The 72089-nt window shown below is 36.0% G+C and overlaps 2 non-coding genes and 1 pseudogene across 2 annotated transcripts; 1 reads left to right on the forward strand and 2 right to left on the reverse strand.

The window, feature by feature from the left end:
• Nucleotides 1–10344: 10344 nt before the first annotated feature.
• LOC121204440 (small nucleolar RNA R71) lies at nucleotides 10345–10451 on the reverse strand. The gene has a single exon (XR_005899365.1). It is a non-coding gene; the product is annotated as a small nucleolar RNA R71 (small nucleolar RNA).
• Nucleotides 10452–35962: 25511 nt separating this feature from the next.
• Nucleotides 35963–36069, forward strand: LOC121204112 (small nucleolar RNA R71). Its single transcript, XR_005899040.1, has one exon. It is a non-coding gene; the product is annotated as a small nucleolar RNA R71 (small nucleolar RNA).
• Nucleotides 36070–65109: 29040 nt separating this feature from the next.
• Nucleotides 65110–65200, reverse strand: LOC121203806 (uncharacterized; annotated as a pseudogene).
• Nucleotides 65201–72089: the final 6889 nt, after the last annotated feature.

Genomic DNA, 72089 nt, shown 5'->3' on the forward strand with positions numbered 1-72089 from the left:
ATTTTGAGATGCGATTGGGAGTAAATTTGACATGAGCATATTTTGTTAATGATAAATATGATAAATGTATATATAGCTGAATGTGATATGTGTGAATTATATGTTAAATTAAGGCTTGGTAAGCTAGCTATTAAGGTGAAATGCTAATGTTAGTATTTGATTTGGTAATAATCTGTTTGGGGACAGCAGCAGTAAGGTGATTTTGGAAAATCGCCATAATTTGTAGGAGTTGAATTAGAAGCTGAGTGAATTATGTCACTAAAGCTTGAAGGGTCTATTTTCTTACAAAAGAAACTATAAAAATAAAAGAGTTACCGATCTAGAGATATTTGAAGTATTGTGGGGCTGAGTCAAAATGACTGCTGGATTCCCTGTTCTGTTTTTAGAAAATCATTATAAATTGTACAAAAATGATTATAAGATAAAATTTATATGCTTAGACTCCTTAATGAGTCTAGTTTCAAATGAGATCAAATACAACACATTTTGAATTCTGTAAAATGAGAAATTGGATTCATAGTGAAGAGTGGTCAGAATAGTCAAACAGTGAAACAGGGGAAACTTTAAGAAAATCTGGTATTGATTGGCCAAGCCTAAAATTCTGAAAATTTTATGGATGGAATATATACGAGTCTATATTCAGGGAAAATTATCGGCAAGTAAATTGGAGTTTAGTAGCTCCAGTTATAAATAATTTAGTAACTACTGCTCAGGAAAACAGCTCGTAGTGAATATGTGATTTTGTTGTAAACATTAATGAAAGTTTGCCAATGAATTATTTATTGATTATTATAAAGCTTACTATAATCTATGTGTGTGAAAGTCGGATCAATATATATATTATTCTGAAAGTAATACTTGAATAGTCGATTAATGACTATTTTAAATTTTGTTGAACTTAAGCTCAAGAGCAAAGGGGAACTAGATCCGATAAAGGGAAGGAAAAAGTAATTGAATAGCCGTTGAAGTCGTTCGACGACATTTGAGGTAAGTCTTCGAGTAATGACCCTACTTGAATTATATTGAAATGAATAGTCATACTATGACGGATAGTCGAATGTGCTTAGAGACTATGTTATAAAGCCAATTGAAATCATGCTCTTTGTGTGTGGCTACTGAGCCGAAATTTGAAAGGTTTAATAAATGTTTTGTGTTTGAGCCTTAGTAACGAAGAAATGATATGGATGTGTTATGATTATTGATATATGTGTGCATGAGCATTGGAATATATCCGGGCTAAGACCCGAAGGCAATTATGCGAGTTGATATATCCGGGCTAAGACCCGAAGGCAATTATGCGAGTTGATATATCCGGGCTATGACCCGAAGGCAATTATGCGAGATGATATATCCGGGCTAAGACCTGAAGGCAATTATGCAAGTTGATATGTCCGGGTTAAGACCCGAAGGCAAATGTGTTTGCGGCTATATTCGGTTAAATACCGAAGAAACTTGGGTTTGAATGTGAGCGTTTTGTGCTGTAACTAATTCAATAAATATGCTCGACCAACCCGAATGATAAGGTATGTTTGCATGTGCATTGGAAAAGTCGATTCGTTTTAAATAGTATTCGTGCGATCGGCTAACGAACTTTCGGCTTTTAGAAAGGTTGATACCTTGTGTATATATGTTGATGAAGTGTGAAGTAAGTATGATTATGAGAATGTGTGTTAATAAAGTGACTTAGTTAGCTATGTGAATGTAATACTGTAGTCAAAGCCGATTTCATTACTTGAGACTTACTAAGCTTAAAATGCTTACCCGGTTGCTTTGGTTCTCTGTTTTATAGATTTTGTTCGTTAGCTATCGGATTCGGGATCAGCGAAGTCGAAGTCATCTACACTATCAAAGCTCTTTTGGTACTCTTTTAGTTGAACTCTGGATATGGCATGTATAGGACTACCCCCTGTTGTTTAAGTACTTTTTGTGATGTATGTGTGTAAAGCCATGCGAAAATGGCTCGTAGAAGTGGAGTATGGCATTAGACCATTTGTGTTTATGTATGTATATATGGTTTCACGATGTGACTATGGTTTGGAATGGAAGTGTTGGGCTAATGATCAGCCATTGGAATGGCTAAATATGATCACATGTGGACCTATGTATGGCAAAACCCTAGTTGGTCCATGGTAACCACAAAATAGGTAAAGTTTACCTTGAAAACAGATGCTGACAGCAACAGTGGTGTAGATTTGAAAAATCACAAAAATTCGTAGGAGTGGAATTAAATAGTGAATAAATTATGTAATCGAACCTTGATGAACCTACTTTCATATGGAAGTAACGAAACAATCATATGAATAGTACAGTAAGAGATATTCGGGTTCTTGTGGAACAGGGCCAGAACAGTTTCTGGATTCCCTGTTCCGCCTTTGGAAATTCACTATAAATTGACCAGAGATAATTAGGGGTCATACCATATATGTATGGATTCCTCTCTGAGTCTAGTTCCCATAGAAACAAACGGCATCAGTACTGAAGCTCTGTGCAGAGAGATATCCAAGTCGTAATGGGAAAAGGTCAGTGTAGTCGACCCCTGTAACATGGGAGACTTTGACTAATAAACTGTACTAATTGGCCTGACCAAAAATTCTAGAAAAAAATACATAGGTGGGGACATGAGTCTAGTTTCAGGGAAAAATCACAAAACTGATTTTAGAGTTGTGAAACTCAAGATATGATTTTTGAAGCGACTAGTACTCAGACTGGGCAGTGTCTGGAAAAATTTTTAAAAGTCTGTCAACACCTCGTGTTCGACTCCGGTGACGGTCTCGGGTTCGGGGTGTTACAAGCCATGTTTATGAATATATAAGTGTTCATTTATGCCATGTAGGATGTCATTGAGATGTGTAAGTGAACATGTGTTATTGAGGGTGACAAAGGGCTAGGAAAGTAGCCTCAAAGTTGTCCACACGAGTAGGCACACGGGCGTGTGTCTAGATTGTGTCTAACACACGGTCTGCCTCATAGACGTGTGATCTGACCGTGTGTCCCCAGCATCCTAATTAGGAAAAACAGAATGCCCAATAGTAAACACACGGGCAGAGACACAGTAATGTGTCTCAGCTGTGTAAAGGACAAGTCCTTAGGACATGGGCGTGTGCCCAGGCCGTGTAAAGTCTGCACCTGATTTTTGGAATTTAATTCGCCACAAGGCCTAAGCACACGAGCGTGTGACTTGGCCATGTGACCCTATTTAGTTGATGACATCATAAACAGAGAGTTACACGGGCTGAGGACACGAGCGTGTCCTAAGCCACATGGGCGTATGTGACCACACGGCCTACCCACACGGGCGTGTGACCCTCCAAAACAAGAAATTTTTCTAAGTGTTGCAAAGTTCCAAAAGTTATAGGTTTAGTCCCAAACCACACCCAATGTATGTTTTGGGCCTCGAGGGCCCATATAAGGGATGATATTCTTGTGAATGAAAAGTTTTAAATTGGACGGAAATTCATGTATCGATTTTGTATAACTGTGTGAGTTTATACCCGATAACGCCTCGTACCCTATTCCGGCATCGAAAACGGGCAACAGGTGTTACACTATAAACGATAACACATTTATAGGCAGTCAATTACCCTTTATTGGACTATGGATTCTACTATTACAAACAAAGTAATGCCATGCAGAAGTCATAAAACCAATGTACAAGCTTTTAGTTCTTTAGTTATTTGAACTTGAGCGTTTAATACATCAAAGTATACAAGTCACATACATATAGTTAGACACTTCCTCAGAATTAGTCACATTATGGATGCCACAAGTGAATTAATCCACAAATAAATCTAGGATTAATTCAACTTGGTTCTTGTCCGACTAATTGTCAATCTAGACAATCACATCTATATCTCTATCTTCTTGGAGTTATACGCTTTAATAACCAAGACAAGTTATCACTCTTATTAGACTTGACAGACATTATAATGGTCCTCTAATTGATTTGCTCGATCATAATTCATCAAACTATGGAACTTTTAGATTACCTACTAGGGCAAGTGATCTTCTCGCATTACGATCTTACCACATAATGCAACTTAGTATTAGGACAACATTAGGTAATTAATGAGCCAATATTTTTATATATTTTTCTTTGAATGCAAAAAAAATTGAAGAAAAATACAAACAATATTAAAGTGAATCATGAAATTTTACTAAACCAATCTATTAAAAAAATTAAAAGTACAAATGACAAATAAACTACACAGAAAGCACTAGATCTTAACACAAACCCTCTCCTTCCTCCTTATTAGTTATCTCCACAACCCTCTAAGCACCACCTTAAATATCTCTACCACCCTCCCATTTACTAATCTTCCTTCTATGCAACATAAGCTCCATATCTGCTAGAAGCCCCTATTTATAATCCAAACACAAACAATAATGAAAAGGAACATCCAAGGCTTAGGCACCAAGCCTAACAAACTTTAAGCAACTACATATCTATGGCCATTAATCAAGCATATAGTAGGGCACCCTCCCATCTTTAATTACAAGCCCTAGCCTAAAATAATTCAAGCTGATTCCAAAAAACTAATACCTCCATACCTTTAAGAAGGTAATGTTACAATGTACAATAAGAGGACTCCCCTTCTATAAGCCATGAAATTGCCTTGGAGCACACTTGTCAGCATTTAAGGAGGGTTTGAATACACAGATGTCATCTAAGGGTATGCTCCACAGGAATTAGAACTCGTAGTCTTCCTTAAACTTTAACTCTACTAGAATGTACTTATGCTCATCCAAATGTATGTTGTTGGCCTTTCAAAACAATATATTTTCCACAATTGGCCCCAGACATATCGCAAAACATAATAGTTTAGGTTGTGTGTTTTGGTTAAGTTGCATGAGACTATACAAGTTTTGGAGCGCTCTCATATAAAGAATTTCCCCTCGATCGAGGTAAAAAATCAAGGACCAAATTATTATCGAAAATAAGGACCCCATGAACTGTCTAGGAGTTATGTGATAATAGTTGAGCACTTGGCAGATGAATGGATAAGTAGGCAAGTGAAACCTTACCTCCAACACGTACAATAGAAGGTAAAATTTTGGCCTTCCCCCATTATGCTTGGGTCTGATCACTGCACTCAAGGCATATTTACCTCTTAGAATACTAAAACCATACTGGTAATTATCCAACTGCAACCCATGGCAAAGTAACGATCATTGTGTATTGTTTTTTTTGTGGTGCACCCAAATAAACCTTTGACCATCACATACCTTTCCGACCTTGAAGGGCTCTTCAACTTTCGACTAATACCCTTAGAACTACTAGCTCATCCTTATATTTCTTCCAACCAAGATCAACTGTCTAAAAAATAGTACGAACTTGAAAAAGACATAAGAAAATAAACCCTTACCCTCAAATAAAATCACAAGTCTAATTAGAGATTAAATGGTGAATAGTAGAGAAGAAGATAGATAGTGAAGAAGAAGGGAGTTTCAAAAATTAAAAAGAGTTCAAAGGCTTAAGAAATTTCAAAGAATGATAAACTGAAGTTAGGGCTCATAACATAGGGATATTTAAAGGTTTTTTTTCAAAACAGTAAACTTTGACACCAACAAACACAATACCTCACAAGCCAACCCCAATGCGCCATGCATCGCGTGATGGGACATAATGCTTCACCCATCATTAGCACTATTTCCCAATAATGAGTTGTAATGCTTCATCATCAATGTGCCCATGTAAAACATTTGGCATGTATCCTTTTCCCCTAAAACATCCTCATCATGCGCCAACAAAAAAACTCTTCACCTCTTAACCATCTGTGAAGAGCTTGATCAAGGTTACCCTTCATGATCGTTGACCCTATAGAAGGTTTTAAGGTAATTCACTATATAACCTACCCCTTTATTGGGTGCAATTATTATACCCTCTAGTAGTGCACAACATGTGGCAAGTTGTGCAATGATTCATGAGTAACCTTTCTCAAACATTCAACGACTCAACCTATAAACGGTCCATTGCTCACCCCTTTGTAATGTATCCTTTGTTAGCCACCTATCTGTAACTGTAACATATGACCTTAAGGATAAGAGTGTTGGCACAGGATAACCTACGATACTAGCAGGACCATAGAGTATACACCATGTCGATAATTGATTTGTAACACATGCACACCTGGGTAGACCACACAATTATACAATGGACACCTGGCTAGACTACACAATTATACAATACACCGCACGGGCTGCCACATTATACTACAAGACAAGGAATGACACATTATATAAGCTAGGGTGCACAAGGATACAAGGACTCCCTCATTCTTCAACACATTCTCTTTCTTTCTTTTTCTCTCCTAAAAAGTCCCTGTCCACCAATTATTCATCCTATCTATATGAACCGTCCTTCTCCCCTCCACTTGTATCTCCTCCTTGTAGGTAACCTGAATCAACAAACCTTAAGTTAAATTAGTCTAATATTAATAATATGTAACGCTTTAAATAAATGGTAAAATACATCTAAGATCACTAAACTATTAGTAACTTCACATTTTGATCATTCAACTTTAAAAAGTTACGAAATTGTCACTAAAACTATTCGAAAGTTTTCATTAAGTCACTAGGTTATTAAAATCGCTATTGTATGGCATTATCTATTCACATCTCCTACACCAACTGAAAGCTCTCTTTCCCTCTATCTTCTACTGTTCAGATTCATTTCATGAAACAACTTTAAACATCACGAGTTTGCAAACCAAAATTTGAACAACTTTCTTCTCCGATCTTAGGCATTGATCATCAGATTGACTTGGATCTAAGTTATTTTCTTCTACTCTTTGATAGGTACTAATCTACCGATTGATTATTGAATCATCTCCTGGAGTGCACTGGCTGGACTTTTGTTTTAAAATAAACTTAACAGCCTAGTGACTTAACTAAAAACTTTTGAATAGTTCAATTACCATTTTGTAACTTTTTGAAGTTGGGTGACCTAAATGTAAATTGGGTATAGTTTACCTTTAAATAAAAGAAATGACCTTAAATTACTACACAATTTTAAGATGATAAAAATCGAATAAAGCCAAAAAGAAAGAAATATTTATTTTATAGAATAAGATTAGTAAATGAGAGAAAAAATAAATAGTTGAGGGTGTAACACCCCAAAAATATCTGTATATATTTTTGCGTTAATTTGACACACAAGTGTCTATATGCTTTAGTGGTTAAGTGTTCTAGATGTGTGTGAGAGGTTCCAAGTAAATTTTGGCATATTTTTATGAATAAAAGCCCAACCCTTATTTAATAGGCTTATAAATAATTGTTAGTAAAAGTGTATCAGAATGGGCCTGTTGGTCTGGTGGTTAAGATATGTGTTGGACGTCTGGAGTTCGAATCTGTGCTGTGGTAAAGGTATTATTTTTGCTACAAAATTTGGCTAGAGTTTGTGTTTGATCGAAAATATGAGTAGTGGATTTAGTAGGGAGTTGTGTAGAGAAATTTGGGAGGTTATTGGGGAAGTGGTTATCAGAATCAATCTTTTTTATTTTTATTTCTTGGTTTTTCCAAAATTCGGCTCTTCATTTTGTTTTCCTAGATTTTCTGTCGCTATTCTTTCTTTTCCCTCTGTCGAATCTTCATTTTACTTTCCCTCTTTTTTCTTTTTTTCGATCTCTGTAACAAAAATTATCTTTGGTTTGTGACGCATTTCTTCCTACGGGTTTGGTAAGTAGAAATTTCAACTTTTTTCAATTGTTCTTGGTTAGAGATTAAGAAGTTTGTTTTGATACTTTTGGATTAGGAAAAAAGACAATAATATTTTGCTGATGCTACTGAGATTGGAGCGTTAAGGGTAGTATTTTATCGGCGGTAAGTGTCGATCATGAGTTTTTGAGCAATATTTAGTTTTGGGGTCTTGATTAAGTCGTAAATTAAAGACCAATTGTGGTGTTGAATTGAAAAATATTTAGGTTCTGGAGTGTTCAGGGTTGTTTTAGCATCGTTTCAAAATCAGATGAGTACTCGAAAATACAAAAAAACGCGAATCGGCGAAAGCTGAAAAACAAAACTGTCGACTCCACACGGCCGTGTGGTCGCCCGTGTGGTAGGCCGTGTTGTAGTACATGGGTGTGTGATTGACGAGGTCAGGCCGTGCATGAAGGACACGACTGTGTGATTGCAAGGTAAGGCTGTGTGAGACACACGGGAGCCATGTCGGCCACACGGGCGTGTCAAATTCTGGGCCAGGCCGTGTGATCCATACGGCTGGAAACACAAAAATTTACACACTTTTTCATACCATTTTTAACTTAAATTCATGCGAGTTCAGTTAAATTCTTGTCAAAAAATAATTAGTTTTTATAAAATAATTAAAGTGCATTTAAAATATGAACATGTTGAAATTTATTTAATTTTATAATTATTTTTGATGAATTTTGGTTATTTTCGACATATTTGCACAAAGGGAAAAAAAAGGCTCTGCAGACACTACCAGAAGCACAAAACCCCCCCTTGGCTGATCATTCAAGGCACACCTCAATTCATTCACATTTCTTCTCTCCTCCTTCACTTTCTCCCCTCATTTTCCCATTTCAAGTCCCTTGCTCTTGTTCCAATTTCTCCCCTTGGAAAAGGGTTCTTCTTCACCATTTTGGAGTAGCAATTGAGTGTTCATAGAAGCCTTGATCGGTGAGAACAACAGAGAACGAAGACGGAGCAAAAAAGTCAAGCCACGAAGAAACACCGAATTTGATTCTTGTTCCTTATCTCTTTAATTTTTGTTGTTGTTATGATAAACATATCTATGAATATTTATGTTGTTGAAATGGTTAATTTAATCATTTTAGCTTGAATTTAATTCATGTTGGTTTGATTGCATTTCATCTACTTAAATTATTAAAATCGTGTTTATGTTGTTATAGGCTTCGGTAAAATGCTTGATTAAGAAAAATCATGCCTAAGTTATTCTTGCATTACAATTGTGAGGTAGCTAATGAATTAATTATTTAAACGGATTGAAATTGTAATTAATGGACACAATACTTAATTAGTGCATTTTTTTTCTTCTATGGTAGCTCAAGGTTAAATTAGCAATGTATATGGCGATACACTTGCCTTGCATAACTTGCAAGATTATTGTGATTAAACTATTTCAAGGTAAGAATACCTTGTTACCTCACGAAGTCTTTTATGTGCTTATTGGATTTAATTAATCGTTTGAATTGACATAGGGATATGCAAGAGATTAGTTGAATTTAATGAGTATGTATGTGCCATAACATGTTTGCTTATTAAAATTTGTTTAATCGTTTGAATTAACATTGGGATATGTTAAGAGATGAATGGATTTGTGTAGGTGAATACGTTCATAAGTTAGCAAATTACTGAGTTGCCGTGAATTTATCCGTAACAACATAAGCATGAGCTTAATAATTCTAAGTTAAAGAAATGTAATTAAATCAACACAATTATGTCATCTTGATTAAATCATATTTTGAAATCGTGCATTTGAGATTTATTTCTTTAGTTACATAGTTTAAAATCTTATTTTTTCTTAATCACTTTTTTTAAAACAAAATATTGTTCTTCACCAAAGTGTCTTAAATTGCATTCATAAATAATCCTTTTCACAGTCCCTATGGGTACGATAACTGGACATTTACTTGTCACTTTATTACTTGTTGCGATTGTGTACACTTGCACATTTCTGTCGATCCAAGTTTTTGGCGCCGTTGTCGGGGATTGTTTTAAAAAGTCATTATTTGTGAATTTTTTAGTTTTACATTTTGGTTTATATTTCTTGTTTAATTTTTAATTTAATTAATTTTTCTATGATTATTTCAGGTGGTTATGAGTATTGACCGAATTATTGACCTACTCCCTATAGACCTTGAGATTGAACGAACTTTTCGACAGCGAAGAAGACAAGCAAATCAGAGAAGGACCGAAGAGATGAACTTCGAAAATCTGATCCAAGGAAATGGAGGAAGCCCTGCAAAAAATCCTATCCTTATTGTTGATGATAGGGATAGAGCTTTACAACAGTATGCCATGCCAGTATTTAATGATCTTAATTTAGGTATTAGGAGACCCGAAATTGAGGCACAACAGTTTGAACTGATGTCAGTCATGTTCCATATGCTTCAGACAATGGGCCAATTTAGTGGAATGCCTACTGAAGATCCTCACCTACACTTAAGACTATTTATGGAGGTGAGCGATGCTTTCAAATTAGTCGGAGTACCCGAAGATGCATTGCGATTGAAGCTGTTCCCATATTCACTGAGAGACAGAGCTCGAGCCTGGTTGAACTCATTGCCACCGGACTCAATTTCCACATGGCAAGAGTTAGCAGAAAGATTCCTTATGAAGTATTTCCCACCTAGCAAGAATGCTAAGTTGAGGAACAAGATCACTGCCTTCTAACAAATGTATGATGAGTCCTTGTATGAGGCATGGGAAAAATACAAAGAGTTATTATGAAAGTACCCTTATCATGGAATCCCACATTGCATCCAACTTGAGACATTTTATAATGGTCTCAACGCTCACAAAAGGATGGTAGTGGACGCTTCTGCTAATGGTGCTCTCCTTTCTAAATCTTATAACAAGGCTTATGAAATCATTGAGAGGATTGGTAGCAATAATTATCAATGGCCAACCAATCGAGCAGCGTCAGGAAGATGAGTTGTTGGAATACATGAAGTAGACGCTCTTACTTTACTCGCATCTCAAGTATCATCAATATCCTCAATGTTAAAAAACCATACTACTAATGGGTCCAACAATTTTGTAGCACTGTCAGCAACCTAATATGAAAGTATAGCTTGTGTTTATTGTGGGGAAGGACATTTGTTCAGAGAATGTCCATCAAACCCAAAATCCATGTACTACATAGGTAACTTGAACCAAAATCGAGGAAGGCAAGGACTACAATCCATTTTTTAGAACCCATCGTGGCAAAATCACCCCAATTTTTCCTGGAGTAACCAAGGGGTTGGAACCAGTAACACTTACACCCAACCTAGACCAACCCAGCCTCCTAGTTTTCCCCAACAGGTTCAAAAACTAACCCAAGCTGAACCATCTAATAGCTTAGAAAATCTATTAAAGGCATACATGGCCAAGAATGATGCCTTAATCCAAAGCCAATCAGCTACATTGAAAAACCTGGAAAACCAAATGGGCCGGCTTGTAACTGAACTCAAGAACCGACCACCAGCTGCTTTACCTAGTGATACAAAGAATCCAAGGAATCCGGGGAAGGATCATTGCAAAGCGTTGACATTGAGGAGTGGAAAGACAATAGAGCGCAACACCATCGAAGCTGAAAAGGAGCAAGCTAACGCTCAAGATTCAGAGGAAGTTCAACCGAGTGTTGAAATTCCAGTTTCACAAAAACCAGAATCTGCGAAACCCGACAAGGTAATTTTAGAACCAGCTAATTCTGATTAGCTAACAACTCTGTTAGATGCAAAATTGCCACAGAAGACGAATCAACCAGTTCTAGTAAAGAAATCACCACCACCCTACCCTCAAAGACTTCAAAAGCAGAAGTAGGATATTCAATTCAAGAAGTTCCTAGACATACTCAAGCAACTTCATATCAACATCCCGTTGGTTGAAGTACTTGAGTAGATGCCGAACTATGTCAAATTCATGAAGCATATCCTGTCCAAAAAATGAAGACTTAGAGAATTTGAGACGGTAGCTCTGGCGAAGGAATGCAGTGCATATCTTCAAGACAAACTACCCCCAAATTTGAAAGATCCTGGATGTTTTACCATACCCTGCAACATTGGAGCAATATATTGTGGTAAGGCATTATGTGACTTAGGTTTGAGTATTAACTTGATGCCTATGCCAATATTTAGGAAGTTAGGGATAGGTGAAGTTAGACCTACTACGGTTTCACTTCAATTAGCAGATCGATCTTTAGCACATCCAGAAGGAAAAATCGAGGACGTATTGGTATGTGTAGATAAATTTATCTTTCCTGCTGATTTTGTCATCCTAGACTTTGAAACAGCCAAAGAAGTGTGAATTATCTTAGGAAGACCGTTCTTAGCAACTAGGAGGACCCTAATTGATGTGCTAAAGGGCGAGCTTACTATGCATGTTCAGGATGATCAGGTAACATTTAACATTTTTAAGTCTATGCGATTTCCTAACACAATTGATGATTATTCTGTAGTATCCAATTTAGAGGATTTAATAGTGGAGAAGGAGCTCAACTATGTTGAGGATCCGTTGGAACAAATTTTGACATCAGATCCTCCGAATGATGAAGAGGAGGATGAATACTTAGCGTTGTTAAAAGTTAATCAAAAGGGATTTAATCAGTAATCCCGTTTTGAATCTTTGGAATTAGAGAAAAGGGATTATGCCCAACCAAAAGCGTCAATCGAGGAGCCATTTAAATTAGAACTCAAGGTACTACCTTTGCCTGTGATTGTTTCAGCAGAATTAACTAGTGAGGAAGAAGAGAAACTCATCCTGGTGTTGAAACAATTCAAGAAGGCTATTGGATGGACCATAGTCAATATTTACGGATTTAGTCCATCTGTATGCATGCACAAGATTATCCTTGAAGATGGCGAAGAAGGGACGATTGATGGACAACGAAGACTGAACCCTATTATGAAGGATGTAGTAAAGAAAGAAATTATCAAGTGGTTAGATGCGGGTATAATTTACCCTATCTCAGACAGTTCATGGGTAAGTCTTGTCCAGTGTGTGCCAAAGAAAGGAGGTATCACGGTCATTGAAAACGAGAATAATGAGTTGATACCGACTAAAATGGTTACGGGATGGATAATTTGCATCGACTACCGGAAGCTAAACAAGGTGACTAGGAAAGATCACTTTCCTTTGCCATTTTTTGGACCAGATGCTTGATAGACTCGCGGGGCGAGACTACTACTATTTTCTTGATGGATACTCATGTATAATCAGATTAGAGTAGCACAGAAGATCAACACAAGACAACATTCACCTACCCGTACGGTACATTTGCATTAAGACGCATGCCATTTGGTTTATGTAATGCTCCTGCTACATTTTAAAGATGTATGATGTCTACTTTTACTGATATGGTTGAGAAGTATTTGGAAGTCTTTACTTATGATGATTGCTTAGCCAATCTAGCGAAGGTACTAAGGCGATGCTAAGAAACAAACCTAGTACTCAACTGGGAAAAGTGTCATTTCATGGTACGAGAAGGTATTGTTCTAGGGCATCAGATAACAAGACATGGAATAGAGGTTGATAAAGCAAAGCTAGATGTTATTGAGAAACTCCCACCTCCAACATCTGTAAAGGGTGTTAGGAGCTTTTTGGGCTACGCCCGTTTCTATCGAAGATTTACCAAGGACTTCTCCAAAATTGCTAAACCCTTATACAAATTAGTGGAGAAGGACTTGATGTTCAATTTTGATAAGGAATGCTTAAAGGCTTCCAAAGATTTGAAGAGTCGATTAGTTACGGCACCCATAATCGTCACACCAGACTGGGATTTTCCATTCGAATTGATGTGTGACACAAGTGACTTCGCGATAGGAGCTATCATGGGTCAGCGAAGGAACAAAGTTTTTCATCCCATCTACTTCACAAGTCGAACTCTGACAGGAGCTCAACTAAATTATATGGTAACAGAGAAAGAGTTACTTGCTATTGTGTTTTCTTTTGACAAGTTTCAATCTTATCTTATAGGTACCAAGGTGACTGTCTATACGGAACACTCAGTAATAAGTATTTACTTGCTAAAAAAGATGCTAACCCGAGATTGATCCGATGGGTACTTCTACTTCAAGAGTTCGATCTAGAAATTCAAGATCGAAAGGGAGTGGAAAACCAAGTAGCAGATCACACGTCTAGATTGGAGCCACAAGAAGGGAACTCTCTCCTTATACCAATTCGAGAGACGTTTTCGGATGAACACATACTGAAGGTAAATCATGTCCATAATACCCCTTGGTTTGCTGATATTGCTAACTATTTAGCTTGTGGTTTGATGCCGATTGATAAGACATATCATCAAAGGAAAAAGTTTCTTCACGATGTGAAGTACTATTTTTGGGAAGAGTCATATTGTTTAAAAAGTGCGCAGATCAAATGATCAGGAGATGTGTGGCAGAAGATGAAATACAAAAGATTCCATACCATTGTCACTCAACTCCAAGTGGGGGACATTTTAGAGGTATCGTACTGCGGCCAAAGTATTACAAGCCAGATTCTTTTGGCCAACACTGTTCAAGGACGCATATGCCTATGTAAAGAGTTGTGGTTGATGTCAAAGGGTTGGAAATGTCACCAACAGAAATGAGATGCCTCGAAAAATATCATTGAGGTAGAATTTTTCAATGTTTGGGGTATTGACTTTCTTGGTCCTTTCCCTCTGTCTTTTGGTCACAAGTACATATTAGTAGCAGTAGGCTACGAGTCTAAGTGGGTCGAGGCTGAAGCTTATCCGAAAAATGATGCTAAGGTTGTAATTAAGTTTTTGCAGAAACATGTGTTCACAAGGTTTGGAACCCCAAGAGCTATTATCAGCAATGAAGGGTCCCATTTTGTGAACAAGTGGTTGAAATGGTTATTAGATAAACATGGAGTAAAGCACAAGGTCGCTACAGCTTACCATCAGCAAACGAATGGGAAAACTGAACTGGCAAACAAAGAGATCAAAGGCATACTTGAGAAGGTAGTTTGCCCGAACCGATGAGATTGGTCCAAAAGATTGGATAATGCTTTATGTGCTTACAGAACAGCATACAAGACACCTTTAGAGATGTCACCCTACAGGTTGGTCTTTAGAAAAGCCTGCCATCTACCCCTGAAGTTAGAGCACAAAGCTTACTGGGCCCTACAACAACTTAACTTGGATCTGAAGCTTGCTTAAAAGAAACGGATGCTCCAACTCAATGAGCTAGAGGAATTCCAAATGTTCTTGTACAAAAATGCCAAATTACTCAAGGAGAGACTTAAGAAATTGCATGACAAGCACATTCGAGTTTGAGAATTTGAAGAGGTCAGCAAGTCTTGTTATTTAATTCCAGATTAAGGTTCTTTCTTGGTAAGCAAAAATTACATTGGTCTGGTCCATTTACGATTCATCACATCTATGCATACGGAGTTCTTGAACTCCAAGGTAAGGGAGGTAATTTTCAAGTTAATGCTTAGCGTCTGAAATATTACCAGTGAGATAAGACTGAACAGAATCAAAATTCGTTCATTTTATTAGATGTTTGAATTTTCTTATTTTCCTTTTTAATAAATGATTTAGGGTATATTTTCGGGATTAGTATGTTTAAATAAATTCTGTCTAAGAGATTGGAACTTAAGCCAAACCGTTTATGACCCCTCCAATATTTCCTGGGAATTGATTTTAACATAATTTTTCGAGAAATTATTCCCTAAATAAAATAAAATTTTTGGGTTTTCAAATAAAAGAGTCAATTTTGATTGAAGTTTTAAATTTCATCTCAATTTCAAATTTTCACGAAGTCTAGGGACTTAATTGAAGTATTTTTTAAAATTTGGTTGCTCTTTTTGTAAATAATAAAAATTAAATGCCACATTTTGTAAATATTTTCAAAAGCCTTCTAGAATAAATGTTTTAATAAAAAAAAGAGATGATAATTATTAATGTATAATTATATCCATTATAATATATATTAATTATTATCACTTTATCTAGAATTAGGATTAGTTTTAATTTAATCATATTTTATTTGATAAGTTTTTTTTAATAAGATGATAATCTTTAATATATAATTATATCTATTATAATTTTTATATTAATTTTTATTAATTTAACATAGAATTAGGATTAGTTTATCTTATTTTTAAATAAATTAATAGCATTAATAATTTAATAAGCTTATATTTAATTATTAATTGTTGTTAACTTGGATTAGAATTAGAACTTAGAGTTTTTAGCTATTAAATTTATCTAAGAATTCTACTTTAAGTCATATTCCCTTCATTATAAATACCACCCTCTTCATCATTCATCACTAAAAATCCTAAAGCACCAAAAATCTTCTCGTGACGAAACCTCCTAGCTGAAAAGTAGCTATTCGGCCAGCAGCCCCAGCTCCATCGCATGCTGCAGGCCCACCTCATGTACACCTGCCCTCAACGCGCTCTACATTGCACGCTTCGTGTTGCTGCCCATACCAGGCCTTCGTCCCACGCATTGCTACTTGCGCCCAAGTCCCGTACGTGCTCACGCCAGGTCTGCTCGATGAGGATTTCGACACTGCTCGCACATCTAGCCTATCCTGCACACGTTGCTGCATACTCCTAATGCCTGTTGTGCACTACTACCTCACACATCTGAAGGGCACCACCCTTTCACCCATTCTTAGCCAAATCCTCCAACCTACTTCCATTCAACCTCTTTTGCTTTCTAACTATTTATTCTTTTCGGAGTTCCAAAAAAAAGGTGGTAAGACTGAATTTTCTCCTAAATTTTTAATTTTATTTAATCATTTCATTATTCAATTTATTGAATTATTAATAATTTTTGTTTAGTAAAATTTTTGAGAAAATAATTCGTCCATCTTTTTCAGGTTAATCATGCCTCGCAAGAGAACTCCTGCCTAAGCCCAAATTGATGAAACACAAAACAAGCTCCATTGTGAAGAAGCTAAAGCAAGATACGAGAGTATCTTCAAAAATCAAAAAATGCATCCAGAGAAAGGGTTTACATTGAAAGAGAGCAACTACAAAGACTTTATGGCACGTATTCGTCAAGTTGATGAAACCCTCAATTGGGAATTGTTTTGTGAGAAGAAACCTAGTGTGGATGAGGAACTAGTTCACGAGTTCTATGTGAATTTAACCTCAAGTGAGTTGACAGAAGTTCCAGTTTACGGAATCAAGGTACCGATAACTTCAAATGCTATTAATAAGTTCTTTGAATTGCCTAATTTCAAAAACGATGATTATTCTTCCTTGATGAGCAATATAAAGCATGAAAATTTGCAAGAAATTCTTGGGGAACTTACAGCTCCAACTTCTAAGTGGATTGTGTCAAAGCAAGGAATCCACACTTGTCGAAGATAATAACTAACACCACTCGCAAAGGTATGGTTCTATTTCATTCGTTTCAGCCTTATGTCTAGCTCACATGGGACTACAATTTCATTAGAGCGAATGGTCTTATTATACTCTATCTTAACTGGAAATACCATTGATGTGGGAAAAATCATCCTGAGAGAGATGTGGAATTGTGCCGTTAGACGTTCTAGCCCAGCCTACTTTCCCTTTACGATAACAATTCTGTGCGTGAAAGCTAAAATTCTCGCAAACGTAAAGAAGACAGGTTATAGCCAGGGCACAATCACAGATTGGGACCTCTACTGAATAGCTGGAGATTCTGTTCTACAGCAGTGAATTGAAGAAAGTGAGGATCCCGAAGAAGAGGAAGAAGATCCCACAGAGATCGAACTAATGCAATCAGCTGAAGCCCCTAATAAGGTGGAACCATTGGAACCAAAAGTTGAACCTCATGACGAAACCTCAATGTTCAGAGCTCAACCGCCTAGCCCAGATCTTCGAGATGAGTTGTCAAAGTTGATGGACACAATGCAGCATATGCAATGGTAGCAACAAGCTTACTGGAGATACTAAAAAATATGGGATGACTTGATGAGAAGTGCTCTTAAGAAAATTTATAATGACCCATTTATTTTTGTGCCTGAATTTCTAGATTTTATATTTGAGCCATGGAGTCCATTATCGAAGAATGAGCAAAGTGATTAATGCAAAGGCAATAATAATGGAGCAAAAAATGGGTCAAATTTAGAAGAATCTGCAAATAAATAAAAGGAGGGATCTTGACCTTATTTTATTTTTGTTCTCAGGTCATTTTAGGATTAGGTTTAATTAGGAATTTTTATTTTTGCATAATAAGAGAGGAAAATCATAAATAAAATTTGACCAAGTCGCAAAGTATAAAGTGTGGCAATAGGTATATACATGTCTAGGATTGGATCTAGAGAGAGCTTGGTACTTAAGCAGTCAATTTGACTCACCTCCTCTTTTCTAGAATTCTACTTGGTGTACAGTATCAATTCACTTTACACAATGAGGACATTGTTCATCTTAAGTAGGGAGACCGAAAAATTGAATTTGAATTATTTCCATTCAGAATAAAATTTTCTTTTAATTATGATTAGCATATATTTTGTTCAATAATTGTAAATTTTGTTAAGTATGCTAAACTTCAGTATTAATAGAGTTCTATTATTTCAATAAATTATTATGTTAGCTTAATAATGATATGAATGTATTTCTAATAAAGCATGCAAATCGTACCATAAGTTTTTAGTTCCTTACGGAAGTTAGGCATGCATGAAAGTTTAAGTCTTTAGAATTGACTTAGTAGTTTCTCGAGGCGAAATCCTATGAAGCATGGAATATTGAAAATGATTTAGGCAACTTTTGTTGGACAATTTGAGCCTTTCAAGCCAACAATGATGAAATTTTTATCCTTTAAAACCCGACTCTGAGACTATATGGCCTAATTTTATCTGAACCCTTGCAAATTTAGCCATCAATTCTCTCTTAATTATCTTAAAATTGTCCCAAACACTAGACTAGTACTATTCAAAGTATTCTTTAAAAATAAGTTTGAGGGAGTTGAAAAGAAGAAAAGAAGTATCAAATGCTCTATAATTGTAGTACGTTCAGCATAATGCTCGAATTAAAAAAAAAGCATGAGTTCTTAAAATAAGATGTACAAAAGAGCATGTCAAAGCGAGGAAAGTTGATGTGTTGAAGGTAATTATTTTGAAGGTGTGATGCAAACTGAGTTTAGGGTTTAAAAGCCTAAATCTATCTATCTTTTACCTACCTTTAAGCCCAGCCACGTTACAACCTTGTTAAAGACCTATTGATTCAAAAGTTCCAATGCTACCTACATTAGTGGAGAGAAATTGCTATGTACAACATATGAAGACATAAGTTAAACTTGATGATTGTAGCTTAATCTTGGATAAAAGAAATAAAATTACATTGGTAAGGTTTAACATGACTTTATTAGGAAGCATTTAGTCTAATTTTTGCTATCATAAATAGCATAACTATCAATTTTTTTGTCTTTGAGCATAAGTATATTCAAATCATAACTTTGAGAAAAATGTTGTTATGAATGAATTTTTCAAAGGTGTTTCCGAGAAATTCTTTTCAGAATTTGTGTATTAGTCGGGACGAGCAAAGAATTAAGTTTGTGGGTGTGGAAACACAAAAATTTACACACTTTTTTATACCCTTTTTAACTTAAATTCATGCAAATTCGGTTATATTCTTGTCAAAAAATAATTAATTTTTATAAAATAATTAAAGTGCACTTAAAATATGAACATGTTGAAATTTATTTAATTTTATAATTATTTTTGATGAATTTTGGTTATATTCGACAGATCTGCACAAATGGAGAAAAATGGCTCGGCAGATATTGCCAAAGGCACAAAACCAAGAAGCAATTTAAAGCATCGAGGCAAATTAGTTTCCAGCTAAGATGGTCCAGTTATATGTATTAATTCATAATATAATTAATTTTAACTTATACCCAATTTAATTTGGGCTAAATAAATTATTATTAATTAATTATGGAAAAAGTGGTCCAGTTGAACCGAACCAATTGAACTGAACTGGCCAAGGATTGGGCAGCCCAAAACCCTCCATATGCTGACCCAAACCAGCTTATTAGCTGATTAATTAATCTTGCTAAGAAGCCCTTGAAGACTTGTCAAAGTTGCATTCAAGCCCCTCCACAATTGGTGGCTTTATGGATTTGCCCCAAGCCATATTTAGCAAAGTGGAAGCCATCAACTTTGCCACATAGATGGCCTGCCAAGGGGTGGCTCTTTGGCTGCTATTTTTAGCAAATTTTAGCTGCCACATTCAGCTATAAAAACCCCTCTTGACTGGTCATTCAAGGCACACCTCAATTCATTCACACCTCTTCTCTCCTCTCTCACTTTCTCCTCTCATTTTTCCATTTCAAGTCCCTTGCTCTTATTCCAATTTCTCCCCTTGGAAAAGGTTTCTTCTTCAGCCATTTCGGAGTAGCAATTGAGTGTTTGTAGAAGCCTTGATCGGAAAGAACAACAGAGAATGAAGATAGAGCAAACTAGTCAAGCCACGAAGAAACACCAATTTTGATTCTTCTTCCCTATCCTTTTAATTTTCGTTGTTGTTATGATGAACATATCTATGAATATTTATGTTGTTGGAATGGTTAATTTAATCAGTTTAGCTTGAATTTAATTTGTGTTGGTTTGATTGCATTTCATCTGCTTAAATTATTAAAATCGTGTTTATGCTATTATAGGCCTCGGTAAAATGCTTGATTAAGTGAAATCATGCCTAAGTTATTCTTGCATTACAATTGTGAGGTAGCTAATGAATTAATTATTTAAACGGATTGAAATTGTAATTAATGGAGACAATACTTAATCAGTGCATGTTTATTCTTCTCAGGTAGCTCAAGGTTAAATTAGTAATGCATCTGGTGACACACTTGCCTTGCATAACTTGCAAGATTATTATGATTAAACTGTTTCAAGGTAAGAATGCATTGTTACCTCACGTAGTCTTTTATGTGCTTATTAGATTTAATTAATCGTTTGAATTGACATAGGGATATGCAAGAGATTAGTTGAATTTAATGAGTATGTATGGGCCATAACATGTTTGCTTATTAAAATTTGTTTAATCGTTTGAATTAACATAGGGATATGTTAAGAGATGAATGGATTTGTGTAGGTGAATATGTTCATAAATTAGCAAATTACCGAGTTTCCGTGAATTTATTCATATCAGCATAAGCATGAGCTTAATAATTCTAAGTCAAAGAAATATAATTAAATCAACACAATTATGTCATCTTGATTAAATCATATTTTGAAATCGTGCCTTTGAGATTTATTTCTTTAGCTACTTAGTTTAAAATCTTATTTTTTCTTAATCACCCTTTTTAAAACAAAATATTGTTCTTCACCAAAGTGTTTTAAATTGCATTCATAAATAATCCTTTTCACAGTCCCTATAGGTACGATAACTCGACATTTACTTGTCCCTTTATTACCTGTTGCGATTGTATACACTTGCACATTCCCTTCATTCCAACAGCCAAGGCCAATTTGGGCCGTGTGGGCCACATGGGCATGTGAGCCCAAATTTCTGAAATACTCTAAATGGTTACTCGGGTCACCCAAGTCGACTGGACCTACTGTAGGGTCGGTGAGAGTTACTTGACCCCTAATTTCGTGATTTGATTACGTTTTATACGTGCAGTAGCATGCACATCGATTTGTATGTATGATCTGTTAATTGCATATTTGCATGTCATGTATTGTATACTGCATTGCATCGGGGTTGGGTTAATGTAAATAGAGGAAGTATTCTGAAGGGCTCCTAAGCCTAATATCTACCAGCACAACTGCAATTATCTGATTATGTGCCACATTCGGTACAGCATGGTGTGTAGGGATGGGTGGGTCGATTTTATCCCCAAATGGTGTTTAGGGTTGGATGGAGTTGGTGCGCAGAGGCTGGTGGGTAGGAATTTGTTTAATCTGTTCTGTTCTACATATTGTAACTGAGATGGGCAAGGCCCTAATATATATATGTCTAACTCTACATCTGAGTAGGCTAAGGTCTACACTGATTTCTGTAAAGGGCTTCGGCCCAGATTGATTATGGTTATGATTTGATATATGATTGTATGCATGTTTATTGGGGGAATTACATATTGAGTTGTGAAAACTCACTCTTTTCTATTTAATCTATTCAGGTACTCCCCAACATTAGTGGATTGGTGTATCAGAGAACTCGACGGTGGCCACACATTTGGATTACTTTTTTATTTGGGGTTTTTTTTTAATTTTTGGACATTGGACTTTTTGGATTTTAATTTCGGATTTTGAACTGTTGGTGTTTTTATTACTAATAAGCACGATTAAAATCTAATTTTCTCTAAAGCAAACAGATTTCCTAAAATAGAAGATTTTCTAAAACTTCTGTGTAAAAGAGATATGTTTTAAAGCAAATAAGTGAGAACACGTTTTTTTGGACTAAGTAAGATAATAACTGAACCGATTTTAATGTATTGATGCATTTTCAAAAACACTCTCATGTGACATCACTATATTCGACCATAACGTCCAAGCCAGGTTTGGGGTGTTACATTTAGTGGTATCAGAGTCAGGTTGTAAAACTCGACTGTGGATTTGGGTTTTAAAGATTGGTTTTAAAGAAATGATTTGTAAATAATTTGAAATATTTTTAAAATAAGCATGTGGTACACCGAATCTCCTGCGCCAATCTTCTAAGTTTCTAAAACTCTATTTAGAATTGTCTGAAAGTATGATTAGAATATACTGAAACTACTTTAAGTAGTATATTACACTGAAAACACTCTAGGCAGGGTAAACTGAAAACTATAGTGAGATTACTACTCGCGATAACAGACTATAAATATTATGATATTGTACTGCATAAAATATCAATTAATAAAATATCAGAACTGCTAACTAATGTATAAAACTGGTAATACAGATAAATTTTGAAATTCACAATGAGCGCACGTGGTACTTGTAGACGGGATACTAGAGGCCATGGAGAGGCCGTAGAGGGGCTCAAGCGAGGTCTTCATCGTCCGGGAATCTGCCTAATTTGGATACTAGTGAGACACCGGTATCACTTGTGATAGAGACTAGGCTCAAGATCGTGTGGCTGGGAGCGACGTACAGTCCCAAGCCATGCTACAGATTTTAGAGAGGTTCGCTAGACCCAACACGGGATCTAGGGGCTGTGGGTCGGTTATTGTAACGCTCGAGTTTGAGCAAGTGTACATAGTCGTTATCAAGTAATAAGTAAGTATCAAGTTATCGTCTCCACAGGGATTGTATTTGTGCTAAGTCACTTAATTTGTAAAAGTGTATTAACAATTTGATAAACAAAAACAATATAATTGAGAAGTGATGAAAAATTAAGTATATGAAACTAAATGCAATTATCCCTAATGCAATTTTTCCTAAGTATGCAAACTATATGAATGAGATAGATTTTAGCAAAATTAACACAATAAGAAACAATTATAACATAAATAAACTAGGACAATTACTTTAATTAAACTCAAATTATTATCAACATGCTTATCAATATTCGGAAAAACATTCCACCGCAACTTGATCTTTCATGAGTATGGAAACCACGTTAGGTCCTTTCGGAATCCTTTACTTAGTAAATACGCTCTTTACTGATCCTTATTTACTAAGGGTTTATTAGTATTCGTGCGAGGAAATAAGAACGTGTTAGGTTTGAAACAATTTAATCACACAAATCTAAAAACTATGTAGATAACAGAGCCTGGTAAGGGATGTTATGCAACCTGCAATTTCATCAGGTTAGGATCTAAATTGAGCATGCGCAATTCAATTATGCGTCCATTAGCCATCATCTGGTTAGGATCGCTCAGCTAATTTAGGTGCATTTCAATCACGTATGAATGAAATAGAGACTTGATTTTAATTGAAAACATGATCGATTGAGGCGCAAATATTATAAGCATGAATCAAATAATTATTATTTAATCAAAGCAATCATCCTAGCTTAAATAAAATTAAGCTATCATTGTTGTAAACAAGAACAAAGAACACATAGCAAACATTCTAGAATTAAATTAAAGTAAGAAAGGTTAAACCCAATTCAGAGTGGCTGTCACCCAAGACTTTGACTGATGAGGGCTCCTTCGTTCCTTCGCTTTGTTCCTTTGCTGATGGCTCTCCAAGGTGGCCGACCAAGGGTTCTTTAAGAGGCTAATTTGCTCAAAATCTTTATGAAAAGATGATGATAGGCGTGAGGGCTAAGAAAGCTAAGAGAATTTAGAGAGGAGAGAATAATGAATAAGTGAGGGATGAATGAGGGATGAGGGATGATTGAAAAAGTGAGAAAGGGGCTCTTATTTATAGGTGAGGCATGGGAGCTAGTTTGCTAAAACTAGGAGGGTCCATCTTTCAAAACTTCTTCCAAGGGTGGCCGGCCATGAATTGAGAGAATGTGGCTGATTTTGCTTGATTCTTGGTCAATTTGAGTGCCACAACAACTTAGGACTAAGACTCTGTCACCAGAAAATCTTCGGGCAAACCTCTGATTTCTTCAACTCTTCAAGGACCTTGTGTAATTAAACCAAAAGATGGTTTATGAACCTCCATATTCAGCTGAATTTTGGGTTGACTTGGCCCTCCATTTAGACGGTTTTGTAATCAAATTAAAGCTCTCAGACCTGTCCAAAAATAAATCAATAAATTAGAGGACCAGAGAATTAAATTTTACAAACTTAATTAAATTAATTAAAACCCAAATTATTAATGAAATATTATAAAATGAATTATTAAATGTAATTTTATATTTTATTATTTAATTTAATCATGCATGGCCCACTTTATGTCATAAAAATATAACATGCTCAATTTAATATAAAATAAGCCATTTTATGCATGAAAACTATATAATAAAGCATAAAATCACATTTTAATAATTTCTATGTCCTGTTTTCATATTTTCACATATTTCATTAATTTATTAAACAATTACTTGGTTTTAACAACAAATTTAAGTAAAAAAGTGATAATTTATATAGGAAAAATCTTATATATTTTTCAGTTTACACACCCCCAAACTTAAATCATTGCTCGTCTTGAGTAATGTTCATGCACAGCACATGGTCTCGCTAAAGCAAAATTGCTAAAAGTGTAAGCAACATCAATCATTGCCCCATAATCATGTATTAATAAATTCATGCTCATCGATCTTCTTCATTAACAAGTAATTCATATGCAACCATTTTGAAAATTTTATACTAAGTTTCAAGGTATGCCAACATGAATCATAGTATGTATATACGTCACAGCCATAGATAATATTCTTTCATTCAATATAATTTCCCATCAATCAAGAAAAGCAATCATAAGGCTTATTTATAATCTTCATATGTTGAACTTAAGATTTCCTCTCCACTATTGAAGGTGACGTAATCATCAAATCAATAGGTCTATTATAAGGTTGTAATGGGGCTCGCTTAAAGGTAGGGATTTTAAGAGATAAGATATTTCAGTTTCAAGATCTTAACCTTTAACTTTCTCTTGGTTTTCTCATAATACAACCTTTTTCTTTACGTGAACCTTTGGAACACCCCCAAACTTATTTTGAACTTAAGCTCATACATTTTTTTCCTTTTTGAAGACTGAGCAAACTTTTCTTCGCCTTCTTTTTTTTATAAGCATGAGCATATACATCTTTATGAAAATTTCCTCAAATGTTGATTACCAAGACAACTTAAGTTAAGATAGGTGCACAAAATTAGGATAACTTACAAAGATGGTAATGTGGCTTGTAATGTAGGTTCATTGTAATAAACAGGCCTTTAAGCTCAAAATTATAGTTTCAAGGATCTAATATCATAAGGTGGGCTTGAAAAGGCTTAAACAATCCAAAGAAAATGGTGTCTATATCATTTTAAATTTTCATTTCTCCTAGGATTTCACCTCAAGAAAGTTACTAAGTCAATTTTAAAGACATAAACCTTCATGCATGTCTAATCTCAAAAGAAACTATGTTTTCATGGCAAACATTAACAAAGACTAAGATCATACAATCATTTCGTTCTTCATGATAACATATAGTTATTTAGATAAAATCATCATTCATGCTTGCATACAAGCTATCTTATTAACAAAGAATTTCTCTAAACATTCATTTATTAAAACATACTCATAAAAGAAATAATTGAAACATACTTAAATTTGAGCAGCAACAATTATTTGCCTTACCCCCTTTAAAAAGAAGCAATGTTCTCATTGCAAGAACAAAGTAATGAATGAAAACTGAACACCAAGTAAGGTTAAGAAGAAAGAGAGATGAGTCATTAAGACTGCTTAAATACCAAGTTTTTCCTCATAATCCAATCCTAGACATGTTTATTCCCATTACCACATCACTTAGTCTTTTTCTTTCTAAAGGAAGCATTTATTCATGCTTGCTATGTTTTAGTTTACATAAATTAAATCCTAGTTACTAAAGAAACAAATTCCTAAAAACCTAAAATAAATAAATAAAAAGACAAGAATCCTCCATTTTATTCTTTTGACTCATTCCCCTTGTCTTCTTTAGCTCCTTCTCTGCTTGTATAATCAGTACCATCCATCCATGTCTCAAAGATAGCATCTGGGAACTCAAGAACAAAAGTGTTAGAGATATTCTTAAAAGTATTTCGAATTGAATCATCTCTAATTTTTGCATATTTCCAGTAAGTTTGTTGTTGATTTTGTATGAACTTTCAGAAGTCGGCAAGGGAGTTATATATTCAGGTTCAACACTTAGCTTGACTAGTTCTTCTTCTGGCTCAACCCTTGGTTCAGGGTCTTCAACTGGTTCCTTATCAGATTCTTCTTCTTCAGTGTTTGAAACTGATTCAGTTTTAGTTTCGTTCGTTGACTCCTCAGTACCTAGCTCAGTTGGCTCTTCTTGCTCACCTTGATTCAGCTCATCACCTTCTCTATTTACCTTTCTAGATCATGACTTGTAATGCACCCTTGGACATATTGCCCCTTCAAATTTTCTTGTGTTTTAACATGAGCCCTTAAGCAAAGTGAAGTGATTAGTGATGGGAAATAAGCACTTCCTGTCTTCTTTTTAGCTCAGTCATAAATCTCTTGAGAATAATTTTTCCAACATTAATGGACTTTTCTGTCAAGATTGCATATAACAAGAGCATTCATTCCATCGATATGGTGGAACTGTGTGAGATAGGCATAAAACTATAGCAAACAAAATAAAATCATACCTTTGCTACTGGTTTTAGGTATTCCCTTCGGCAAGAATGGCTCACATACTTTCTTATAATCCATTGGGATTCCAGATTTGTTACAACATTAAGCACTTGTTGAAGAAAATCCCAATTGATGTTGTTCATCAAAAGGTAGTACTCATCTTCTTCAACATCAGGTAAAACAAATCATTGATGGACTTAGAGGTAAGAGGTACCTTTTTCTTCCGAACAATGAACTCAGTGGCATCTTGTGTGGTTAAACTTGTATAGTACTCTCGAACTAGTTCATCATCGGGAAGTGAACGAGCATCACAAAATTGTTCCCACTTGATAGCATTGATTGTCTTTCTAATTGGCACAGGGACAACCATCAAATCATTACTCTTCAAGTTAAAACCTTTTTTTGGCATCATAGGTTGATGCTTGAAAATTGAATCAAATCTCTCTTTCACTTCTTCATCGATCACAATCGAGTTTTCAGGAGTAGTCTTTAACGATCTAGTTCTTTTACGAGACATGGTATTTTCCCAAAAATTTGACAAAGTTCTACTTACAAGGGAAGAAGAGAAATCGACAAGTGGGTAGGACTTGTTTAGCAAATCTTGCGACGGCAAAAAAGTTGTGACGATGAAGGCAACGTGCGGCAGCAATGGTGGTGTGCGACGGTGATAACGGCTACGTGTGACAACGACGTTGATGCCCCGGTGATTTATTTGCGGCAACAATAGGAGATTTTGAAAAAGGGGAAAAGAACTAGGGTTTCTTTCAGGATTTGAGGTTGACGTCATAAGAGAAAAGTTTAAGGATTTTTTGGGGTTTAAGCAAATTACTTTGAGGGATATGAAAAATAGTAGAATGAAGAGGGGTTCATATAGGGAGAATTTAGGGCAGCATGTAGCACAAATTTAGCTACATTAGGGTTACTTTGGTGGCAAACAATGGAAGTGGCGGCAATAGGTGTGGAACTTTTCCTCTTTTTGTTGTCTTCGGCCTCAAATTCAGACTGTATCTTACTAAAGAAACTGATTAGTACTGGGCCAAATTTGACCCCCTTTATTAACATAAAAATTTAAAATTTAAACAAAACAAATGAAACTAAAAGAAATTTTAAATATTAATTAGAAAATTTCTTCTCAATAAATTACATTAAATTAATTCCCAGGAAAGATTGGAGGGGTCACAGCGGTCCCGCTTAAGTTCCAATCTCCTTAGACATAATTAATTAAATGTACTAAATTAAGAAAGTAAATCCTAACTATTTATTTATTTACAAAACAAGTTTGTGAAAAATCAAGGGTCTGTTAATTTGAACGATGATTCAACTCTCTCAACTTCACCATCCCAATAATGTTTGAGATGTTGACCATTAACTTTAAACGTACCTCCATGATTGTCATATACTTCAACAGCTCCATAAGGATAAACTCGATAGATGGTATAAGGTCCTTTCCATTGGGATTTTAGCTTCCCAGGAAATAACTTCAGCCTTGAATTGAACAATAAAACCTTCTGACCTTCTTTAAACTTGCGAGGTCGTATATGACTATCATGCCATCTTTTTATCTTCTTTACACATTTTGGCATTCTCATAAGAAAACAACCTCAACTCTTCCAACTCATCGAGTTGTAACATCCTTCTCTTACCGGCTTGCTTAAGATCAAAGTTCAATTTCTTCAAAGACCAGTGAGCTCTATTTTCCAACTCTAATGGCAAATGACATGCCTTCCTAAAAACCAACAGATAAAGAGTCATTCCTAACGGTGTCTTAAATGTTGTTCGATAGGCCCATAATGCATCATCGAGCCTTCGAGACCAATCTTGTCTATTAGGGCATACTACCTTTTCAAGGAAACCTTTGATCTCATGGCTCACTCTTTCAACTTGCCCATTAGACTGAGGGTGATAAGCAGTAGCAATCTTGTGCTTCACACCATATTTTTCAAGCAACCAATTATGTAACGCCCCAAATTTGGGCCTAAAAGTATTAGGTCCTAAGCGTGGGAGCAGTTAGGAAGCTGCCCATAAATATTTAATTATGCAAGGAAGTGACACAATTGAGTGTTTGGCTTAGTGGTTATGTGTTCTTGGAAGTGGTTGAGAAGTCTTGGGTTCAACCCTCAGAAGGTGCAAAAAAGTTTTGTTTTTGAAGAAATAAGCACTGTCTTTGAGCAATAGGATTTTAAATAATTGTGGGGATAACATGTCATAAAAAGCCTGCTAGCCTAGTGGTAAGTGGCGTGTAGAGTGTGCTAGTGGTTTGAGGTTCGAATACCTTCTTGTGCAAATGGAGATTATTTTTACTGTTGGCTGTGGGAGATAGTAGAGTTTGGCTGAAACACTGCATAGAGGAGTGGAGTTTGAAATGGTCATGGAGGGATTGTAGGAGGGAGTTGAGAGAGATATGAGGAGGGATTTTAGGAGAAACTTAAGGAAAGTGAGGTACGAGGGAGTAGTGTGACGTTTGGGAGCACTAGGCACTTTGGAAATTTAGCTTTTCTGAGTTGGAGGACTCTATTTCAGTTTTTGGGTAAGCATTTTGGGGTCCTTTTTCTCTGAAGGCCGATTGGAGGAAGGAAAAATGCTAGGTAATACTTTTATTTTTGTGTTGTTAACAGTTCTACACACCTCTCACTAGCCGAATGTTTTCCTTCTCCCTTTCTCATTTCTCTTGAGACCATCAAGCCTCTCTTTTGCATCTTCTTGCCTCTCTACCTCTTTCGGTTTCGACTGTAGTAACCTAATCATTCTTTTCTTTCTCCCTTTTCATCTAATCCTTGTTGGCCGAATAGTGCTCCGGTATTGACCTTTTGAGAACTGATCCTTCTATTGTTCTTCTCTGTCGATTTTGGTGGTAAGTGCTACTTTATTGGATATGGTCTCTGTTCATTCTTCTCCCTTCTGCTGTATCTATGGTTCTTTCTAACCTTTTCTTTTTGATCACCATTACTAAGGGAAAGATAACGCTAGTTCTGTCTTGTTGAAACGACTATCTAGTAGGAGATTGTGAATTGATTGTGTTTCATTCTCTAGAAGCGGTGTCTCAATATTTGTGGTAAGTGTTAGTTGAAGGTTCAATTGTTCATATAAACTTTCTAATAGAGGATAATGGAATCTCGGTTTGAGTGCAGGCGATCAGTAAGAACTTGTAATCAGTCCTCGGCAACAACTAAGGGGTGAGGGTCCTTAATCGTTCGATCAAGGTAAATGTCGAGCTATGATTTGGATAAGTATTATTAAAGGGAATAGTTACCCATTTGTTAAAGGATTGACATTGGGATTATGATTGAATATAGGTTGGTTTTCATGGAAACTGCACTCTTTTTGCATGAATAATTGTGTAACACTGACATTAGGCGTGAAACTATAAAGGCTGAAAAGCCGAGAAATGGGTTGTCGACACCACACAGGTGTGTGGGTGCCCGTGTGGCAGGCCGTGTAACAAAACATGGCCATGTGGTCAACGAGATGGCCATGAGCGTTTTTATGGGCCAAAACGATACTAGGCCATTCTGGGTCGAACTGGGCCACATAGGCCCAATGGGCCTGTGGGCCTTACACGGGAAGAATCACACAAGAGTATGGTTAATGTTGGGTCGGTTGTGTGAATCACACTACTAAGGCCATCTTGGGTTATGTGGGCCATACGAGCGTGTGGGCCCACATGGGCCTGCAATATAGGCCGTGGGCCAATTATCACCGATTGACTGTTAAGGTTGCACGGGTCGCCCATGACGACTGTGGACCTACTGGTGGGCTAGTAAGAGTACCTGGACTCTTATTTACTTGTAAAATGACCGAAATAACCCCATAAGTTAAAATGATCGAAATACCCTTGTAAGGTAAAATGACTGTAATTCCCCTATAAGGCAAAATGACTGTTTTGCCTTTATGAGGTAAAATGACTATTTTGCCCTTATGAGGTGCAATGATTGTTTTTCCCTTATGTGGTAAAATGACTGAAATGCCCCTACATGGTAAATTGATTGTTTTGCCCCTATGTGAGGTATTTATATATATGTACAAGTATGACTGTATTTTAGCTTGCTATTTAAACTGTAATGGATACATGTATGATTCTATGATATGACATGACATGACATGACTATATGATGTATTGCATGGGGATGGGTTTATTATGATTGGAGGAAGTGTACTGTACTGATAGCTATGCTACAAATCACTGATGGCTTTAAGCCTATTATACTGGCAGCTCTATTACAAGTATTGTTTAGTGCCGCAACTAGTTCTATTTTTGAGTGTAGGGATGGGTGGGTTGATTTTATCCCCACATGGAGTATAGGGCTATAGGAGTGGAGTGTAGATGTTAGTTGGGTAGGACTTGCATACTGTTTAAATTTTTACTGCACTGATTACTGTTACCGTACTGATTACTATTACTGTTCTGTTTACTGTTACTGCAATGGGCCAAGGCCCAAACAAATGATTATTTTTGTATTGAGATGGGCTAAAGCCCAAACTGATATTGTTACTATTACTGATATGGGCTTAAGCCCAGACTATATTTGCTCACTATATGTTTGACTGTTTGTTTATTAAGGGATTACTCACTGAGTTTTCGTAAACTCACCATTCTGCTTATCTGTGCAGGTAATCTTTAGGTGGATCGGTGCTGCGAGGGACTCGAAGGTGGCCACACAACTGTTTTTGCTTCCTTTAATCTTTTAATTGATAAGTAATTTAAATTGGGTATTTTTATGTAATAAGGCCTCTCTGGATTTTATTTTTAATTTGGGGATTTATATTTCTTTTGCTTTAATACTGCTAGCAGTTGAGAAAAAATGCGAGTTTTCAAAAGGATAAATGTTTTTCAAAAATACCACGGATACGTAATTGATCTAAGAGCTTCCACAAGAAACAACGTTTTAAACAAATGACTTATATTTTGAAAATAAACGACAAGTCTTGAAATCATCTTCAAGGTCATTCAAAAAGGTTTAATAGAGAATGGGTATTTAGCAATTTCGTACTTTACAAAAAACACTTCAATGTGACATCGCCAGATTTGGCCATAACGTCCAGCCCGGGTTTTGGGTGTTACAACATAAGCCATTTGTTCACAAAGTGAGAACCTTCATCACTAATAATAGCTTTTGGTGTCCCAAATCATGTAAACACATGCTTATGTAGGAATCACATGACTACCTTAGCATCATTTGTAGGGTATGCTTCAGCTTCAACCCACTTAAACACATAATCCACAGTAACTAAGATGTATTTGTTCCCATATGAAGAAGGAAATGGTCCTAAGAAGTCAATGCCCCATACGTCGAATAATTCAATCTTCAAAATGTTTGTTAAGGGTATCTCATTCCTCCGTGATATGTTTCCCCTCCTTTGGCATCTAACACAGTTCTTCACATAAGCATAAGCATCTTTAAATAGTGTAGGTCAAAAGAAACTTGCTTGCAAAATCTTTGATGCGGTACGTGCACCACCAAAGTGTCCCCTACTTGGAGATGAATGGCAATGATGTAAGATCTCAAGAATCTTACTTTCAGGTACACACTTCTAGATTATATTATTTGCATATTGTTTAAACAAGAACAGGTCCTCCGAGAAACAATACTGACTATCATGAAGGAATTTCTTCCTTTGTTAGTATGTTAATTTTCGAGGAATTATTCCACATGCATGATAATTAGCAAAATCAGCAAACCAAGGTGTTTCATGAATTCAACTCACCTCAAATAAGTGCTCATCTGGGAAATTCTCATTGATAGGCACATGTGATGGAGTTACCTCATCTTGCTCCAACCTCGACAAATGATCAGCTATTTGATTTTCAACACCTTTTCTATCTTGGATCTCAAAGTCAAATTATTGGAGTAAAAGTATCCAACGAATTAGGCTCGGTTTCGTATCATTCTTTGTGAGCAAATATTTAATGGCCGCATGGTCAGTAAATACTGTAACTTTGTTACCTATAAGATATGAGCAGAATTTTCCAAAAGTAAAAACTATAGCAAATAGTTCCTTTTCAGTTACCATATAATTGATTTAGGCTCCCGTCAAGGTTCTACTTGCATAGTAAATGGGGTGGAACACTTTATTCCTTCTTTGACCCATCACAGCTCTAACAGCATAATCACTTGCATCGCACATCAACTCAAAAGTTGTGTTCCACTCAGGTGTAATGATCATTGGGGCTTAGATTAACCCTTTTTTTAGCTATTTAAAAGCTTCTAAACATGCTTTGTTGAAATCAAACACTATATCTTTCTGTAACAATAAACACAGTGGTTTAGAAATTTTTGAAAAATCTTTGATAAACCTTCAATAAAAATCGAAATGGCCTAAGAAACTTTTGAATCCTTTCAAATTCATTGGGGCCGGTAATCTTTCAATTATATCCATCTTTGCTTTTTTTACTTCAATTCCTTTCTTTGAAATTTTATACCCTAAGACAATCCCTTCCTTAACCATAAAATGGCATTTCTCCCACTTAAGGACTAGATTCGTCTCTTCGCATCTCTTCAGTACCTTAACTAAATTATTCAAACAAATATCATAAGTGTTACCAAAAATAGAAAAATCATCCATGAAAACCTCGACAAAATTTTCAACCATATCAGTGAATATTGCTATCATGCATTGTTGGAATGTTGCAGGTGCATTGCATAAACCAAAAGGCATTCGCCTAAAAGCAAACGTACCATACGAACAAGTGAAGGTTGTTTTATGTTGGTCTTCCGGAGCGATAACTATTTGGTTATATCCAGAATAACCATCTAAAAAACAATAGAATTCATTACCTGCCAGTCGATCTAACATCTGATCCATAAAAGACAACGAAAAATGGTCCTTCCGAGTGGCTTTATTCAACTTTCTGTACTCAACACAAATTCTTCAACTAGTAACAGTTCTTGTTGCGATCAATTTGTTACGCTCATTCTCAACAATCATAATTCCATCTTTCTTCGGCACACACTGTACCGAACTTACCCACGAACTATCTGAAATAGGATAGATGATTCCTGCATCTAGCCATTTGATCACTTACTTTCTCACAACTTCCTTCATAATAGGATTAAGCCTCCTTTTCCCATCAATTCGAGCTTCTTCACCTTCCTCTAGAATAATTTTGTGTATGCAAAATGAAGGGCTTATACCTCGAATGTCCAACTAATTGCTTTCTTAAATTTCTTTAGAATAGAAATTAATTGCTCCTCTTGATCTTTTGTCAGTTCGGCTAAAATAATCACAGGCAAAGTAGAACAATTACCTAAATAAACGTATTTCAAATGGGAAGGAAGTACCTTTAGTTCACTTGTAGGTGGTTCTTCGATTGACAATTTGGGTTCTCTGACTTCCAACTCCAACGTTTCAAGCCGTGTGGATTGAATAAAATTCCTTAGGTTGGCTTCCATCAGAGCCATGTTTTCTTCACCTTCTCCCCTTCAAAGGGTCAAACCCTAAGGCTTTCTCCAATGGATCTTCTTCAAGATGGCTTTCCATAGAAATCAAGGTTTCTATTTCTTCCATAACTGAGCACTCCTCTATCAGATCGAGAAATTTCGTCTCTTTAAGAATGTTAAAAGTTACCTAATCGTCTTGAAGCCGCATGGTGAGTTCACCTTTCTCCACATCAGTTAACGTTCTTCCTGTGGCTAGGAAAGGTCTCCCAAGGATAATTGGTACTTTCTTATCTTCTTCAAAATCTAGAATAATGAAATCAGTAGGAAAAATAAATTTATTGATTCTTACCAAAACATCCTCGATCTTTCCTTCGGGGTATACTAAAAATCAATCCGCTAGCTGGAGCGTCACAGTTGTAGGTCTTACTTCTCATATCCCTAGCATCTTGAAAATAAACTTAGGCATCAAGTTGATATTTGCTTCTAAGTCACACAAAGCTTTACCACAATAAGATTCACCAATGTTAGAGGGTATCATAAAGCTTCCTAGATCCTTCAATTTCGGTGGTAGCTTGTCCTGCAGAAGGCACTGCACTCTTTTATCAGGGCGACATTCTCATACTCACTCATTCGTTTATTCTTGGATAGTACATCCTTCATAAACTTCACATAATTTAGAATTTGTTCTAAAGCCTCCACCAATGGACTATTAATGTGTAATTCCTTTAGAACATCTAAAAACTTCTTGAATTGCACCTCCTGTTTCTGCTTGTGTTGCTCAATCATTGTGGATATGGAGGTGATGGAACTTTTAGTTGAACCAGACAACTCTTTTGAGTAGGTAAATCTGCATCCAAAGAAGTTGTTAAAGTATCTGAATTCACTAAGTTAGGATTTACCTTGATATTCTTTGAAGATTCTGACTCTTTTGGTGCAGGGACTTCAACAGCTGGTTGACTTTCCCCCTTTTCAATATGCTCTTCCTCAACATTAATTTTACCACTTCGCAATGCCACTTCCTTGATATGTTCTTTACCCAAATTTCTTAGATTCTCTGTATTGCTTGGCAAGGTTCCTTGTGGTCTATTACGAAGCTCCGTAGCTAACTCACCCATTTAGATTTCCAAATTTTTCAGTGTTGCTACTTAACTCTGGATCAAAGCGTCATTCTTCGCCATGTATGCTTTCAACAAGTTCTCCAAACTATTTGATGATTCAGCTTGAGGTAGTTTTAGAGCTTGCTGGTTAAACCTTTGACATTGGTTGGGTCTATGCTGCATAAATTTGTTGTTTGGTCCATTTCCTTGGTTGCTCCAAGAAAAGTAGGGGTGATTATGCCATAAAAGATTATAAAAGTTGGATTGGGGTCCTTGTCCACTCCTATTTTGATGTTGGTTCCCCATATAGTATATTGACTCGGGATTCAATGGGAAATTCTCAAAAGAATGACCTTCCCCACAGTACACACAGGAAACTACTTCAAACGAACTTGGTGGCTGAGCTGCAAAATTATTAGCACCATTAGCAGTAAACTGCTTTAACATAGAGGAAATGGATGATACATAAGCTGATAATAAAGTGAGAGTATCAACTTCATGAACTTTGGCTACACGTATTCCTAAAGCTGTTCGATTTTTTGGCCATTGATAGTTGTTGCTCGTGATTCTCTCGATGATCTCATAAGCCTCATTATAAGACTTAGACAAAATTGCACCATTCATAGAAGCATCTAACATCAATCTTGTATGTGCATTGAGATCATTATAGAATGCCTCCAACTAAATACAATGAGGAATCTTATGATGAGGACACTTACGAAGTAACTCATTGAATCGCTCCTAAGGCTCATACAAAGACTCATCATCCAATTGTTGGAAAGTTGTGATCTCATTCTTCAACTTAGCATTTTTGCTAGGCGGGAAATACTTAACCAAAAATCTCTTTGCTAATTCTTGCGATAAAGAACTTAGTGGTAATGAATTGAGCAATGCCCGTGCTTAATCTCACAATGAGTACAGAAACAACTTCAGCCTCGGTGCGTCTTCAGTTACACCGGCAATCTTGAATGAGTCACTCACCTCCATAAACAATTGAAGGTGGAGATGTGGATCTTCTGTGGGCATACCACTAAATTGGCCCACCGTTTGTAACATTTGAAACATCACTAATTTCAATTCGAATTGGGTTCCCTCAATATCTAGCCTTCTAATTTCTGGATTTAACTCATTGAAAAGCGGCACAGCATATTGTCTGATGCATCGATCCCTATCATCGGAAATGAGGATAGGATTTCGTACATGTTCAGCTTTATTACCTTGGTCTTGATATTGATTTCCAAGGTCCATCTCGTTCTGTCTCTGAGCTATTCGTTCACCTTTTTTTGTCTAAAAGTTCGCTCAATTTCAGGGTCTACTGGGAGTAAATCGATAATCCGATCTATGCTAATAAACACCTGGAAAGAAAATTACAAAATTAAAAAGAATAAGTGAGTACTGTTAGAAATAACCAAATTGAAAATAAATAATTTCACGAAAAATGACTATGGCAACAGTTGACAATCCCCAGCAATGGCACCAAAAACTTTTAACACTCAGGTTTGTACAAGTGTACACAGTCGTTATCAAGTAATAAGTAAGTATCGAGTTATCGTCTTCAGAGGGATTGTATTTGTGCTAATTCACTTAATTTGTAAAAGCGTATTAACAATTTGATAAATAAAAACAATATAATTGAGAAGTGATGAAAAATTAAGTACATGAAACGAAATGCAATAATCCCTAATGCAATTTATCCTAAGTCTGCAAACTATATGAATGAGATAGATTTTAGCAGAATTAACACAATAAGCAACAATTATAACATAAATAAGCTAGGAAAATTACTTTAATTAAACTCAAGTTATTATGAACATGCTTATCAATATTCAGAAAAACATTCCATGGCAACTCGATCTTTCATGAGTTTGGAAACCACATTAGGACCTTTCGGAATTGTAAGTACGCATTTTACTGATCCTTATTTACTAAGGGTTTCTTAGTATTCATGCGAGGTAACAGGGACGTGTTAGGTTTGAAACAGTTTAATCACACAAATCTAAAAACTATGCAGAGAACAGAGCCTGGTTAGGGATGTTATGCAAACTGCAATTTAATCGGGTTAGGATCTAAATTGACCATGCACATTTCAATTATGCGTCCATTAGCCGTCATCTGGTTAGGATCGCTCAGCTAATTTAGGTGCATTTCAATCACGTATGAACAAAATACAGACTTGATTTTAATTGAAAACATGATCGATTGAGGCGCAAATATTATAACCAAGAATCAAATAATTATTATTAAATCAAAGCAATCATCCTAGCTTAAATAAAATTAAGCTATCATTGTTGTAAACAAGAACAAAGAACACATAGCAAACATTCTTGAATTAAATTAAAGTAAGAAAGATTAAACCCAATTCAGAGTGGCTGTCACCCAAGACTTTGACTGATGAGGGCTCCTTCGTTCCTTCGCTTTGTTCCTTTGCTGATGGCTTTCCAAGGTGGCAGACCAAGGGTTCTTTAAGAGGCTAATTTGCTCAAAATATTTATTCAAAGATGATGATAGGTGTGAGGGCTAAGAAAGCTAAGAGAATTGAAAGAGGAGAGAATGATGAATGAGTGAGGGATGAATGAGGGATGAGGGATGATTGAAAACGTGAGAAAGGGGCTCTTATTTATAGGTGAGGTATGGGAGCCAATTTGTTTAAAATAGGAGTGTCCATCTTTCAAAACTCCTTCCAAGGGTGGTCGACCATGAATTGAGGGAATGTGGTTGATTTTGCTTGATTCTTGGTCAACTTGAGTGCAACAACAACTTGGGACTAAGACTCGGTCACCAGAAAATCTTCAAGCAAATCTCTGATTTCTTCAACTCTTCAAGGACCTTGTGTAATTAAACTAAAAGATGGTTTATGAACCTCCATATTTAGCCGAATTTTGGGTTGACTTGGCCCTCCATTTGGACGGTTTTGTAATTAAATTAAAGCTCTCAAACCTGTCCAAAAATAAATCAATAAGTTAGAGGACCAAAGAATTAAATTTTACCAACTTAATTAAATTAATTAAAACCCAAATTATTAATGAAATATTTCAAAATGAATTATTAAATATAATTTTATATTTTATAATTTAATTTAATCATTCATGGCCCACTTTATGTCATAAAAATATAATATGCTCAATTTAATATAAAATAAGTCATTTTATGCATGAAAACTATATAATAAAGCATAAAATCACATTTTAATAATTTCTATGTCCTATTTTCATATTTTCATATATTTCATTAATTTATTAAACATTTACCTGGTTTTAACAAGAAATTTAAGTAAAAAGGTGATAATTCATATAGGAAAAATCTTATATATATTTTTCAGGTTACAGTTGCGGAACGAGTCCAGTCCAATGGGGCTGAGTTATTCAGAGGTGTCACTGGAGTCGCCCCTAACGTGGCCGAGTATTGGGTGGAGGCCACGGAGAGAATTATGAATGACCTGGATTTTATTGCTGAGCAGAAGCTTAAGGGGGCTATTTCTCTGCTTCGCGACAAAGCATACCAGTGGTGGTTGAAGGAAAAGGAAGGCAGGCAACCCGACCGATTGGCATGGGATCTCTTTAGGATGGCCTTCCAGAGCAAGTAAGTGGTGCCCAGTTATATTGATGCTAGGAGACGAGAGTCTCAGAATCTGACATAGTGAGACCGATTAGTGGCTGAATATGAGGCTGAATTTCTGAGACTGAGTCGTTATACGCGAGGCATGGTGGCGTCTGAATATGAGAGGTGTGCCCGTTTTGAGGACAGTATTAGAGATAACCTGAGGGTACTGATAGCTTCGCAGAGGGAGCGTGAGTTTGCTGTTTTGGTCAAGAAGGCCAAGATTACTGAGGATGTTAAGCGCGCGGTGCGGCAGAAAAGGGATCACGAGAGGGGTAAGAACAAGAGGGATTCGGACCCCTAGAGTTCTGGGATGGGGCCTAAGAAAAAGGCCAGATATGATGGGCCAGTGAGAGTTGGGCCTCCTATTACACCTACTGGGGTGGTGCTGTGTAGGCACTATGGTAGACACCATCCAGGCGAGTGTTGGAGGACTATTGTGGCGTGCTTGAGATGTGGTACAGATACTTACATGAAATTTATGAGAAGTGAATTCAATTCATATTGTATGATTAGTAAGGAATGAATATGAGCATGTAGAGTAACACAGGTATGTATGCGAAGCTCATGAGAAATAATTTCGGTTTATGATGCACATTTGCTGAATATGTAAATAGGTAATTCATGCCTATGAGAATGATTTTGTGATGACCTTGTGATTGTAGGTCTATACTTATGATGTATAAATATGTATCTTTACCAATGTGGTGAAAATGAATTAATAAGGTGTGATAAACTTAGTATCATTAACTTACACTAAAACAGTTTTGGACATCAGCCGCAGTCCGAATTTGAAAATCCACCAAAAATTTTGGAAATTGAGTAAGAGGCTGAGTAAAAATGAAATTAAATTTTAATGAGCCTAGTTTCACATAAAAGAAACGGTGTAAGCAAAAGAGTTTCATATTATGAAATATTTAAATTGTTGTGAGACATAGTCAGAATGATTTCGAAATCCACTATCCTTATTTTGGAAAATCATTAAAAATAGTAAACAAATCATTATGGGTTAAATTTTATATATTTAGAATCCTTAACGAGTCTATTTTCAAACGAAACAAACGGGAACATCATTCAAATCCCGTGTGAGGAGTTAATTAATTTTTACTAAGGAAATGCGAAAGTTGTCAAGCAGTAGAACAGGGTGACTTTGAAGAATAAAGTGTACTAATTCGCTAAGCCAAAAATTCTGAAATTTTTATGATAAGAATATATTTGAGTTTAGTTTCTGGGAAAATTTTTAGATCTTAATTTGGAGTCTCGTAACTCCAAATATGAGTAATTTAGTGACTATAACTTGAGAAAATAGCCTAACCAGAACATAGGTAAAAAGGCAAATATGATACTATTACCTTGAGATCATGTTGTAAGAATTGGTAGAAGAATATTGATAAATTGCTTATTATTTTCATACGGTCTTACTAAGCTATAAAGCTTACGCTCTCCTTTTCATTTCTTTTAGCTTTGTCAGGTTAGCTCGGGGTTGGAGATCATCGGAGGTAGCATCACACTATCAAGTCACTACCATTGGAATAATGAAGCATATATTAGAAATTTCAAGTAAGTGGCATGTACAGGGATCTAGTTTATTGACATATATTATTATGCTTTGGCAAATGTATTGGCTTATATTGAGTTATACGTATATGGTCATGAGATGTGGTTCATATTGATTATGGCTTGTAAACCTAGCTATTCGTGTCATGTCCAATGTTTATGATGTGATTATGTTTGTTTGCCATGCATGGTTGCTAACCATAGTATAATGGTAGAAGTGATCATCAAAATGACAAGTCTTATGAATGTGATTTAAGGAATCTAGACTCGGTATTGCATGAGTAGATGCATTGATTGTAAGAGGACATGTTAATGTTATGAATATGTCTAAATAAAGAGTCTTTAATCACTAGAATGAGGCTATGAATTGTGGTTTTAATATGTATAAGGTTGTAAGGGTATATGGGTAACATGAAGGCTTGGAAAATAGCCTAAGTGTTGACTACACAGGTTGAGACACGGTCATATGTCTCAACCATGTGAGGGACACGGCCTGGAGACACAGGCATGTGGCCCGACCGTGTGGTTCGACTTGCATGCTGACGTCATAAACAAAGCGTTACACGGCCTGAGGACACGAGCATGCCAAAGGCACACAGGCATGTCCCTATGTCCACACGGGTGTGTGACCCTATTTTAGGGGAAAATTTTCTAAGTTTTCCTGAAACTTCTCAAGTTCTTGATTTAGTCCTGAATCAGTCTTGATGTATGTTTTGGGCTTTGTAGACCTAAATAAGGGATGGCACGCATGTGTTTGAAAATTTTTGAATTAAAAGAAATTTTATGGCCCTATTTTTGCATGTTCGTGAATGATTAAGTCCGGTAATGCCTCGTACCCTGTTCCAGCATCAGTCACGGGTAAGGGGTGTTACAATAAGTTATAGGGTTCTACAATTTCACAAAGTCTGATAAATCTCAGACTCAACTTTCTTTCCTACCGAACCGTAACACTTTCTTCCACGGAGAGACTTTTAAGAATACCTGATCACCAACAACAAATTATATACCTTTTCTTTTCAAATCCGTGTACAATTTCTGACGATTAGATGTAGCTTTCAAACTATCTCGAATAATTTGAACTTTATCTTCTGCCTCTCAGATCAAATCAAGTCCCACCATTCTAGATTCACTCAATTCTAACCAATACAATGATGTTTTACACTTTCTCCCGTTAAGAGCTTCAAACGCTGCCATTTTATACTGGATTTATAATTGTTATTATATGCGAATTCAACTAATGGTAGGTAATTTTCCCAATTACCTTCAAATTTGAGTATACAATATCTCAACATATCTTCCAAAATCTGAATCACTCGTTCTGATTGCCTGTCTGCCTGAGGATGAAATGTTGTGCTAAAATTAAGCTTAGTGCCTAGATCCTCATAAAGTTTGCTCCAAAATCTTGATGTAAATCTTGGATCTCGATCTAACATAATAGATGTCGAAACTCCGTGTAGTCTCACAATATCAGATACATATAGTTCCGCTAATCTCTCAAGTCAGAAATTTGTTCTTACTGGAATAAAATGTGCTGATTTAGTCAATCTGTCAACAATCACCCAGATCAAATATTTCTTTCTCGGAGTTACAAGTAAACCAGATATGAAATCTATCGTGATTCGCTCCCACTCCTATTCAGAAATCATAACAGGTTGTAGTAAACCTGACAGTACCTAATGTTCTGCTTTCACCCGTGGACAAATCAAACATTTAGCTACAAATTCACAAATTTCTCGTTTCATACCCCGTCACCGGTACATCTGTTTCAAGTCACAATGCATCTTCGTGTTACACGGATGAATAGAATACGTACTACTATAAGCTTCAATAAAAATATAATGTTCAATTCAAAATTATTGAAAACACAAATTCTATTGCGATAACACAATGTACCATTATCATCAACACTGTACTTTGTACTCAAATTATCCTGAACCAACTGACGTTTCATCATCAACCACAAATCTTCATTTTGCAATTCCCAAATTTGTTGTAGAAATAGGGGTTTTTTTCTCAACTCCACTAATACAGAACCATCTTCATTAAGAGCTAAATGAGCGTTCAGTTCTCGAAGTGCAAATAATGATGACTTTCAACTGAGTGCATTCGCAGCTACATTAGACTTTCCTGAATGATAATCAATAACCAGATCGTAATCTTTTAGTAGCTTTAACCACCGTCTCTGTCTCAAATTCAGTTCTTTTTTAGTCATCAAATACTTAAAACTTTTGTGATCTGTAAACATGTGACAGTTCTCACCGTATAAATAATGTCTCCAAATCTTCGAAGCGAATACAATTGCGGCCAACTTAAGATCATGTGTAGGATACTTCTTTTCATGTGGCTTTAACTGCAGAGAAGCATAAGCTACTACTTTCCCTGCTTGCATAAGCACACAACCCAAACCATTGAGAGATGCATCACTATAGACAACATAAACTACTCCAAATTCAGGCTGAGTCAACACTGGAGCTTTCGTCAACATGTTCTTTAGTTGATCAAAACTCTATTGGCAGTTATTGGACCAAACAAACTCAACTTTTTTTTGTAATAATGTAGTCATTACTGAAGCAATAATCAAAAGGTTTTTAACAAAACGTCGATAGTAACCTGCTAAACCTAGAAAACTTTGCAATTCCGAAACATTTTTCGGAGTCTTCCAATTTATCACAACAGAAACTTTACTTGGATCAACTCAGATTCCGTCGGCTAATACTATCTCCTCAAATATCCAACCTCTCGAAGCCAAAATTCACATTTACTAAATTTTATGTACAACTGTTTTTCTCTCAAAGTCTGTAATACAATTTTTAAATGTTGAGCTTGCTCGGATTTTGTCTTGGAATAGATCAATATATCGTCAATAAACACAATAAACAAATCTATTAGAATGAGGTAGAAAACTTGATTCATTAAATCCATAAAAGCAACAGGGGTATTAGTCAAACCAAATGGCATTACTAGAAACTCATAATGACCATAATGAGTTCTGAAAGCAGTCTTTGACACATCACAGCCTTTAACCTTCAATTGATAATACCCGGATTTGAGATATATCTTCGAGAACACTATGACACCTTTCAATTGATCAAATAAATTATTGTTACGTGGCAAAAGGTATTTATTTTTTATCATGATTCTGTTCAACTTTCTGTAGTCTTTATACAATCTCACAGAGTCGTCTTTCATTTTCACAAACAATATAGGTCCACCTTGGGAGACATGCTCGGCTGAATAAACCCTCGGTCGAATAACTCTTGCAATTGTGCTTTTAATTCTTTTAGTTCAGTTAGTGCCATACGGTATGGTGATATTGATATTGGTGTAGTTCCAGGAACCAAATCAATCACAAACTTAGCTTCACAATCAAGAGGTATACTCGGCATCTCTTCAAGAAATACATCAGTAAACTCACTAACAATTGGTAACTGATCTAGCTTTGATTCTGAATCTTTGGTTTCAAGAATATATGCTAGAAACGCTTTGCTACCTTTCCATATCAATTTCTAAGCAGTAAAAGCTGAAATAATTCTAACGACATCTTTCAAACTCTTAAAACCAACTGAAATAATCTCTCTTGTCTGGCATCTCAAATCAATTTTTTTCTGTCTACAGTTTACTACAACATCATGCAACGATAACCAATCCATACCCAAAATAACATTAAATTCCCAAAAGGGTAACAATATCAAATCAGTAAGGAATTCACAACCCCTAACTTTCAGTGGACAATTACGAAAAACTAAGTTAACTATCACACTCTGACCTAGTGGATTAGTAACTTGAATATCATAATCAGTAGATTCAATAGGTAACTTCTTTTTCGTTACTAATGCAGTGCAAATATAAGAATGAGTCGACCTAGGGTCAATCAATGCATACACAATAACATCACAGAGATAGAATATACCAGCAACCATATCAGAAGCAGTAGCTTCCTCCCTGGCTTGAATGGCGTAGGTGCGAGCAGGTGCTCTAGCCTCTGACCGAATGACAGTCTCTTTTATTCTCGCACGAGTAGTCCCAGTAGCACTATTCTAACCTGGACGTCTACTTTTCTGAGAGGTAGAAATTTATTTTTCTTTCTAATCTTCATCTACTTTTGGCGATTTATGACAATTCCGAATAAAATGATCAGTCGATCCGCATCTATAACAGGCTCCCCATATACCTCTACACTCGCCAAGATGATATTTCCCACAATATCTACAATTGTGCTTCAGAGCATTTCGTACGCTTTCCACACTATCAAGTAGTCTAGTAGATACTCTGAAATCATGCTGAATCATCTTGTTTTTGTTCGGATGCTCAGACACTAAGGTAGCTCGGCTAAAATCATCTTTAGTCTTTTTTTGTGGTGATGCAGAAAATGACTTGGAAGAACCTCTCCTGTGAAATTCTCCAATCTGTCTATCCCTTTGTATCTTGCAGTTGTACACTTCTTCCATTTTATGTGCAGAATCAAACAAGACAACAAATTCTCATATTTCATTACCTTCTATCAACATTCAGACCATCTTCAAACCGGATACACATCAGTTCTTCGGTAGGCACAATTTCTCAAGCATATTTATTGAGATACACAAATTCTCTCTCGTATTTAGCTACCAATCTATTTCCCTAATGTAACTCAAGAAGTTCTCTCTTTTTCTTGTCTAGATATCTTTTCTCGACATACTTCTTTTTAAACACGATCTAAAAGAATTCCCAGGAAATTTTCTCTCTAGGTACCACAGCTACAATCGTAGACCACCAACTATACCCTTCCTCTTTTAGTAACGAAATGACACATCTAAGAAAGTCATTAAGAGAACAAGCCATTTCTTCGAAAACCTATAAGATATTTTAAAGCTAGTACTCAGTTTTGACTGGATTATCCTCTGATCTGCCCCAAAATTCTTCAACACCATACTTTCAGAGTTTCTCAATCTAAATACGTCGACTAGGTTCAATCACTGAATGAGGTGGAGGTGCAACTAGAGGTACAATAGGTGGTATAACAGGGGGGACAATAGGGGGTGGAGGTTGCTGAGCCAAATTTTTCATTTGTATAAACTTCACTGAACCACTAGTTCATTGTAACACCCCTTACCCGTATCCGAGGCCGGGCTAAGGTACAAGGCGTTACCAGACAAACATACAAACATTAAACTAAAATACGAGCTATAAAATTTTATTCATATTTCAAAGCGTTCATTCTCTTACACATAGTCCCTTATTTGAGTCTACGGAGCCCAAAACATACTTTAGAAAGGGTTTGGGACTAAACCGAGAACTTATGAAAATCTTGGAAATTTTATGCTTTAAGGCTCCACACGCCCGTGTCCCAAAGTCGTGTTCCATACACGGCTGAGACACATGGTCGTGTCTCTGCCTGTGTGGAATATACCTAGGCTATTTTCCAAGCTTTGGTCAACCTTGATCTCTTACACACTTATACAAAATCAAAAGCATATAACATGGTATTCATTTAATGATTAAACATCCTAAATTAAACCACAAACATAGCATTTGTATGTCATCATACATGTGTCTCTCATACTCATTTTACCTTGTTTATTATAGTACCACTTATACATTTATACCAAGATTACCATCTTACCAAATATCTTCAGCTTAATCATCAAGCATTCATATTTAAAGCTAGATCATATCTTTATAAAATACCACGATTCAGATGCGCAGAATAACATGTTTGCCTGAAACATTTCAATTCAATTCCATACCCAACAAGCATTACATTGAGACTAGTCATATATATATATACATGTCATGATACATAACATTCTCTTTTTGTTTTCTTATAAACACATATCATTTATTTCATTATATCAATATTTCATATACCATAGTTTCCATGTATTCCACATATATTTATTTTCCTCCTCCTCCTCTCCATTCCACATCCTTAATGTATATAGCATTCTTGTAAGTACGATTTCACAATTTACTAATAAATGATCACATAAAACTGTCCACACGAGTCATAGTCACTTAATTATTTATAATTCGAGCTACAGAGCTCCAAATTAAGATCCGTAAATTTCCCCTGAAACTAGACTCATATATATTTCCACCATAAAATTTTCATAATTTTTGGTTCATCCAATTAGTACATTTTATTCATTAAATTTCCCCTATTTCACTTTTTGACAGTTCTGACCTCTCTTCACTAAAAAATAATTATCTCACAGTACAGAACTCGGATAATGTTCTTGTTGATTTATCTTGAAAATAGACTCATTATGGATTTTAAAAATATAATTTTGAGCCTCTAATTATTTTTATCCAAATTTTTTTGATTTTCCAAAGTCAGAATAGGGGATCACGTAATCATTCTGAATCAGTCTCACAAAAACATAAATATCTCAAAATATAGAACTCCTTTGATTTCTATATTTCTTTTATATGAAAATAGACTCATTGTGCTTTAATTTGATATCTCATTCAGTCTCTGATCCAATTTATACTATTTTTTGTGATTTTTCAAAATCACGTCACTACTACTATCCAAAACAGTTTTATTGCTAATTCACTCTTTCACACTTTCTTTGTATTAACCTCGTTTTAACATACATATCACAAATCATTTTCACCACATTTCATACATCACAAGTATAGGCCCATGATCACAAGGTCACCATAAAATCATCCTCATGTATAACTTACTTGTTTATAACCTTACCACATCCTGGTCACTTAATGAACACATCATTCACATAACCAAGTTCCTGCACTTATTCATTACAAAACTCACAAAGCAATACATAGAGAGTCTCCCGTTGAACACTTCGGATCAATCCTCGATACTTGGTGGTTTCAGCACATAGCTCCACCCATCATATAGTTCGGCTCTCTTGTACACATGGTGAACACTTAGTACCACCCATGTGACCTAGCCAGTTTATCTCGTAGCTCTCTTGTCTACATGGTGTCCTTCACTTGGAACCACGCATGCGACCTAGGTACATATATCCCGTAGCTCTCTTGTCTACATGGTGTACACATAGTATCACCCATGCGACCTAGCTATATCATAATGTCTTGTAGCTCTCTTGTACACATGATGTGCACTCAGCACTATACATGTGACCTAGCTACATACCATCTGTATCATCCAATCTTTCCGAAGGTTCAACTGGGATTTCTCTCTCTTTTCCAACAATTTCACCAATCAAGTAATTATCCACAAACATATTTCCAATATTTTTATAAAATATCATAATACAAGTAATAGTGATGTATTACTTACATATAAACTTACATCTCATTTAATATCAACGCAATAACATTAAATTACATATTGTCTTATTAAAAATCATATGAACTTACAATTTCCCATAATATCCATAATCATAGAAATCACATTTATGTATGATAATTCAATGCACTTCATGTACCATAGACATATTTTTAAATCAATTCATAAACTTGGCACCATAATCATTTAATTTAACATAATTCAATTAATTCACTAAATTTAACTTTCAAATATAAATTACAGCATTATTGTTGTATTATTATCATACCAACTTACATACTTTCAACACCTCGGAGATCATAGTAAATATATCAATTTTACATTGAAACATGCATAACTTATTGCTTATTATACATATGAACTTACCTTGATATTAAAACGGCCATTTTACCAACTTTCCCAATTTTCAATTTTTCTCTCATTCTAGGTTCAAATCTCGTTTTCTGGGACCTAAAACAACATATTTTATTTATTTAATTAATGTACTATTCAAAAAAATCCTTAACTCAAACTTTGGAAAAATTACAATTTTGCCCCTAAACTTTTGCATATTTACACTTTTGCCCCTAGGCTCGGGAATTAAACTTCATCCCTTATTCTTATGTTTTGTGACATGATGATCACTTTTCCCTTCTATGGCAACATAAAATTCTCACTCTAACATATACTTATGACTATTAGGTATTTTTACCGATTAAGCCATTTTGCTCGTTTTCACTTAAAACCGAGTAGCACAAGTTGTCTAACATAAATTAGAACCTCATATTGTATCATAAAACACCAGAATACACAAATTTTACCTATGGGTATTTTTCCAAATAATGAACCCTAGGTTGAATTATTGCTAGCATAAGCTAAATCAAGTTACCGGGACTCCAAAAACGTAAAGAACTTGAAAAACGGGGTTAGAACGGACTTACAATTGAGCTTGGGAAGCTTGAAAACCCTAGACATGGAGTCTCCCTTGGTATACACGTCCATGGTGAAGAAGATGAGCAAAATTGGCTTTTAATTTTGTATTTTAATTCATTTTACCCCTAAATGACCAAAATACCCTTACTACTAAACTTTCCAAAAATTCCATCCATGTCCAATTTTTGTCCATAACTTAGAAATTGGTCAAATTGCTATTTAAGACCTCTTAATTAATATTTCAAATCAATTTCATACTAGAAACTTCTAGAATGCAAGTTTTGCAACTTATTCAATTTAGTCCCTAACTTTTATTAAGCACTTTATGCATAGAATTTTTTCACGAAATTTTCACACAATCATGCAATCATATCATAGACCTCAAAATAATCATAAAATAATTATTTATATCTCAGATTTTGTGGTCCCAAAACCTCTGTTCCAACTAGACCCAATTTTGGGCTATTACATTCATATATCCAAAGAACCTATTTTAAGCTCATATTCTTGAGCTAGAAGACTCAAAACATTACTACTCGTCCCATGATCAGAAGTCAGTACGTTACTGTTAACCTCATCATTGTCAGCATGATCAAATCCGTAAGTCAGTACGTTACTGTTAACCTCATCATTGTCAGCATGATCAAATCCGTCTGATATTTTTACAATCTATAAGAAAATGAAGGTTAGATCGGATCAAACACATCACACTATCGTAGATTTATATAGCATGTAATTGTAGACATTCCACACGCTATGTTCAGTCCGAGAATCGACTAAACCATAGCTCTAATACTACTAAATGTAACATCCCTAACCCGTATCTATCACCAAAAAAGGGTCACAGAGCATTATCGGGCAAACAGAATACTAAATCATTAAAATCATACATTAATACAAACATAATCAAATTTCCTTCAAATACATTCACAATGTCCCTTAATCGAACCATCGAGGCCTTAAAAATACTATAGAAACAATCTGGGACTAAATCGAAAACATTTGGAAATTTTAGGAAAAAGTTGAAAATTTTAGACTACAGGGGTCACACGGCTGAGACACACAACTGTGTCTCAAGTAGTGTGGACATTCAAAATAGGGACACACGGCCCTATCTCAGCTCGTGTCCATACCCGTGTACCCCTCGACATGACCTCACACGCCCATGTCTCAGGCTGTGTGGTACCAAAATGAACCTTAAAACACAAGTTTACCATTTCCAAGTGCTTGAGCCTTAAGAAACTTAAATACCAACAAAAATACCAATTCAAAATAACATTAATTGAGCCAAAAACACATCAAAACCAACCTAATAAGTATCTAACCAATGTACCCTCATTGGTACCACAAGTATATAAAATTTTACAACAAAATAAACATTGATCCAATTCATCAATTCACTCATGCCATACTTAATCAAAATACCTATAAAAGGTACCACAATCACAACAATGCAATTATATATATACCATACATACTAGCATAACAACTATACCTCATTCTCATATAATATGTAAGTTGATAATTTGCACAAAATATCATTCATAACATTTACATAAGCCTAACATTAACCAAAACTGCATGAGAGCCTATACATGCCATATAATATGAATTAAACATTTCAAAAACTTCCGAGACAAGTTGGATAGTGTGACTTGAGTGTCGATCCCATCGTCCAACCTTCCGAGAATCTACAATAACATTTAAAACACAAGTAAGCTTCATGAAGCTTAGTAAGTTTGATGAGTTAAATGATAAATCTTACCGAACTAACTACAATAATTCAAATAATAATAATCATCCAATAGAACTCCCTGCAATACACAAATTCAATCGATAAATACATCCGTATTCAGATCAATATGAAATAAATAACATATCTTTCAAATTCATTAAAAAAATTACCTTACTAAGTATTTTTCATTCAAAGAATGACTTACAGGTAAGAGTACATCGTCAACAAAAGCTTGAAAGAGCTGAATAGAAGCTTGAAAGAGTTGATCCACCAGAATCACGCCAAACAAAAAGTATAACATAAGAGTTCGCAACAAATACTGAACCTCGATTTACTTGGGTAATTTTTCGATATCTCCCTCCAATACCGTCTCCACTCCAAACCCTTGTCATACACCAAACACGAATGTACTCAAGTCCCGCGTTCAATTGAAATCGAATATAATATTCAATATTATAATTCAATCAATAATTTATTTCCAACAATAGAATATATATAATACCAATCACCAATTAATACAAATGTTAAATTTTAATCGTACAAACTTATTGGACTAAATTGTACTCGTTAAATTTTAACCGTACAAACTTACTGGACTAAATTGTAGTCGTTGAAGAAATTCACAGACTATTCCGCTATTTTTCCTTTTCCACGAGTATCTACGAGATTTTAATCTAAAATGTAAAATTCTTCATTTATTAGCATATATTTCATTTCCAAACCATTTTACAACTAATAACCTTTTTTTTTAAATTACACAATTACCCTAAAATTTTACCATTTTTGTGATTTAGTCCCTTAACTCGAAATTCATCAAATTAACCAATTTTCTCAAATCAATATTTTATCCAAAAATATTATACCCTTAAATAGTCCCTAATAATCACTAAATTCACAATTAAACCCTAAAATTTTGACATTTTCACAATTCAATCCTAAAATCAAAATCTAACAAAAATCACTTTACAAATTCATCAAATAGTATAATCAAAAATCCAAATACATGATATTCATTAAGAACATTCAATGTTTATCAATAGGAAATTCCAAAATTTTTAACTGAATCAAAAATGAAGATACGAGCAAGCTAGACCTAGTTGCAACGATCTCAAAAACATAAAAAGTTACAAGAAACGGAATTAAAAAGGACTTACATGCAATTCTAATCTTAACCGATTTCAAAGCATCCAAAAATGGTGAAAATTGCTTTTGGTTTCTGCAAGAAGATGAAAAAAGATGATAATTTTAAAAACCCATTATGGTCCATTAATAATCAAATGGACTATTAAGCTATTAAATCTATGGAATTCAAGACTTACCAAAATTTTCACCATTTCCAATTTAGTCCTTTTCTTTTAATTAACTATATAAACGTGAATATTTCTAAATCAAATTTTAATACGAATATAATGACTTTATAAATATTCTAAAAATAATATTTACGAGTTGATACGATAAAAATTTATGGTCCCGAATCCACTGTTCTGTCACCATTGAAAATTGGATTGTTACAATAAAGTACTCCAATGTTTGAAATTGTTAAGTAGGCTAGTAATACTCTATTTGCTCTAGTTTATTATTAATCAGAAAAGCAATATCAAATAAGAGTGAGAAAAAAGAGAGTTTGGGGGCACTCCACTATAGTAGTAGTAGTAGGCTGAGTAGCTAAAGGGGTAGTTGTTTGCTCCATCCATCATTTTAATCAAAAGCCTTAGGTTCATGAGTGAATTACATTCAAATTGTGGCATGATGTAATACTTGACAATCTAGTGTATGCTCTATTAAGACTGTCAAGTAAAGAAAAAAGTCATGTGACAAGATGAATTCTCTAGAAAAAAAATTATATAATACAATGATAGAATAAGTATGAAAAGAAAAATTGAGTTTAGTGGAAAGATAAGCTAAGTACATAGGAGGTGCTTGCCATAGTTAAAATTGCATAAATATTTAGGAACTTGTATTTTTTGTTAACATTTTCTGCACTTCGTATGTTAAACAAACCTATAAAATTTGACCCTAATTTTTTAAATAGAATAATGCTAAGAATGGAGGTATAAAATATGTTTCGTTTTGTTTAGAAGTACAAGATGCAATTGTATAGTTATGAAAAATTCTTGCATTCATGCATTAATACATATTCTGCTTGAGGATAAGCAAGAACTTAGGTTTGGGGGTGTGATAACTCTTGAAAAGAGTTATATTTTGAACCTCTAAGCTCGATTAAATGTTTGAACTTAAGTAGATATATTTTCATTTTTAGGTTATTTTTAGAACATTGCATAATAATGCAATCCTGAATATCTCTTAACATACTGTCCGTATGATTGTTTCGTTACTTTCCTATGAAAATAGATTCATCAAGGTTCGTTTACATAATTTATTCACTATTTAATTCCATTCCTGCTATTTTTAGTGATTTTCCAAATCTACCTCACTGCTGCTGTCAGCATCTGCCTTTAAGGTAGACTTTACCTATTTCATGGTTTCCATGATTCAACTAGCCCTTTTTGCATAAATAGCACAATTTATGAAAGTGATTAACCATTCCCATGGCCAATCCTTGTCAAGCATATCCACACCAAATGATTATAACATTATACTCAAACACATATAAGCCATTTTCGCATGGCTATCCAAAATTTTACAAGTCCAAAGGGTCCACGACCCACAACAAACGGGTAGTCCTATACATGCCATTTCGAAGTTCAACCAAAATTGTACCAAAAGGGGGGCTTTGATAGTGTGGGCGACTTTGACTTCAAGATCCCGAGTCCGATAGCTGGAGAACCAATCTATAAAACAGAGGAGCAATGAAACGGAGTAAGCAATTTATGCTTAGTAAGTTTTGAGCAAGGAATTCCAGCACAACAAAAGTATAGCATTCATATAGCTAAACGGATAATTTCATATGCACAAATTTTCGATATCATACTTGCTTCACATTACCAACCCTTATGTACATACACAAAAGATCAACTCAGCCAAAGGCCGGTAGCTCGTTTATCAACTGAGCGAATACTTATTTGTAAGGGTTCAACTAAATTCAAGCACATACGAAACATACCTCAATGTTGGGATGTTTCTAGAGTATTAACTGAAATTTTTACAGCAAGATCATTCATTCCCAAATCACGTACCTTCGGAATTTAACCGGATATAGCTCCTCGTTCAAATGCCTTCGGGACATAGCCCGGTTATAGTAACTCGCACAAATGCCTTCAGGACTTAACCCGGATTTAGTAACTCGCACAAATGCCTTCGGGACTTAACCCGGATTTAGTAACTCGCACCAATGCCTTCGGACTTAGCCCAGAATTAGTATCTCGCACGAATACCTTCGGATCTTAGTCCGGATATGGTCACTTAGCACAAAGCCTTCGGGACTTAGCCCGGACATCATTCAAATAACCATGCACATTTAACAATAAATCATGGCACATTCGTATTTCATTTTCGTTCGCAAAACTCAAACACAAGACACTTATCATTCTTGTAATTTCGGCTCAATAGCCACACACAAAGAGCATGATTTTGATTTGCTTAAAACATGATCTAATCAAATCTTAATTTAAGCTCTCTTACTCAAGAACTTACCTCGGGTGTTGTCGAACGATTCTGATAGCTATTCGACCACTTTTTCCTTCCCTTTATTGGATTTATTTCCCCTTTGCTCTTGAGCTTAATTAAACAAATAAATTGATTTAATCATTTGAGCATCGAAAAGAGGAACACAAGGCACTTAGCCCATATTTATACATTAGACATTAAAGTCACATATGTACGGAATCATGAATCAAACTCAACATTTTAGCTAATTTTTCCCCCTTGGCCGAATATGCATGTCTATTTTGGGGCCGATTTCAACACTTAATACATTCTACAAGTATGGTCACTTGTATTGACTAAACACCCTTTTTGTTTCAAGTTCAAAACTTGGCTAATACACACATATATACACTAGTAAAGCATCCTCTCCCTTTCCATCAATTTAACACATGCATTACTCATTAATATACAAAAATTATATTCGGCCTTAGCACACAACTTGCTAGCCGATTCTTCTCCATTTAGCAACCAATGCACATATGTGCTCACTCAAAAATGCTAAAAAGAAGATTCAAGAATCATCAATCCACCATCACATGCATCATTACAAAGCTTTACACTTAGCATGCAAATGACATCAACACAAATCCACCTTAGCCGAAACTTAACTCATCTTCATGCCTCATCACCACAACATCAAACATCAACCAAGAATGATGCATCCATGGCCGAGTGTCATTTCCATCACATAGCAAGATTTAGACCATGGGCTAGGTAGAACTCAAGCTAACAACTAAAACATGCATGCATCTCATGGAACATCACCAAACATACCTTAGCCTAGTCACATGCATGGCCGAACCTCTTCAACCTTTCTTCTTCCTTCCTCCTTAAAATTTTTGGCCAAAGATGAACCAAAGGATGGGCACTTTTTTTTTGTTTTTCTTTCTAGTTTCGGCTAAATGAAGATGAAAAAGGATGAACAAAATTTTCTCCTTTCTTTTCTTTAACTCACGGCAATGGGGGGGGAGACAACCACACACATTTTTTTTTGTTTCCATCATATTCCCTTTCATTATTTTATGCCCATGCTCCTTATTTTATTTTTCCTAACATACCCCACTAACATAACATGTTTGTGACATGTTTCCACTCATGATGCACTAACACAACATGTCTATGACATGTTTTGCCCATCACACTTGGTCTACCATGCTTGTCATGGCCGGCCACTACTCATTAGGGGGGGAATTTGACATGCAAGTCCCCCCTTTTTTCCACATGCACTAATAGGTCCTTACGCATTGACCTATCACATTTTAAAATTTTCTCACGTAAGTCCTATTTGATGAAATTCACTTACAATTAACAAAATTCAAACACGAAATTTTCACACATGCACATGTACATATAATGAGCATCAATTATGACGGTTAATTATTTTTACGACTCGGTTTAGCGGTCCCGAAACCACTTCCGACTAGGGTCAATTTTGGGCTGTCACAACTCTCCCCCACTTAAGAAATTTTCGTCCCCGAAAAGCTTACCGGTAAATAGGTTTGGGTATCGTTCTTTCATCGAGCTCTCGGTTTCCCAAGTAGCTTCCTCGATCCCGTGTTTGAGCCATAACACCTTCACTAACGGAACCCTTTTGTTTCGCAACTCCTTCACTTCACGAGCTAGGATACGCATCGGTTCTTCTTCATAACTCATATCGGCTTGAATTTCAACCTCTGATGGGCTAATTATGTGCGATGGATCAGATCGATAGCGTCGAAGCATCGAAACATGAAAGACGTCGTGAATCTTTTCAAGCTCAGGGGGCAAAATCAATCTATACGCAACCGGACCAACTCGTTCGGAGATTTCGTACGGCCCAATGAATCTCGGGCTCAACTTGCCCTTACGGCCAAACCTGAGTACCTTTTTCCAAGGCGAAACTTTAAGGAACACTTTATCTCCCACCTGATATTCAATGTCCTTTCGTTTCATCCGCATACGATTTTTGACGATCTGTGGCTGCTTTCAGACTTTCACGGATTACCTTTACTTTCTGTTCGGCATCCTTAATCAAATCAACTCCGAAAATTTTACTTTCACCGAGCTCGGTCCAAAACAATGGTGTACGGCATTTACGACCGTACAAAGCCTCGTAAGGTGCCATCTTAATACTTGATTGAAAACTATTGTTGTAAGTGAATTCAATCAAAGGTAAATACCGTTCCCATGAACTACTGAACTCGAGGATGCAACATCTCAACATATCCTCAAGTATCTGAATTATCCGCTCAGATTGACCATCGGTTTGGGGGTGAAAAGCAGTGCTAAAATGCAGCTTGGTACCCAAAGCTTCTTGCAATTTCCTCCAAAATCGCGAGGTGAATCTCGGATCTCTATCCGACACGATAGAAATAGGTACCCCGTGTAATCTCACAATCTGAGAAACATACAATTCGGCTAGTTTATCCAATGAAAAATCCGTACGCACAGGGATAAAGTGAGCCGACTTAGTCAGTCTATCAACAACAACCCAAATCGCATCCTTCTTACTTGTTGACAATGACAGTCCGGACACAAAGTCCATTGTGACTCGATCCCATTTCCACTCGGGTATCATGATCGGCTGAAGTAATCCTGAAGGCACTTGATGTTTCGCTTTCACTTGTTGACATATTAAACATCTCGAAACAAAGTCGGAGATGTCTCGTTTCATACCATGCCACCAAAACCAACGTTTCAAATCGTTGTACATTTTCATACTCCCCGGGTGAATTGACATTCGGCTACAATGGGCTTCGTTCAGAATCATCGAAATGAGTTCCAAATTCTTTGGAACACACAAACGACTTCTGAACCTCAAACAATCATCATCATCAATTTGAAACTCCGATTCCTTGTTCGGAGCACACTCAGCCCGTTTTGCAACCAATTTATCATCAACTTTCTGGGCTTCACGAATTTGATGAATCAATAATGGTTTGGCTTTTAATTCAGCTATTAACACATTGTCGGGTAGAACAGACAAGTGCACATTCATCGCTCGTAAAGCAAACAATGATTTCCGGCTTAAGGCGTCCGCAACCACATTAGCCTTTCCCGAGTGGTAATCAATGACAAGCTCGTAATCTTTCAACAACTCAAGCCAACGTCTTTGTCGCAGATTTAAGTCTCTTTGAGTCATCAAATATTTGAGACTTTTGTGATCCGAAAATACATGGCAGTTTTCACCAAATAAGTAATGTCGCCATATTTTTAAACCAAATACGATGGCAGCTAGTTCAAGATCATGGGTCGGATAATTTTTCTCATGTGGCTTTAATTGTCTCGACGCATAGGCCACCACTCGACCTTCTTGCATCAATACGCAACCCAACCCAAGTAGGGATGCATCACTATAAATGACAAACTCTTTGCCTAATTCGGGTTGCACTAAAATTGGAGCTTCAGTCAAATAAGTTTTTAGTTGATCAAAACTTTTCTGACATTTCTCCGTCCATTCGAACTTAACATCCTTTTGAAGTAGCTTCGTCATTGGTGTGGCTATCATCGAGAAACCTTTTACAAATCGTCGGTAATAACCGGCGAGCCCCAGGAAGCTCCGAACTTCGGTAATATTTCTTGGAGGCTTCCAGTTAAGTATGGCTGAAATTTTGCTCGGGTCAACTCGAATACCCGATGCGGATACCATATGACCCAAGAAACTAACCTCTCTTAACCAGAACTCACACTTACTGAACTTAGCATATAACTGCTTCTCCCGCAAAATTTGCAACACTAGTCTCAGGTGCTCAGCATGTTCGGTCTCATCTCTTGAATAGACCAAGATGTCATCAATGAACACAACTACGAACCGATCCAAATATGGTCTGAAGATCCGATTCATCAAATCCATAAATACCGCAGGGGCATTAGTGAGCCCAAACGGCATCACTAAGAACTCGTAGTGACCATATCTCGTTCTGAAGGCAGTTTTGGGTATGTCCGAATCTCGAATTCGCAACTGATAAGAGCCCGATCTCAAATCTATTTTTGAGAACATTGAGGCTCCCTTCAGTTGGTCGAACAAATTATCGATACGCGGTAACGGATATTTGTTCTTTATCGTCACTTTATTCAGTTGACGATAGTCAATGCACAACCTCATGGTTCCGTCCTTCTTTTTCACGAACAATACTGGTGCACCCCAAGGTGAGAAACTTGGTCGAGCAAAACCTCTATCCGTCAATTCTTGCAACTGAGCTTTCAACTCTCCTAACTCGGTTGGTGCCATACGATACGGAGCTATCAAAATCAGCGTAGTCCCAGGTACAAGCTCAATACCAAACTCTACCTCCCGAACAGGTGGTAATCCCGGTAATTCTTCAGGAAAAACATCCGGGTATTCACAAACCACCGGCACAGATTCGGGTTTCTTTTCTAATTCTTTGTCATCAAGTACATACGCAAGGTATGCTTCGCACCCTTTTCTTACATATTTCTGGGCCAACATTGTTGATATTACAGCTGGCATCCTCTCCAAGTCCGTAGACTCAACTCGGATTACTTCGTTATTTGCGCACCTCAAATCAATAGTATTGCTTTTGCAATTCACAACCGCATCATGCGCGGTCAACCAATCCACCAAGAATAACATCAAATTCATCAAACGACAAAAGCATCAAGTCCGCCGAAAAACAGGAACCTCGAATTTCTAGGGGACATTTCTTACACACTTTGTCGACAAGCACGTAACGACCCAAGGGATTTGACACCCGAATTACGAACTCAGTAGACTCAATAGGTAAAGTCTTACTGGATGCTAAAGTTTCACATATGTAAGAATGAGTAGAACCGGGGTCAATCAAAGCAATGACATTAGTATCAAAGAGAGTAAAAGTACCGGTAATAACATCAGGCGAAGAAGCATCCTCGCGGGCACGTATAGCTTAAGCTCTAGCAGGCGCACGAGCCTCGGATCTGGTCGTAGCATCTCTAGATCCTCTCTGACCACCACCAGCATTTCCCGTATTTCCAGATGGTCTACCTCGAGCAGTGGTAGCACCCGGTTTCCCACTCTGATTTACATTCTGTTCAGACAACCTCGGGCAATCTTTAATGAAGTGGTCAACTGATCCGCACTTGTAACAGGAGCGGTCAGGGAATCTACAACTCCCCGAATGCCATTTACCGCAATATCGACATTTCGTTCTGTCTCGACGTTCATTCCCAACACTGGCGACCGAAGTGCCTCGTGTACCCACAGGGGGTCGATCACGATCTCGTCTAAAAAGGCCCGAAGTGCCTTTAAACTGGCCTGCATCATCTCAGAATTTCTTCGATGCCTGTTGAAGAGACTTTCCCGAGGATCTTTTACGAAACTCTCCAGTTCCCTCATCAACTTTTTGTTTTTCTTTTCTAAGCTCTTCGACTTTACAAGCTCGCTCGACAAGTACTACGAACTCTCGTATTTCAAGAACGCCAACGAACATTTTTATATCTTCATTCAGCCCATCCTTGAAGCGTTTACACATAATAGCCTCAGACGAAACACATTCCCGAGCGTATCTACTAAGTCTAACAAATTTTCGCTCGTAATCAGTAACTGACATAGAACCTTGCTTAAGCTCAAGAAATTCCTTCCGTTTTTGATCAACAAATCTCTGTCTGATATACTTTTTCCGAAACTCAGTTTGGAAAAACTCCCAAGTTACTTGCTCTCGGGGCACAACAGAAGTTAGAGTACTCCACCAATAGTAGGCAGAATCACGTAGCAAGGAGATAGTACACTTTAGGCATTCATCGGGTGTACAAGATAGCTCATCGAGTACCCGGATAGTGTTGTCCAACCAAAATTTAGCTTGTTCGGCATCGTCGTTATCCGTAGCTTTAAATTCGGTAGCCCCATGTTTTCGGATTCTGTCAACTGGGGGCTTATTTGACCTTATTTGGTCAGTTACCGGAGGTATTGTAGGTACGGGGGTTGTATTAGTCGGGAATGGAGGTTGTGGAACAGCCGTATTAGTTCGAATGTATTGGTTGAACCAATCATTCATCACGCTATAGAAAGCTTGTCTAGCTTCATCATTCGGGTTACTAGCATTAGGTTGAGAGTCCGCCGGCGCTGTCCCTTGTGCGGGAGCAGGCGCTACACTCTCAAGCTCATCAGCTACCTCTCAGTCGGGATCGGGATCCATTACTATAAATAAACACATTTACAATTGTCAGAAATCACCACACTATCAAGTAATCACATAAAATGGCATGTATAGCTAGACCCAACGCCTTACGGTAGTCCTAGAATCGACTAAACAGTGGCTCTGATACCAATCAAATGTAACACCCCGAACCCGAGACCGTCACCGGAGTCGAACACGAGGTGTTAACAGACTTTAAAAAAATTTCCAGACACTGCCAATCTGCATAATAGTCGCTTTAAAAATCATATCTTCAGTTCAGAAACTCGGAATCCAGTTACGTAAATTTTCCCTGAAACTAGACTCATATGCCCATCTACATATTTTTTTCTAGAATTTTTGGTTGGGCCAATTAGTACAGTTTATTAGTCAAAGTCTCCCATGTTACAGGGATCGACTACCCTGACCTTTGCGCATTACGACTTGGATATCTCCTTGTACAGGGCTCCAATACTGATGCCGTTTGTTTCTAGAGAAACTAGACTCAGAGAGAAATCTATACATCTATGGATTGACTCCTAATTGTATCTTGTTAATTTGAAATGAATTTCCAAAGTCGGAACAGGGAATCCAGAAACCGTTCTGGCCCTGTCTCACGAGAACCTGAATATCTCATAACATACTGTCCGTATGATTGTTTCGTTACTTTCCTATGAAAATAGATTCATTAAGGTTCGTTTACATAATTTATTAACTATTTAATTCCATTCCTGCTATTTTTAGTGATTTTCCAAATCTACCTCACTGCTGCTGTCAGCATCTGCCTTTAAGGTAGACTTTACCTATTTCATGGTTTCCATGATTCAACTAGCCCTTTTTGCATAAATAGCACAATTTATGAAAGTGATTAACCATTCCCATGGCCAATCCTTGTCAAGCATATCCACACCAAATGATTATAACATTATACTCAAACACATATAAGCCATTTTCGCATGGCTATCCAAAATTTTACAAGTCCAAAGGGTCCACGACCCACAACAAACGGGTAGTCCTATACATGCCATTTCGAAGTTCAACCAAAATTGTACCAAAAGGGGGGCTTTGATAGTGTGGGCGACTTTGACTTCAAGATCCCGAGTCCGATAGCTGGAGAACCAATCTATAAAACAGAGGAGCAATGAAACGGAGTAAGCAATTTATGCTTAGTAAGTTTTGAGCAAGGAATTCCAGCACAACAAAAGTATAGCATTCATATAGCTAAACGGATAATTTCATATGCACAAATTTTTGATATCATACTTGCTTCACATTACCAACCCTTATGTACATACACAAAAGATCAACTCAGCCAAAGGTCGGTAGCTCGTTTATCAACTGAGCGAATACTTATTTGTAAGGGTTCAACTAAATTCAAGCACATACGAAACATACCTCAATGTTGGGATGTTTCTAGAGTATTAACTGAAATTTTTACAGCAAGATCATTCATTCCCAAATCACATACCTTCGGAATTTAACCGGATATAACTCCTCGTTCAAATGCCTTCGGGACATAGCCCGGTTATAGTAACTCGCACAAATGCCTTCGGGACTTAACTCGGATTTAGTAACTCGCACAAATGCCTTCGGGACTTAACCCGGATTTAGTAACTCGCACCAATGCCTTCGGGCTTAGCCCGGAATTAGTATCTCGCACGAATAACTTCGGATCTTAGTCCGGATATGGTCACTTAGCACAAAGCCTTCGGGACTTAGCCCGGACATCATTCAAATAACCATGCACATTTAACAATAAATCATGGCACATTCGTATTTCATTTTCGTTCGCAAAACTCAAACACAAGACACTTATCATTCTTGTAATTTCGGCTCAATAGCCACACACAAAGAGCATGATTTTGATTTGCTTGAAACATGATCTAATCAAATCTTAATTTAAGCTCTCTTACTCAAGAACTTACCTCGGGTGTTGTCGAACGATTCCGATAGCTATTCGACCACTTTTTCCTTCCCTTTATCGGATTTATTTCCCCTTTGCTCTTGAGCTTAATTAAACAAATAAATTGATTTAATCATTTGAGCATCGAAAAGAGGAACACAAGGCACTTAGCCCATATTTATACATTAGACATTAAAGTCACATATGTACGGAATCATGAATCAAACTCAACATTTTAGCTAATTTTTCCCCCTTGGCCGAATATGCATGTCTATTTTGGGGCCGATTTCAACACTTAATACATTCTACAAGTATGGTCACTTGTATTGACTAAACACCCTTTTTGTTTCAAGTTCAAAACTTGGCTAATACACACATATATACACTAGTAAAGCATCCTCTCCCTTTCCATCAATTTAACACATGCATTACTCATTAATATACAAAAATTATATTCGGCCTTAGCACACAACTTGCTAGCCGATTCTTCTCCATTTAGCAACCAATGCACATATGTGCTCACTCAAAAATGCTAAAAAGAAGATTCAAGAATCATCAATCCACCATCACATGCATCATTACAAAGCTTTACACTTAGCATGCAAATGACATCAACACAAATCCACCTTAGCCGAAACTTAACTCATCTTCATGCCTCATCACCACAACATCAAACATCAACCAAGAATGATGCATCCATGGCCGAGTGTCATTTCCATCACATAGCAAGATTTAGACCATGGGCTAGGTAGAACTCAAGCTAACAACTAAAACATGCATGCATCTCATGGAACATCACCAAACATACCTTAGCCTAGTCACATGCATGGCCGAACCTCTTCAACCTTTCTTCTTCCTTCCTCCTTAAAATTTTTGGCCAAAGATGAACCAAAGGATGAGCACTTTTTTTTTGTTTTTCTTCCTAGTTTCGGCTAAATGAAGATGAAAAGGATGAACAAAATTTTCTCCTTTCTTTTCTTTAACTCACGGCAATGGGGGGGAGACAACCACACACATTTTTTTTTTGTTTCCATCATATTCCCTTTCATTATTTTATGCCCATGCTCCTTATTTTATTTTTCCTAACATACCTCACTAACATAACATGTTTGTGACATGTTTCCACTCATGATGCACTAACACAACATGTCTATGACATGTTTTGCCCATCACACTTGGTCTACCATGCTTGTCATGGCCGGCCACTACTCATTAGGGGGGAATTTGACATGCAAGTCCCCCCTTTTTTCCACATGCACTAATAGGTCCTTACGCATTGACCTATCACATTTTAAAATTTTCTCACGTAAGTCCTATTTGATGAAATTCACTTACAATTAACAAAATTCAAACACGAAATTTTCACACATGCACATGTACATATAATGAGCATCAATTATGACGGTTAATTATTTTTACGACTCAGTTTAGCGGTCCCGAAACCACTTCCCGACTAGGGTCAATTTTGGGCTGTCACAGGGACCTACCCTATAAAAGAGGAAAGAGCAAATAAAGAAAGGACGATTTTGGACAAGGATTTTGGGAAAGCAGATTTCTCTTTAGAAATCTCGTGAGAAAATTTGGAGAAAAGAGAGAGGGTAGTAGCTTAAGAAGAAAGTAGAGATACAAGGAAGGGAAGAGCAATAAGCCTTGGATCCTGAACAATTCAGCAGTGTCGAAGTGTAAGCTGGAGTGGTGTATGCTTCTTCTAATTCTACCTTCATTCTGTGAATTGATTTCTGTGGTTTCAATACTATTAGTAATGATGTTGAATGTTATTCTTATTTTGGATTTTAAATCCCAACCCATGAGCTAATTTCCTTTAGGGTTGGAATTATTGGATCATGGTGATATTTTGAGTAGATCTATTTTTTATTCAGTTTGGATTATTTTAAACATATGCATGCAAGCTCTAGACATAGATGAATGCATGGTGTTTCCCTAGATTTGATTTAATTATAAAAAGGTTACACAAGTTGGATCGTGATCAAATGATACAAGTGAGTACTCGAGTGAATACTCATAGCACTCTAGACATAGAGTTGTGATCTGTACAGAGTGAGGAAGAATATTGTTAGGTATTGTTCTTAAGACTTCTAGACATACAAAAACTTAGAATGATAGCTTTAATTCTACCTTTGGAAAGAAGCAAAATGTAGTAGTTATACTCTGAGCAGTAATTTGATAAAGATTTTTCCATGACATTATTATGTTATTAAGATATAATCCAAGTAATTCCAACCTTCCTATTGAACAGCATAAATCCTCTCAAATTTGTCTAGTAGAATTTCCATAGCATTTTATTCATTATTTCATTTTTATATTTCATACATTAATACTTCACTTCAAATCATTATTTTGTTTACTTTGCCATAAGCCTAATCAAAATGGTTTATAGTACTACTCAACCATATTTTTACATATTCTGGTCCCTGTGGAGACAATCTCACTTATCACTTTATTACTTGATTCGACCTATATACTTGCATATTCGCATTACATATTCACACGCGACAAGTTTTTGTCGTCATTGCTTGGTATCGGTAAAATTAGTTAATTTTGGTTTGATATTATCTATTTAATTTTAGCTTACTTAGTTTTTTTATTTGTTTTTTTAAATTTATTGCTAGTTTATGAGTAGAGGTATTCCTGAGCATGAAGAGTATTATTTTGATCTTGAAATTGAAAGAACCTTGAGAAGAAGGAGAAAAGAATTGTGAGAAATGGCAAGGATTGGAAATGATTCAAGCAGAGAAGATCCATTACATCTAAATGTTACGAATCTTGATATTCCTCGTGTGATAGATGATAGAGATAGGCCCATTAGAGAACATGTAGTGCCAATCTTAGATGATTTGAATCCAGGGATTGTTAGGCTACATATTCAAGCTCAGTATTTTGAGTTGAAACCAGTGATGTTTCAAATGCTACAAACAGTAGGATAGTTCAGTGGATTACCTACTGAAGAACCGTGGCTACATTTAAGATTCTTTTTGGAGGTCTGTGATTCATTCAAGTAGCAAGGTGTTCCTAAAGATGCCCTCAGACTCAAGCTATTTTCTTATTCATTACGAGATCGTGCCAAAGCATGGTTGAATGCTTTGCCGTCAGGAATAGTGACATCTTGGAATGAACTATGTCAAAGGTTTTTGTTTCGATAAACCCTCTAAACAAAAATGCCAAATTTAGGAACGATATTACATCTTTTCGACATTGAATGAAGCTTGGGAGCGATTCAAGGAATTGGCTAGAAAATGCTCCATACATGGTTTCCAAAATTGGACACAAATGGAAATGTTTTATGATGGACTAAATGCACTTGCACGAATGGTAGTTGATACATCTGCTAATGGGACTTTGCTAGATAAATCGTACAACGAGGCATATGAAATTTTGGAAAGGATAGCTAATAATGATTATCAATATCTAACTACAAGAGTGGGTACTGGCAGAAGAGTTCCTAGAGCTATCGAGCTTGATGCGATCACTTCATTAGCTACTCAGGTATCATCCTTAACTAATATGATTAAAACATTGAAAAGACCAACTGTAGTGTAGGAAATGAAAGCACCAAAATTAACATGTGTTTATTGTGGGGAAGATCATGTTTTTGATGAATGCCCATTGAACCCAGCTTCAGTATGTTACATAGGAAATTTCAATTGAAAAAATAACCCATATTGCAATACAAACAACCCTAGATGGAAACAACATCCTAATTTTAGTTGGAATAATCGAGTGGGAAATTCCAGTAATGTTGTTCGATAGAATGTCACAAGTGCACCACCTGGATACAATCAACCTATGCCACGACAATGTTTAGCAAAGTTCATCATCATCTTAATCTATGGAAGCTTGATTGAAGGAATACACGACTAAAAAGGATGATGTAATCCAGAGTCAAGCTGCATCTTTAAGAGCTTTAAAAAACTAAGTGGGGTAAATTGGCAATGAATTAAGCTCAAGATTGCATGAAGCATTGTCGAGAGATACTGAAAATTTTAGATCTCAAGGGAAGGAACATTGGAAGGCGATTACACTCAGAAGTGGTATTCAATTACCTAGAGTTATTAATGATACTGTTGTTGAAGAAGCTAGCTCAGATTTCACAAATAAGGTGAATTCCTAACTAGTAGTGGAGCAATCTACAATTGAGAAGAGCAAAAAAAAATTGAAGCAAAATCAGCTCGTGTTGCCAATAAAAATGTCATGGCAAAACAACCTCAACAAGTTGAAGGAAGGCCAGTATAACACCCCCTAACCCCAAGCTGTCACCAGAATAGGGCTACGAGGCATTACCAGACTTATACACTAACATTTATACAAAACTGAGTCATAAACTTTACATTCTAGATCAATTCTTATCAAATTTCATCATAAAGTCCCTAATATAGGCCTACGGGGCCCAATACATGCTTTAGAATGGTTCGGGACTAAACTGGCAACTTTGGAAATTTTTCCTTGAAGATAGGGGCACATGCCCGTGTGGCTAGGGACATGCCGTGTGGCCAGCCCATGGGGCTCCCATGGCCGTAGGGCCAGCCCGTGGGCAGATCTGACTTACTCACACGGCTGTGGCACTAACCTGTAGGTAAGTCTGACTTTGCCACATGGCCTGGGCACACGCCCATGGGACTAGGCCGTGTGAAAACCTAATTTTTCACCATTTTTAAGCTATTTTCACATACTAAACACACCTAATTCATGCCCAAAACATTTACTTATAAATCTTGATCAAATAACATTCATCAAACCTTTCAAACTTAGCAAATTTTCATTCATTCATTTTATTACCTCTTAAGGATTATGCACCACATTTACATCATATGATTCATCTCTACTGTACATTTCTTGATTAGTACCCTCGATACTTTCGTCAGACATCTTTTACACACTATAAAATATAATTAATTTATCAGTATATATAAATCAACATCCAATCCCGACTCAAGTTTAACATAGAAATGGCATGTACCTCTAGACTCAATTCTAAACTCTATTTAGTCCTAAAATCGACTAAACCTAAGTAGCTCTAATACCAATAAAATGTAACACCCCTTAACCCCAACCCGTTGCCAAAACAGGGTTACGAAGCATTATCAAAATTAAACACTAATAACGAACAACACCGAGTCATAAATCTATATTTTAAATTGAAATATAGATTTATGACTCGGTGTTGTTCGTTATTAGTGTTTAATTTTGGTAATGCTTCGTAACCCTGTTCTGACAACGGGTTGGCGTTAAGGGGTGTTACAACCAATGCCACCTTTTCCTCAGTGATTCTAAAAGTCGATGTAAGATTTTCAATTTAAAAAATTCTTAGATGCCCTAAAGCAACTTCATATCAACATACCACTAGTGGGAGCATTGGAGCAAATGCCCAATTATGTAAACTTCATAAAGGACTATTGTCAAAAAAGTGCAAACTAGGGGAATTTGAAGCTATTGCTCTCAACGAAAGGTGCACAGCAATGTTGATGAACAAATTACCACCAAAATTGAATGACCCAAGGAGTTCTACTATTCCTTGCTCAGTTGGAAATCATTATGTAGACAATGCATTATGTGATTTAGGTGCAAGCATAAATTTATTTCCTGTGTCTACTGTCCAGCTACAGTTAGTTGATCATTCTTATGCACATCTGAAAGGTAGAATTGAAGATGTGTTGGTAAGAGTTGACAAATTTATTTTTTCGACAGATTTTATTATTCTAGAATGTAAAGCTGATAAAGAGGTTACCAATTATTATTGGGAGACCTTTTCTAGCCATTGGTAGAACATTAATTGATGTACAGAAAAGTGAATTAACAATGAGAGTTAATGATCAACAGATAACTTTTAATGTTTTTGATGCCATGAATTGTGCAGATACAGATGAAGATTGTCACACTATTGGTATTATTGACACATCAGTGAAGGAAAAATTGGAAAACTTTTGTCACAACAATTCTAATAATGAAGTAAACTCAGTTGAGTTGAATGAAGAGGAACTGAATGCAGAACTTAGTGAACTGATAGAGGCTAAGCAAGTTGAAAATGGAGCACAGAGAAGTTTTGAATCTTTAAATTTATTAGAGTTTTCTTTTAAACCTCTTTGACCTTCTATATAGGACCCTTCTACTTTGAAGTTGAAGCGTTTGCCAATATATTAAAAGTATGCCTACTTGGGAGACAATAACATGTTGCCAGTAGTAATCTATGAAGAATTAACATCTTATCAAGAGACTCAACTACTAGAAGTTTTGAAGAGATCTACGAAGGCGTTGGGGTGGACAATTGTCGATATTAATAGAATCAGTCAGACTATCTGCATGCATAAGATTTTACTGGAGGATTGTCATGACAATTCTATTGAGTAGCAGAAAAGATTGAACCCCATTATGAAAGAAGTCATTAAAAAGGAGATTATCAAATGGCTTGATACTGGAATAATCTATCATATTTCTAATAATTCGTGTGTGAGGCCTGCTCAATGTGTAACCAAGAAAGGGGGTGTTACTATGGTTAGCAATTGTAACAACAAACTCATTCCAACTCATACTGTTATGGGATAGAGAGTTTCCATGGACTATCAGAAGCTCAACAAAGCAACCAGGAAGGACCATTTTCCTTTGTCATTCATCAATCAAATGTTAGATAGATTAGCAGGAAAAGCCTTTTATTACTTTTTAGATGGTTATTTAGGGCATAACCAAATCACCATGGCTCCTACTGACCAAGAAAAGTCTAAGTTCACATGTCCTTATAGAACCTTCTCTTTCAGACAAATGTCGTTTGGATTGTGCAATGCCCCGACAACATTTCAACTTTGTATGATGGCAATATTTTCAGACATGGTGTAGAAATTTGTGGAAGTTTTTGTAGATGACTTCTCATTTTTTGGTGACACTTTTGAAGGTTGTTTAAAAAACTTGGAGCTAGTTCTTTGTCAGTGTGAAAAGACTAACCTTGATCTCAATTAGGAAAAATGTCATTTCATAGTCTGTGAAAGCATTGTTGACAAAGCGAAGATTGAGGCTATTGAGAAATTGCCACCACCCACTATAGTTAAAGGTATTCAAAGTTTCCTTAGCCATGTAGGATTTTATTGATGATTTATTAAGGATTTTTTGAAGACATCCAAACCCCTATATACATTGTTAGAACATAATAGAGTTTTCAATTTTGATGAGTCTTGTGTGCAAAAATTTGAGGAATTCAAAAAGTAACTGGTAACAGTACCGTTGTCATACCACCAGACTAGACATTACCTTTTGAATTTATATGCGATGCTAATGGTTTCACTATAAAAGCAGTGCTTGGGCAAAGGAAGGATAAAGTGTTTCATGTCATCTACTATGCAAGTCGGATGCTAACAGACACGCAGTTGAACTACACCATTACTGAAAAGGAACTATTGGTTTTGGTATTTGCATTTGACAAATTTAGATCCATTTAGCTGGCACCAAAGTAACATTTTATACGAATCATTCTACGATAAAGTATTTGGTGACCTAGAAAGACGCCAACCAAAGATTAATCTGATAGATATTTCTGTGACAGGAATTTAACTAGAAATTTGAGATAAGAAAGGCATAGGGACTCAAGTGGCTAACCTCTTGTTGAGACCTGAAGTATGACACCCTCATGCCCGAGACCGTTGCCAGAGTTGAGCTTGAGGTGTTACTAAACTTAATTCATTAATTAAACAGCTCAAACAATTTATTTTAAAATTTCCAGACAATCTGGCCAACTGTGTCACAGTCGCTTAAAATTCATATCTCGAGTTTTGAAACTCAAAATTAAGATCCATAAATTTTCCTTGAAACTAGACTCATATATCTATCTACTAAATTTTTTTATAGAATTTTTGGTAGACCCAATTAGTACAGGTTGTTAGTTAAATTATCCCCTATTTCAGGGTTTGACTACCCTGATCCCTGTGTATTACAAACCACTATTCTCTTTGTACAAAACTCAAAAGACTATTCTGTTTGTTTCTCTTAAAACTAAACTCAATAAGGAATCTGTACATATAAAGCATGACCTCTAATTGTTTTTGCACAATTTTGGTGAATTTCCAAAGTCAGAATAGGGGATTCAGAAATCGCGCTGACCCTGATTCACAAAAAATTAAATATCTTATAAAATATAGCTCATTTACCTGTTTAGTTTCGTCCATGTGAAAATAGACTCATCAAGCTTTGATTCCATAACTATTCATCATTTAATTCCATTTCTTACTATTTTTAGTGATTTTTCAAATTCACGTAACTGCTGCTGTCTGATTCTGATTTGTGGCCAATTTTACCTTTCCAAGGATTTTCATGGTTTAGTTAAGACATAAAGCATACATGTTATCGTATACTTGATTAGCCATTCCAATAGCTAATCATTTACAAAACCTTTTCTTACTAAACTATAACCATATCATGTGATCATTTACACAAAGTGAGTATAGTGCTATACATGCCACACTCAAAATATATAAGCCATTTTACCAATTTAGGTCTTCGGATAGTGTGAACGAGCCTTTGACCTATCCCGATTCTTAAGCCGGCTTGTCAAAACTACAATAAATGAAAAGGAGGGAGTAACCATAAATTCTTAGTAAGTTCACATGCAAATAATAAGTAACATGATCATGCAATCCAACATAAACATCATTAAGACACACATAACATAAGAATACTTACTATCTTATCACAATTTTGTCTCACCATGTTCTCAACCAAGAATTAAACTCATACCTGTCCATTTTCACTTCTTCAACACATTCATCATTGAATCACTTTCGTTTTAAGCATTCTCCATATTCTCTCAAGATTCTCCCGTTGAACACATCGGAATATAATTTTGGATACGCGGATAGTGTGCACGTAAGTGCTATACTCATAACTGAACAAGCTCAATAGCTTTTGAATCTATGTAGCCAAGCTACCATGTAACCCGCCCATAAACGAACTAGGACTCAACTCAATGAGCTCGGATGCCTAGTTACATCTCACGAACTCGGACTCAACTTAACGAGTTTGGAACTTAACCATCCTAGTGACATGTCACTTGTACCCTAATCTATTCCCAAGGTTCAAACGGGATTCTTCTCAATTACACATTTTTATCGTCTTCTTCGAAATATAGAAACCGATACTTATCAAGTTGTTCACATAATTTGCATATTACCAAATAATAATTCACAAAGCATAATATTTTATGATAATAAGTATCATATCATACAAATATCATTAAATCACTTAAAGTAAAAATTATGTTACCTTATTTACACATAAACTTACATCAATACAAAATATTAGCAATCGAGCCTATCCTCGTAAACATTGTTTTTTCCTCGATCGCGACTTGAATCTCATTTCTCTTGATCTATAATGCCAAATTAATTTATTTAATACATACATTCATCAAAACAGCCCTTAGTACGAACTTTGGCAAAATTACCATTTTGCCCCTAAACTTTCACATATTTTTACTTTTTCCCCAAGGCTCGTAAATTAAACCTCATCCTATTTTCTTATGTTTTATGACATTATGATCATTTTTCCCTTCTATGGCAACATCAAATTCACACTCTAACATGTACTTATGACTATTAGGTATTTTTACCGATTAAGCCCTTTTTCTCGTTTTCACTTAAAACCGAGTAGCACAAGTTGTCTAACATAATTTAAAACCTCATATTCTATCATAAAACACCAAAATACACAAATTTCACCTATGGGTATTTTTCCAAATATGAACCCTAGGTTGAATTATTGCTAGCATAAGTTAATTTGAGCTACTGGGATTCCAAAAACGTAAAGAACATTAAAAATGGGGCTTGGAATCACTTACTATGGAGCATGGAAGCTTGAAACAAACCCTAGATATGGAGAACCCTTGAAATTTCGGCCCAATGAAGAAGATGGACTAAAATTGGCTTTTAATTTTGTTTTTAATTCATTTTAATAACTAAATGACCAAAATGCCTTTAATTAAAAACTATGGTGTTTTATCTTCCTTTAGGTATTTTTGTCCAAACTAGTATAATGGTATAATTACTATTCAAGGACCTCCTCATTAATATTCCAAAGAAATGTCATACTAAAAACCTCTAGAATGCAAGTTTTGCAAATTATTCGATTTAGTCCCTAATATCAACTTAAGCACTTTATGCACAGAAT

Source organism: Gossypium hirsutum, chromosome A07, assembly GCF_007990345.1.
Source record: "Gossypium hirsutum isolate 1008001.06 chromosome A07, Gossypium_hirsutum_v2.1, whole genome shotgun sequence".
NCBI classification, from domain to species: Eukaryota; Viridiplantae; Streptophyta; class Magnoliopsida; order Malvales; family Malvaceae; genus Gossypium; species Gossypium hirsutum.